Raw genomic sequence first — 63,414 nt, forward strand, 5'->3', positions numbered from 1 at the left:
CGGATCCATAAGGTGTAAAATGGCCCCTAAAACCTTAATCGAATATTTTTTGACACGTAAACCGATGAAAAGTTGAATCGGACTACAATTTACAATTTATAAGAACTGTTAGGTTGCAATTTGAAAAATACTAATTTTAAATGGCTACAATTTTGCAAATTTTCCTAGATTAATCTCTAAAATTTTGGAAACTTTTTTCTCAAGCAAATTAGCTAAACCAAACTGATTGTATTTTTCTAATGGTCAAATTAATAGCTAAATACTTTTGAAATTACTAACAAATAACTGGCTACCACTATTAGAGTTTCTTGCCTTGAAAAATCCTACCCATTTCCTTAAATTTTGGAAAAAGATATACTCCCACCGTTCCCGAAAGAACGATCCATTTGGGTTGATTACGCGGGTATTAAGAAAGTTAAATAAAAAGTAGTAAAAATATGTTGGAAAGATAAATTTACATGGGTTTGTAAAAAATAGAGAGAGAAAGTAATAAAATTACATGGAAAATCAAAATTTTATATGGGAAAGCTAATTTTGCACAAATATTGTTGCAAATTGGTGGGTGTTTTAATGCAAATGTGTCATTATTTTTGGGACTAAAATTAGGCCAAATGGGTCAATTTTTTCAGGGACGGAGGGAATATAAGAAGTTAAATGGAAAAAATTGACAATAAGTAAACATTTATTACACTGATTTACTGGTGAATTATTGATAAATTTCTAACTTAATACTAAAAAAGATTGCATATAACATTATCCTTTTTATATAAAATAAAGGGAAAAGGGAGAAGATTAGAGAGAGATGTAGATGGGAATTGTATTGTCTATATTCATCCATTTCATGAGTCACCTATATATACATGATAGAACATTGTAACCTATATGGACAATGAAGAGTCCATTCATGAGAGGGTTAATGTGAATTAATGACAAAGGAGGATTACAAGGATGTTATTACAACCACACTTAAGATAGTCATAAAAGGGATAGTTATAGGCTATAATGACCATCCATTAACACATTTTATAACACTCCCCCTTGGATGGGCATTATCTAAAATAGATTTAATGCGCATATATGCTGCCCCATTAAAAACCTTTCCAGGAAAAACCCTGTGGGAAAAAACCATGGATAAGGGAAAAAGAGTGCAGCGCGCAATTACTCCCCCTCATTATTATATCACTGAAGATCTTTGAGACGACGCAATCCAATACGATAAACTAACTTTTTAAATGTTGCTGTCGGAAGAGCCTTAGTGAATAAGTCTGCTAAACTTTCACTTGAACGAATCTGCAATACTTTTATATCTCCATTCTTCTGAAGATCATGAGTGAAGAAAAATTTGGGTAAGATGTGCTTTGTTCTGTCACCTTTGATGTATCCTTCCTTAAGTTGAACAATACAAGCTGCATTATCCTCATATAAAGTTGGCGGTGCCTCTTTCCCAGATGATAAACCACAAACTTCTTTTATGTGTTGAATTACCGACCTTAACCATACACATTCACGACTAGCCTCGTGAATTGCTAAAATCTCATAATGATTGGAAGAAGTAGCTGCAACGGTTTGTTTCATGGAGCGCCAAGAAATGGCAGTACCACCATACGTGAACACATATCCAGTTTGTGATCGACCATTATGAGGATCAGATAAATAACCTGCATCTGAAAACCAATCAAATTTTCTTTGGACAACTTTGGGAAAAATAAACTCATATCCTTCGCACCTTGAAGATAACGAAGTAAATGTTTGATCCCATTCCAATGCCTCCGAGTTGGACATGAACTAAACCTTGCTAATAAATTAACTGAAAATGATATGTCGGGTGGTGTATGACTTGCAAGGTACATTAGTGCTCCAATTGCACTAAGATATGGTACTTCAGGACCAAGAATTTCTTCATCATTTTCCCGAGGTCAGAATGGATCTTTCTCTACTTCAAGTGATCTTACAACCATAGGGTTGCTCAATGGATGTGCTGTATCCATAGAAAATCTTTTAAGAACCTTTTCTATGTATGTTGATTGATGCACAAGGATTTCATTCTCTAGGTGCTCTAATTGTAACCCCAAGCAGAATTTTGTCTTTCCAAGATCTTTCATTTCGAACTCTTTCTTTAAATAATTGACAGTCATTGAGATCTCTCCGCGAGTTCCAATGATATTCAAATCATCAACATACACCGCAATTATAACAAATCCTGATCCAAATTTCTTTATAAAAATACATGGGCTAATAGGATCATTCTTATAACCTTCCTTCAACAAATACTCACTTAGACGGTTATACCACATACGCCCAGATTGTTTTAATCCATAAAGAGATTTGTTCAATTTAATACAGAAATGTTCTCGAGAACTAGATTTTGCTGCTTTTGGCAGCTTGAATCCTTCTGGGAGCTTCATGTAAATGTCATTATCCAGTGGGCCATATAAGTAAGCTGTGACTACATCCATCAAACGTAAGTCAAGTCCTTCTCTTATTGCCAGACTAATCAAAAATCTAAAAGTAGTTGCATCCACCATAGGAGAATATGTCTCCTCATAATCAATACCAGGTCTTTGTGAGAATCCTTGTGCAACTAAGCGTGCCTTATATCTTACAACTTCACCCTTTTCATTTGTCTTTCGCCCAAAGACCCATTTATATCCCACTGGCTTTACACCTTCAGGTGTACGGACTACAGGTCCGAATACTTCTCTTTTTCCAAGAGATTTTAATTCTGATTCAATTGCTTCTTTCCATTTTGGCCAATCATTTCTTTGTCTACATTCTTCAATGGATTTTGGTTCATGATCCTCATTATTATCCATAACATCTAATGCTATATTGCATGCAAAAACATCATCGACGTCGATTTGATTTCGGTTCCATGTAATTCCATACATGATATAATTTGTTGAAATTTCTTCATTATCGGGTACCTGAATTTCTTCCTGTATCATGTCTAAATTCTCTTCTGGAGATCCTTCGAAATTTGTTTCTTCAATTTGACCATCATCAATCAATGCTCCTTTTCTTTTCCGAGGATTCTTATCTTTGGAACCTATTGGTCTTCCACGTTTCTGACGTGGTTTAGACTCATTAGCAAATTTATTTTGTCCTTCCGGGACATCTATTTTAAATGGAGCATTTACAGCTGGAATATGTGACTTGGTCACTCTTTTTGGGTCAGCAAACGAGTCTGGCAATTGATTTGCTAAACTTTGTAAATGAATTATCTTTTGAACTTCCAGTTCACATTTTTTAGTTCGAGGATCAAGATACGATAATGATGATTCATTCCATTTAATTTCTTTTTCCAGCTCTCCCTTTTCTCCCCCTAATGTTGGGAAAAGTGACTCGTTAAAATGACAATCTGCAAAACGAGCCGTAAATAAATCCCCTGTTGTAGGCTCAAGAAATTTAATTATTGACGGGGATTCAAACCCAACATATATTCCCAACCTCCTTTGAGGACCCATCTTAGAGCGTTGTGGTGGAGCTATCGGAACATAAACCGCACATCCAAAAGTTCTTAGATGGGAAATATTTGGTTCCTGACCATAAACCAATTGTAATGGGGAGAACTTGTGATAACTTGTTGGCCTAATGCGAATTAGTGCTGCTGCATGTAATACAGCATGTCCCCAAACAGAAATTGGGAGATTGGATTTCATAAGCAATGGTCTAGCAATTAACTGAATACGTTTAATTAATGACTCAGCCAAACCGTTTTGTGTATGAACATGAGCTATAGGATGTTCAACATTTATCCCAATGGACATGCATGCAATAATCATTGAAAGCTTGAGATGTAAATTCACCAGCATTATCAAGCCGAATAGTCTTAATAGGAGTATCTGGAAAATGTGCCTGTAACTTAATCAATTGGGCAAGTAATCTCGCAAACGCCAGGTTACGAGTTGATAACAAGGACACATGTGACCATCTAGTTGATGCATCAATTAAAACCATAAAATATCTAAATGGTTCACATGGGGAATGTATGGGCCCACAAATATCTCCTTGTATACGTTCCAGAAAACTAATTGATTCAAAATTAATTTTAGCTGGTGATGGGCGAATTATTAACTTGCCTTCTGAGCAAGCAGCACATGAAAAATTATTATGAAGAATCTGCTGGCTCTTCAAAGAATGTCCACATGAATTCGTAATTATTTTTCGCATCATTATTGAACCGGGATGGCCTAACCGGTCATGCCAAACAACAAAATTATCAGTAAACTTCTGGTTTACTATAGCATGAGTTTCAATAGTATTGATTTTTGTGTAGTACAAACCACTGGAGAATGTAGGGAGTTTCTCCAAAACATGTTTTGTGCCTTGAGTTATATTTGTGATTTGAAGGAATTCGTTATTTTCTTCATTGATTGTCTCAATATGATAAACCATTGTTGCGAATATCCTTAAAACTTAATAAATTTCTTTGAGACAATGGGGAGTATAAAGCATCAATTATTTTAATTTCAGTTCCCCAAGGCAATTTTATAGTGGCTCTTCCGGAGCCCTCAATAATATTTGTACTACCCGATATGGTACTCACATTATTCCTTTTCATCATTAATGTAGAGAAGTATTTTTTATTTCTAAGTATTGTATGAGTAGTTGCACTGTCAGCAAGACACAATTCTTCACCATTCATAGCAAACTAAACTTGAGTAATATCCATGTTCTTCATGAAATAAAATATATGTCAAAATATTAAGCATAAAAATAAAGATGATAAAATAAATAATTCAATAAAAACACCCAAATAGTTCATAAATTCATAAAGCATATAAAGTCCTTATTACAACCATAGAAAATAACATAAGTAAATAACTAGATAAAGTCTAATACTTAAAGTTGACATAAAATAATATAAAGCCAAAATCAAAATCACCTTCACCTTCTTCAAGAACAAGGTTTGCCTCAACTTTCTTTCCTTTCTTCAATGATAAAGTTCAACAAGATGCTTTGGAGTTCTACAAACCCGAGACCAATGGCCTTTTCCTCCACAATAGTAACATATATTGGTCTCAGTTTTCTCTTTATCATCCCTACGTTCCCACTTCTGGTGGGAATGAGAATTTGTGTAATGACCTCCACGACCTCTACCATATCCACTAAAACCACGCCCACGACCGCGACCACGCCATTGGCCACGACCGCGACCACGACCTCTACCTCGACCACTACTGCTGGAATGGTCTCTGTTTTTAGTTTCTTTCCCGTTATGGGTTGTCACATTCGCTTCAGGGAATGGAGTAGAGCCAGTAGGACGTGATTCATGATTTTTCATTAACAGCTCGTTATTTTGCTCAACCACAAGAAGACAAGATATTAATTCAGAATATTTTTTAAAACCTTTTTCTCTATATTGTGTCTGCAGGACAGTATGTCTTTTCAAGCATTTCTGCATCAGTAATATTTTCTCCACATAATTTCAATTGAGAAGTTATTTTAAACATAGCTGAGTTATATTCACTAACAGATTTAAAATCTTGCAATCTCAAATTCAACCAATCATAACGAGCTCTAGGGAGTATAACTGTTTTTTGGTGGTCATACCTTTCCTTTAGATTACTCCAAAGGATTTGTGGATCTTTCACAGTTAAATATTCATTTTTGAGTTCTTCATGGAGGTGATGGCGAAGAAAAATCATGGCTTTAGCCTTATCTTGAGGCGTTGCCTCATTAGCCTCCTTAATGGTTTCACCAAGGCCTTTAGCATCTAGGTGTATTTCAGCATCTAACACCCATGGTAGATAAATCTTTCCGGTAATATCAAGGGCCACAAATTCAAGCTTGGCAAGATTCGACATATTTCACTATATAAAATAATATTCAAAATTAGATCTCATAAAATATCAAACATATACATATCATAACATAATGGTTGATAATAAAAATGTATACAAATAAAATAACATGGCTAAGCTCATTCGTACAGGCACAAAAGCATATTACAACAACAATTAGAGTAGTATGTGGTATCACAGATTATGGTATATGGCATAATTACAGCTCATAATAAATAACATAATAAAGCAGTCAAGGCAGATAGTTATGATAATACTGATTTTATAAACTAAAACTAATAGTCATATAAAACAAAGGATACATTAATAATCAATATACATGATAAAACTACACATGATCGACGAAAGACTATAACAAGACATGAAAAATGATCTGCTCACATAATATGTATGTTACTATGTCAATAAAGTAATTAACTAATTATAAGAATTCCGAAGGCATATAAGAATTCCTAGCATCATGATAATTCCTAGCATACTTAAGCACATGTTCCTAAAAGATCACGTAACACGTATTCCTAGCATCATATTTGATACGTGTTAACTAATAATATAAAATGAACACTTTTTTTCTTGGCTAGTATACTTACGGAGTGATCAATGTAATAGTGTAGTTTAGAGTATGGTGCTGATAACGTATTATAAAATAAGGGGAAAAGGGAGAAGATTAGAGAGAGATGTAGATGGAAATTGTATTGTCTATATTCATCCATTTCATGAGTTACCTATATATATACATGATAGAACATTATAACCTATATGGACAATGAAGAGTCCATTCATGAGAGGGTTAATGTGAACTAATGACAAAGGAGGATTACAAGGATGCTATTACAACCACACTTAAGATAATCATAAAAGGGATAGTTATAAGCTATAATGACCCTCCATTAACACATTTTATAACACTTTTTCAATTTTTTTTAAAACATTTATTAAGGTTACACTTAATTAACTACTTATCCTTACATAATCTATTTTTTTTTTATTTTTTTTTATTAAGTTGCAATTATTACATGTTGATCGTTGACTAACCGGTACAATGTGAATTAACGAGTGTCAAACAAAACTTATGGTGCGGGGTTTACGAATTTTTGCCTACTAGCCGATTTCCCATCTAAAGTATCTTGATTAAATCTAGAATTAATTACTCTAGTTAGTTGACGGTCCAACAATAATGTCCACTAGTCAACATTCAAACAAAAGGATCATCCTGCCTTCATTATTCTACCCACTTTGCCAAATTATAAACAAATTCATCACTCAATAATTCTCAATTTCTATCTCAAATTTCTGGGTATTTTTCATTTTAATGTCTCTTCAAACCAAATTATTACCACTTTGGTTTCTTCTTTTATGGATTTCTTCATCAACTTTCATGGTAGAATCAAAATGCAAAAAAGGGTGTCAAGCTTTAGCATCATACTATGTATGGAATAAATCAAATTTTACATTTATAACCCAAGTTCTGAATGTTACTGGAGATGAATTCCTCAGTTACAACCCAAGTATTCCTGACAAAGATAGGGTTCCATCTTTTGTAAGAGTTAATGTTCCTTATTCATGTGATTGCCTAAATAATGGGGATTTTTTGGGTCAGATTTTTCAGTACAAGTTTCAAAAGGGTGATACCTATGATATACTTGCTCATACATACTATTCTAATCTTACTACTGTAAGTTTGATTCAGAAATTCAATGATTTTCCCATAAATAATGTACCTGAGAATTCCATTGTTAATGTACCAGTTAGTTGCTATTGTGGGAGTAGTCAGGTTGATAAGAAATATGGGTTGTTCTTGACATACCCACTTCGTCCTGAGGATAGTTTGAGCTCGGTTGCCCGGTTTTCGAATTCGACACCGAGTTTGCTGCAGAAGTATAATCCTAATGTGGATTTTAATGCTGGAACTGGGATTGTGTTTCTACCTGCTAAAGGTATACCTTTTCTCAAGAGTACTTTATTTGCTATGATTCATTGGTTTCATTATATTGTTTGGTATTATTAGTATGTGCTTCTGTTTGATCACCAATTGAATGTGGGAAGTGTTGATTTTGTTATTGGTTGTTTTCAGTGATTTTATCTTTGAAGAACAATAGTAATGTGTTGAAAGTAATTATAGGGTTGTACATTATTTGATTAAGAACTAGGGTGTGATGAGTCATCTAGTTTCATCAGTATTGTTTAATGAAGATAGGAATTTTGGTGTAAAATTGTGCCATTTTTGATGAAGAAAAGAACTTGGTAGTGATCAATCTGATCGGTTATCTATAGTATTCCAAACATGGATGTGAGGATCCAATGATTGTGTCGATTAGTAATAAAAAGTGGTTATTTTTTGATTAAACTATCATTGCTATGCACTAACCCAAATTTGCTACCTACTCTCCTTTTCTCCCTTATTGTAAAGTAGCTGCCTTTATAATAATCCAACACTTGAAAATTGGCATTCTCAGTTGGGTTGTTGGGGCTTTATTTTTTTCTGATCTTAATGCCGTCTCTTCAAAAACAATTGTCGCATTTTTGGTTACTTCTTCTTCTATGGTGTTTTTCATCTTTCATAGTCGAATCAAAATGCAAAAAAGGGTGTCCAGCTTTAGCTTCATACTATGTATGGACAGGGGCAAATATCACATTCATAGCCCAAGTTCTGGGAGCTTCTACAGATGATATACTCAGTTACAACCCAAGTGTTCCTGACAAAGATAGGGTTAGATCTGGTAGCAGGATCAATGTTCTGTTCTCATGTAGTTGCCTTAATGATGGGCAATTATTGGGTCAGTTTGAGTATAAAGTTCAAAAGGGTGATACTTACGCTAAAATTGCTCAGGAATACTATTCAAATCTTACTACTGCAAATTTAATTCAGAATTTCAATAGTTTTCCCACAAATAATGTACCTGAAAATTCCATTCTTAAGGTTCCTGTCAATTGCTCTTGTGGGAATAGTGATGTTGATAAGAACTATGGTTTTTTTTTGACTTATCCACTTCGTCCTGAGGATAGTTTGAGCTCTATTACTCAGTTTTCGAATTCGACACCAAGTTTACTGCAGAGGTATAACCCAAATGTGAAATTTAGTGCTGGGACTGGGATTGTGTTTATTCCTGCTAAAGGTATAAATATCTTAAGAGTACTATTTGTGCAGTGATTGATTTGATTTACTTTTATGATGGTAGTTTAACTACTCAATTAAATGTAGAACTAAGTAATTATCTGGTTATGTGTTACTTTGGGAATTGCTGTTTTCAGTGAATTTTAATGTACAAGAGCAACAGTGGTTGTGTTGTTTCTGTTTTGAGGGTGTGCATTTCTTCAAAAAAACAAGAGCTTAGGTGTGAATATGTGATCATCTATGTGATTTTCCCTCTCTTTTTTTGGTTGGTTTTTTGAGTTTTCATTATAGTCTGAAATATGAATGCTCCAGACAAACCAAATAGAATGCTTGATGCACAAAGTCTCAGTATTGGGTGTGGGGGTAACCAAGAATTGAGATTATGCTCATCCTGGATCACAGCCTTTGAGTCTCTGTTAGCCCAAAGTTATATAAATAAATAAATAAATAAATAAACGTAGTGCATGATTAGAGACTCAGATGATTAAGATTAAAATAAATTGGCTAACTTGTATGGTTGTACCTCATTAACCCCCTCTGATGTCAGGAGTTAAGTTTTCGTTAATGTCAACTTTGATGCTTGAGAGGGGAAGACAGGAGCTAATAATTCTAAGAGGGAAAAAGATTACTAGCGTATTTGAAACGGCCAATAGGGTGAGGCTGGAGCATTATGAATCTTAGTCTTTCAAGCTTCAAAGGCAATTATTGATAGGTTTCTATCTTTCTCAAATAAGTAAAAGAAGTGTATTGATGAGATGGATTGACTTTCTCAGGCTTAAGGAGCAGATCTTTCAAGGAATTAATGATGTCAAACTAATTGTGAGAAGTAGTCATGACTTTAATATGTTGTAACAATGTTTTAAGGGAGTGTATGCATAACTTGATGTAACTAATATTTATTTGGGGAAGATGAGAGGTAGCTGGCTTTATAGAAGAATTAACTCCTGTAATTCCTTAGTGTTTTGAATATATTTTTCTATGAGAAGCCGAGAAGGAATTTGCTGATGGAAAAAGATAAGCTAGAATTGAATTGATAAATCCAAGAAGCAATGGGCCTTCGGTATTGGTGTCAATTGTCATGGATTTGGTAAACTCTTGATATGCAGTTAAAATATGAAAAAGAGTTTTCTAATTAAGAAAAAATTGACTAGCGTAAAATAAGATTTGGCTTAGGCAACTTTATAACAGAAGACAAAGTGAAGATCAAATAATGAACTTATGAACCCATCCAGTCAGCTGCAAAACCAATATGTCTCACAATGGGAAAAAGTTATGGAGCCTGTCACATGAAAACATAGAAGGCCGCATTCTCATTATTGATAAGTCAGATACACTAACACTTGGAGCAAAGTTTTGTAAGGCCTAAGTCTTTGCTGATAGTTTTGCTATCAGTCTTACCACCTATCCTAATTCAAGCCTTGACCATATTGCTGTATGCTTTCCAAGTGATAAGATAGAAAAGGTGGGGGGGGGGGGGGGGGGGGGAGAGGACTAGTGTCTGTGATCTTATTGCTGTTCTATATATAATAAAAATAATTCGGTTGAACTTATGTTCCAAGGGGTAGGCTAAGAAATAATATCATTATATGACAATTTAGAGAAGAAGAATAGAGTGAATGATTTTTTGTGTTTTGTATTAGAGTATGAGCAGTGTATATATACAAGAGATTAGGGCACAAGAACTAGGCCCGTTAGCAATATAATCTACATACTAAATATAGGCCCTAACACCCCCCCTCAAGTTGGAGCATGCAAATCACAAATACCCAACTTGCCAAGTAAATACATGAATTGACTTTTACTCAAAGCCTTGGTGAATATATCCGCTAATTGGTCCGTAATCTTCACATAAGATGGACTAATGATACCGTCCTGAATCGTATCATGAAGATAATAGCAATCCACCTCAATGTGCTTGGTACGTTCATGGAAAACCGGATTCTGCGCAATATACTAAGCAGATTGATTATCACAAAACAAACTCATTGCGCGGGGATGCGAGACACCCAAACTCAGAAGAAGAGCCTTTAACCATTTCAACTCATCAGTAGTTTTTGACATAGAGCGGAATTCGGCCTCTGAAGAAGACTTGGCCACAGTGTCTTGCTTCTTAGTCTTCCAAGGAGAAGCACCAAGAAACACCAACCACCCAGTGGATAGATCGTCGCGACAAGGGACAACCTGCCCAATCCGAATCACACCAACCTGTAATATGTAAATCACACTCTGAACTCAAAAGGATTCCCTGACCGGACATCCTTTCAAGTATCGCACTGTATGAAGAGCAACCTCCTAATGGTCCTGACGCGGGGTTTGCATAAATTGAGATAAAATATGCACCGCATAAGCTAGATCAGGTCTAGTAAAAGACAAATAAATTAAACGACCCACGAGCCGCCGGTATATTTCTGGATCAGAAAGAAGAGAGGACTCAGATTTCGCCAGATTGTGATTTTGCTCAATAGGAGTACCTGCCGGATGTGCCCCTAGCAAACCGGACTCTGCAATTATATCAAGTGTATATTTCCGTTGACATAAAAATATGCCTTCTGGACTCCGTGCAACCTCAATGCCAAGAAAATACTTCAACACACCCAAATCTTTCATATGAAAACAGTCACTCAAATATGATTTGAATTTTGAAATTGCAGAAGAATCATTACTAGATACTATCAAGTCATCAACATACACCAGAACACTCAGTTGAATAGACCTAGATTGCAGAGTAAAGAGAGAGTAATCAGAGTACGATTGCAGAAATCCGTACCTTTACAGAGATGAGGCCAATTTAGAGAACTCACAACGAGGTGCCTGGCGAAGACCATACAACGACTTCAGAAGACGACACACCATACCAGGTTGAGAGCCATGAAACCTAGGGGGAAGCTTCATATAAACTTCCTCATCAAGATCACCATGAAGAAATGCATTGTGGACATCCATCTTATGCAATTCCCAATTCTTTGCATCAGCAACAGCAAGAAAAGCACGAACAGTTACCATTTTAGCTACGGGAGCAAAAGTCTCGGTATAATCAATACCCTCAACATGATGATTACCAAATATAACCAGACGAGCCTTCAATCTCTCAAAAGTGCCGTTAGAATTAAGCTTGACCTTGTAAACCCATCTGCACCCAAGGGCTTTCTTGCCCGGAGGTAATTTTTCCATTACCCATGTTCCATTGTTTTCCAATGCATCAATTTCTTTTTGCATTGCCTCTTTCCACCCCTCATCTTGCATTGCCTCCTTGAAATTACGAGGCTCAACCACCGTATCAATAGCTACAATAAATACACGGTGTCGCACAGAAAATTTATCACAATTCACAAAATGTGCTAAAGGATAGGGAGTACCTGAGGAGCATGGAGTAGACAATGAACTAGGAGGGATAGATGGACTCGGAACAGAAATAGTATGTGCAACATAATCCCAATGCCAACCTGGGGGATGTCTATGTCGTTGACCACGACCAAGATCAAGAGATGATGTAGAGGAGAGGCTCGGATCAGCAGCCTCCGAGGCAGAAGCAGTAGCAGAGGGCTCAGAAGAAGTGGCACTAGTGTGAGTATCATGGGGGGTAGCACAGGTAGTGGCAGCGGCGTCACAAGCAGTGGCAGCTCGGTGCTTGTGGTGAACCACGGTCAATAGAGGATTCACCGACCTCCAACACATTTTCCAAATCATCCAAAAAATCATGATCAACTACCACATTTTCTTGTGACACACCCTCGGTTCCCACATTAGCCTTAAGAGAGTCACTAGTAGACACAAAGGGGAATTCATTCTCATAAAATTTGACATCACGTGAGACAAAAATTTCACCAGTATCAAAATCATATAACTTCCAACCCTTCTTGCCATGGGGATAACCCACAAACACACATTACCTACTCCTAGGAGCAAATTTGTCACCCTTAGCTTTTTGATTATGAGCGAAGCAAAGACACCCAAAAACACGCAATGCATCAAAATCGGGTTCTTTGCCAAAAAGCATTTCATATGGAGTTTTCTTATCAAGTAAAAGAGAAGGAGTGCGATTAATAACATAAACCGCCCCAAGAATACACTCACCCCACAAATCAATTGGCAAATTGCCTTGAAACATCAATGCTCTACCAACATTCAATATATGTTGGTGTTTACGCTCTACCCGACCATTTTGTTGAGGAGTACCGACACAAGAGGTTTGAAAGAGAATGCCATGTTCATCAAAATAGGGAAGCATGTGTTTGAATTCAGTTCCATTATCACTCCGTACACACTTAACAGTAACATCAAATTGATTTTTAACCATAGCAAAGAAAGAACAGAAAGAAGAATAAACTTCAGTTTTATCATTCAGCAAATAAACCCAAACACCTCTTGAAAAATCATCCACTATAGTTAAAAAATAATGAGCACCACAAGTAGAAGCCGTCTTATACGGTCCCCACAAATCACAATGTATCATTTCAAGAATACGACTAGCACGACTATCACTATCAGGAAAACTGGCTCGGGTTTGTTTTGCTAGAGGACAAATTTCACATGCTTTATGTAAACACTTAGGAGCAGAACTACCTCGAATAGCAGGAAGCAGTTTGACAATTTTCTCCGACGGATGCCCCAAACGACGATGCCACAACTCAAATGTAGAAATGTCCGGACGCGTGAGAGCATATACTTTTGGGAGACGCCGGAAATAATATATTCCATCTATCCGTTCACCGCCTCCAATTAAGCTCCCCGAGGATTGATCCTGTATAGCACAAAGAGAATTAGTGAATCGGACATAACAATGAGTGTCGTCAATCAATTTAGACACCGAAATTAAATTGCAATTTAAGTTAGGAACAAATAGGACATGTTCTAGAATAAGGCCATCCGCCAAGAAAACACGACCCTCCTTTGTAGCCATAACCTTAGTACCATCGGGAAGACCAACAGGACAAGGTAGAATTATGCTAACATCGTGAAGAGAATACTCATCACAAGTAACGTGATGAGATGCACCCGTATCAATTATCCATGACAAAGAAAAATAACCATCATTAGTGCTTTTGGGAGAAAGGTTAGAAGAATCAAAAACACCACCCAATATAGGTGTATGTGCGTGAAATTGAGTAGTAGGCAGAGTAGAGGAATCAACAGCAATGGGCGTAGGAGGGGCAGTAGCCGGAGGAGAAGATTGTCGTTGGTGTCCATATTTGTCAACCCACCATTCGGGTAGGCCTTGAACAAGAAAGCAGGCATCATAATCATGCCCATGACGATTACAATGAGTACAATATCGTGTCGATTTATGACGATGGTTGGACATAGAAAATCCAGCAATTAGAGTATCATGTTGATCGATGGTGTCGTTCGCCATTGAAAAACAAGAAGCAGAAGTAGAAAAATAATATATAGAAACCCACACAAGTCAGAGATGCACGCACACCAAGGCTATGTAGCACTAGTCTGCAACGCACAACACCAAAGAACAGCAATAAAAAAAATTAGAATTACCAGAATTAGGGATTAACCCTTAATTCAAACCAAAAAACCCAAAAGAATATTATTGAAATTGATATTTGGGGATTAGAATATAGAATTTTAGAGAGTAGAGATTAGAAAAATAATTTAGAGTTTTAGAGAGTAGAATTGTTTTGGCTCTGATACCATGACAATTTAGAGAAGAAGAATAGAGTGAATGATTTTCTGTGTTTTGTATTAGAGTATGAGCAGTGTATATATACAAGAGATTAGGGCACAAGAACTAGGCCCGGTAGCAATATAATCTACATACTAAATATAGGCCCTAACATTATATGTTCACTTCTATGATAATTAACACTTTTACCATCAAGATATATCAATAAATGAGTATTATGGTATTTTTACCTGCTTCGTATCTTGCCTTTGATTTTTTTTTTTTTTTTGGGCTAATCTTTACTAGAGAAAATAAAGCCTGGGCAAATTGTGGATTTGTAATAAAGTAAGAAAAACCAAGCGTATGCTTTTTGTTTATGGAACATGCTTGTGATTGTTTTCCTTGTATATGCTCTTGAAAGTTGAAATTGTTTCACTAATTTATTTATTTATATTTATTTTTTATTTATTTTTTATTACAGATAAAACTGGACAATATCCTCCTCTGCCTTCAAGGTACAATTCGATGGTAATACTGTATGCATATATATAGGGAAAATTTCATCATGATTACTCTGGTTAAGTTTTTTAGTTTATTAGACAGTCAAACAATGTTTCGTCATAGTTTCCTTGCTTTCTTTAGATTTTGATGAATATATCTGTGTTAGTGTTCCCTTCGTTTACATATGTATGTGCTCATCACTAACTGTTCGCACCACTTTTCTATTACCATGGGGAAATATGTATGTAAATCAACAATGTCCACCCATCACTTTAGTTTTGTTCCCTCTTATAGAAGATTGACCTCTGGACTTTTCCCAAAGCTTTAAAAAGAATAGTTGGCTTACTTTATTTATGATGTGTAATACAAGCAATTGCTAATGTTAGAACCATAATTTTATAATATTCGTATTAATGTACTACCTCTGTTGTTGTTGCTCTCTCTTAAATTTAAAGCATTTCTTGATTTCTGTGAAAAAGTAAGTGAAATTAAAAAGAAACAAAGGGTGTATATTATTAGGCAATATATGACTTCAATGGATTAAACCAAATATCATTGTTAGAAATCTCTTAGAAGGTAGTTTTATAAGAGTATCATTTTGTAGCTTACTAGCTTATACAATTATATAGTGGATAAGAAGAATACCACTTGACAAGGTTTGAATACCAAAGTGAAATACTGAAAAGTAGGCTATTATTTTGGTATAAAGGGAGTATGTGTCCTATATTCCTAGTCATGTTTTGTTATGGATATACCCTTATTTGACATGAGGTTTCCAGTAATGGATCTGATTGTCTTCTTCATGGCCTTGTTCATGTAGATGTCAAAGGGTTTGTTGGCTTGCTTCTTAGCAGCAATCTAAACTGTGTTAGGATGGAAAAGAAAGAAACATGATAATTTTATATAGGGCCAAGTGAAGAGGTTTAGGAAGGGGTCATGATGGTCAAATATAAGCTTTGGAAATATTTATTGATTTGTGTCATATGATCTGGATGTATGATTGGCATTTCTAGCAAACATAAAAGGACAATTTAAAATTGATTTAGAGAAGATTGAGTAACTTCTTGAAATCTAAAATTTCAAAAACTAATGCATGATAGGAGGTTTGAAAAATGTATGTTGGAAGTTATTTGGTGCGAGGTAAATATACAACCAACAAAGATTCATAGAAAAATATGTAAATGGCAATTGTATCTTAATATATAGGAGACTTCGTGTACCTAAAGATGACTATGGGCCGTGCCTCGTGCTTAACCCCCATTCCTCGTACCAAGCCCCTATGCCTTGAGCATGGCTAGACCTAGCCCACGGTTGAGTCTACTCGCTACGTGTCATGATGTGCCATGCCAAATTTTTTTAAAGGGGTAGTCCATGCACGGCCCAAGCCCACGTGCCACCATGCCATGTTTGTGTGCCTAAGCCTTATTTAACATACTTTTGTGTGCTTTGTCGTGTTGGGGTGTGCCGTGTTGTGCCTTGTGTTTTTCAAACAAAGGCATGGCCCAGCACGCATAATAGTGTGTCATGCCATGGGCTGGCGAGGCCTAATGCCATCTTTACGTGTATCCAAGATTAGATATTCCAAAGCTTAGAGCTTTGGTGTGGAATGAGTGTGATAAAGATGAACTGGATTAGTTTCATGCCATGTTAGAAATCTTTAAATTATGTATTAACTTTCCTTTTTTTTTTTTGGTTTACTTTTTGTCTTTTGCAGCTCAGGTGCTTTGGTCCCTTTCACCATTGACTTATTTGGGATAGATCTTGTTGCTGTCATGAATTTGAACATCAATGAGCTCATAAAATCCAGTTTTAATGCTATGTGAAGTAACTGTCTCCTTTTGTGCAAGCAGGACTTTCAGGTGCAGTCATTGCTGTTATATCTGTGGCAGTTGTAGCTGTGGTGATTATGCTGGCTGTTTTATTTTTGCATATGAGAAGAAAGAAAAAGAAGAAAGCTTCACTATTCCTTGACAACTCTGGAGAATGGCTAGGACAGTCTGGTAAGATTTTGACCAATTATTTGCATCCTACAACAGCTATTACTCAGCAACAATTTTTTTTTTTTTTTTTTTTTTTTTGGGGGGGGGGGGGGGGGGGGGGGAAGGGAGAGAAGAAATGGAAAGAGGAAAAATTACAACATATGTGCTGTTGGTCTATGATTGGAATTAAGATTAGGGTGATGATGGGGGATGATTTTAGTAATTATATTATTATTGTCAGATTATATACTCATTTTAAACCATATAGTTCACACTTCACAGTTAATCATATGCTCACTTATTCTTTATTCTATAGCTAACGTTACTAATTTAATAGGAAGTCAGAAATAATTGCCTTTATCTTGATTATAATATTTAAAGGTTCAAATTATGCTCAACTGACTTATGATGACAGTTCAGGGAAGTTCACGAAAAACTGCAAGTTCATTGGATGCTGGAAACAGGGGTGTTACTGTTGACAAATCAGTTGAATTTTCATATGAAGAGCTTGCCCTAGCAACAGATAACTTCAGCATGGCTAACAAGATTGGTTCAGGTGGTTTTGGGGATGTTTACTATGCAGAGCTGAGAGGAGAGGTTTGTATGGCACTTATACTGATAGTGTCTTTGAATCAGCTGATGATTGATATTCTTGATTTAAGATCCATGCATGAAATTCACTTTTTCACAGTACATAATCTTCATGTGAAGTATTAACAAATCCTCTCTTATGGTAATTTTGGATTAGTGGTGTGATATTGCTCTATATTGGACTTCTTAATACTTGCAAAGTTTTTAGCTGAGTAGCATAGGGTACATCTTAAAAAGTTGTAAATTATAGAAAGTACCCCAATTTGGATTCCTACGTAGTTAATTCGCTTTACATGGGGGGAAAATGAGGTGGGCATAGCGTAGAACTATTAACACTCCTTGTGCATGTACAAAAACCTTATATATTTGTCTGTTTCTCATTACCCCTGACAAGTAACTTTTAGTCTGGCCAAAGATAGTATGAACTCTTTTGCGGCATTTTTATAATTCCTGATTTCCTTTTTCTTAATTGCATGCCTGAAATCTTCACAGAAAGCAGCTGTCAAGAAGATGGACATGCAAGCATCTAAAGAATTTCTTGCTGAGTTACAGGTTTTGACTCGCGTTCATCACTTGAATCTGGTATGCTTCATGAACTTTGTATTTATGAATTATGAAACATTTGCTAGCTGACATTATACTGTGGCTCTGCAATTTTTTGGCCTTTTGCCATAGTAGACCAGTATGTCTCCTCTTTATTGCACGATTTTGCTTGTTTTTCTGACATGTACACAGCTTTGGTGTGCTTAACCTCTAGAAAAGACTTTCATTTTGATTAACAGTGATTTCCAAAGGTGTAGAGCTGTAGACTATATGTAGTCATGTTATAATTTAGGGAAGTTTTCATTTTACTAGCTTTCTACAGGGCTTTTAGTGGTACTTTCTGTTAAGCAGAGGTTTAATCCTGTCCTCAAATACATTAAGGGGCCGTTTGGTTGGGGGTAATAAACAAAGGGAATGGGAATGAGAGGGTTTCATTCCCTTTGTTATTGTTTGTTTGCCACATTTTCCCATTCCCTTTACCCCTTTTTATTTTTGGGTTCACCCATTTTCCCTCTACACTCATTCCCCCCCCCCCTTTTGCATTCCCATTCCCCCCATCACCACCAACCTCACACCAACCACCACCTTGTTGCCCTACTCCATCGTCCAGCCACCTCTGCCTCTCCCAGTAATCGCTGCTCGCCGTCGTCGCCGCCGCCCAAGGACCGATCTCCCTCGACCACCTTGCTCCCTCCTCATCAATCGCCGGAGATCATCACTCCTCCCCCCATCGTCGCCGGAGATCGTCACTCCTCCCCCCATCATCGCTGGAGATCACCGGTCCTTCTCCACCCCCCTCCCTTGCCTTGACGCGAAAACCCTCCCTCTCCCCTCACGCGAAAACCCTCCCTCTCCCCTCAAAATCGTCGGCCACCGTTACCCCCACCCTCGAAACCCTAGCAGCTAGGGTTTCGAGGGTGGGGGTAACGGCGGCCGGCGGTTTTGAGGGGAGAGGGAGGATTATTTAGGGTTTTTGCGTGATGGGAGATTGGGAGGGGTGGTTTTTCGAGGACGGGAGTGGCGGCGAACAAGGGCGGCGAACATCCAGGCAGGGGCGGCGACGGCGGGAGGGGCGGCGGCTAGGATGTGGGTAGCTATAACGGTTGAAATTGGAGGTGTTGCGGTTGTGTCATGGTGGTGCTATGGTGGTGTGATTCTTGGGTGTTTTTTTTTAAAACAAACAACATGTTAAAAAGAATGGGTTTCATTCCATTCTCTTTGATTACCTTTCTTCATTCCATTCTGATTTCCTTGGGTGAACCAAACGGCCCCTAATTGATTTTCTAGTTTAACATGCTTTGTCTTGCCCTGGTCCAGATGTCTAGTAGCCGGTAGACAGGACTATGACTACTTTAGGGGTTTTAAATTCTGAAAAAAGCACTGAAAGGATATAATTGGATTTATTTGCTGCATAAGGAGTCCACCAAGAAGTTACAAGTAGGACTCCTTTTGGCTCCAAAGAGTCTTGAGTGCTTAGCGTTTGAAGATATCATAGGGTGAGGATCTCCAATCTTGATTTGTAAAATATGTGGAGGTAAATTCTCTACGTGAAATTGATTTGGTTACAGGGAAGGAATTGAATTGAAGCTATCATATTGTTTACTCTTACAACTTCCCTAAATAACAGGCTACATTTTCACTAACTTTATCATATTGTCAAAAACATTATACCTCTGTTCTTGAAAGTTCTTTACACTCACTATTTGCACGGACTCTGATGCTGTATATTTAACCATATATATCCAATTTTGTATGCTAAAAATTTATGAAATTTGATATTTGGAAAACATAAATCGAGACGAATCTAACAAGATCCCACATGACAATGCTTTGAAGTGAGCAATATCGAGAATTCATGGTCAATGTTAGTTGTTTGCCAAATTTGGACAAATATTCCAAAGTGTCAAGAACTTTTTCTATATAGGAAAATCTGCCATACATTAACTTTTACTCATGCTAACACCATCTTTTAAATTGTAACTGATTCCAATCCAAATCTCTAATATAAAAAAATAAAAAAGAAATTAAAAAAAAAAAAAAAAAAAGCCCTCGGTGCCTCCTTTCTCTATCAAATTCTTCTCAATAACTGAATCTGAACCTCCTCCATTACCAGTACTTAATGATTGACCTAGTTGTGTGCGAATCGAAATCTGTACTCTGAAGATGAGATGAAACTATGAAAGTAGGGATAGATTTTTTTTGACAGATCATATAGATCGAGGAAAGTTAAGTAATCAGATAATTTTGAATGGAGGGAGTTGGGAGTGTACATTCTCTCTGGAGAAGCTCAGGAGCTCTGCTACTCTGAAAATTAACTTGTCACCCATAATTTGTATCCCCTTATGCATTTAGCTATTCAGGCCTTCTTCTGGAATCTCACATGTCTTCTTAAAAGCCAACTTATTCAGGTTCTTAATGGCAGCTGAAGCTGTATATTATATATTTGAAAAGACTATCAACATAAGAAAATCCTGCTATGGTTCTTGTCAGATATGCTGTCTAATAGAGTAATAGCATTTTTGTTATCACCGCCTCTTCATTTTTGGGGGAAAGTCTTCTTCCAATTACTTAGGACATTGTTGAGAGGAGTTTATCTAATTGAGTACTAAGTTAGAGGATAAAGTTTGCTTACCTTGTTTAATTCCCATATTGGCTTTTTACATGCCGTTAATGATTTATACTATTGGTTGCAGGTTCGCTTGATTGGATATTGTGTTGAGGAGTGTCTTTTCCTGGTGTATGAGTTTATAGAGAATGGCAATTTAAGCCAACATCTGCGTGGCACTGGTGAATTTCTATTATTGGAAATCTTCTTGGTGATGTATCTTGGCATGATGCCAATAATAATTTTTTTTACGTGCTCAGGAAAAGAACCACTACCCTGGTCTACCCGAGTGCAAATTGCTCTTGATTCAGCAAGAGGTCTTGAGTACATTCATGAGCACACAGTCCCTGTTTATATCCATCGTGACATTAAATCTGCCAATATACTGATAGACAAAAGCTGCCATGCAAAGGTGTGATTGATTCCTTTCTTTTCGAAATGGAAGCTTTTAAATGTTTTTTTCCTAAATTTTTTCATCATTGCAGGTTGCAGATTTTGGATTGACCAAGCTGACTGAAGTTGGAAATTATTCAGCTCCCACTCGTCTTGTGGGTACATTTGGATATATGCCTCCAGAGTAAGAAAGAAACTTCCCTGTTACATTTTCTGAGCATGTAGTTTTCCAATCAGAAATTGCCAAAAAATACTCCCATGACATTAGCTGGGTGGAGCTGTTAGTAATGATAGAATTTGAACACCTTTCCCAAATTAATTGACATGTGTACTTGGTCCAACCTGGTTATAGTTGTTAACCTGCCAAATCAACCTCGCATACAGTGAGATTAATCTCTCTCTAGTATCTAAATTGTTGTCACATAAACTTGGATATATGCCAGATATCCTTAGTGCCTCATTAATAGAGACCGTCCTTCAATATAATTCACAATTTAAGATATCTAATCGCTACGTGTTTTTGCAATCCAATCTGCAATTGTAAAATCCTAATTTTTGGAAAAATTTACAAAAATAATCCCACCTTTCAAGGACCTTCTCATATTAGTCCCACCTTTTGATTAACTCAATATAATCCTACCTTCTAACGCACTCTTCTTAAATTGGACCCTTTTAAAAAAAATGACCTGCTAGAACAGGTTACATATATGACATGGCGTTGACTGTTGGACTATCAATGTTTTTAAAAACCCACCTCATATTACCCCTTCATTTTTCAGTAATTTTTTACAAATAATCTATGGCTACGCAAAATAAAAAATCAAGCAAATCTAGGTCTCCATATTCAACCTCCGGCTCAAAACTTTATAGAAAGATTGTTATTTACTAATTGATATCACAACAATGAAGCTGTTTTGCATGTTGTCAAATCAGGGCCAAACATTGGCAAGATGTTTAAAAGAACATTAGAAGTTAAATGAACATAAGTGTGCATTGCCATTTCAAAATACTTTCCATATCCAAATTTACAAGAACATACATCATAATTTTTGTAAAGATAATACAAAATACTTGCCATGCCATAAAAAATAATCCAGAGTTATTGAACAACAAAATAGTCTAACACTATGTTACATGGACTCGGGAATGGGTGTCGGACACGAACACATGTCCAAGTGTCCGATCCGGCAAGTTCCAAAATTTTAGGTCACGGGGACTCTGTCAGATATTTGTACACGGGTACGAGGACACATCAATTTGTCAGTTACAGTTATAAGAATAAATTATATATTATAAAAGTTTTAAATTTTTCATTACGTCCACCCCTATATATATATATTTTTTAAAATTTTAATTGTTTTCTCTCTAAATTTTCCATTTAATGGCACTTTTTCTCTACATCAATAGTGGTTTTCGAGCAAGATGTGTTTTTCTTTAATGTTTCTCCTCTTTTTTCCTCTCCACTCTAAGTGAAAGTGTCCGAGTGTACAGTGAAGTGTCGGACACGTGTCCCGTGTTCGTGCCCGTGTCGTGTCGTGTCGACACGGACGCTTCGCGATTTTAGCCGTGTCCGATTAACATAGGTCAAACAAATTGCTGCGGTATGTAATTTCACAAATTTGACGTTAAATAGATGGCTACTGTGATGAAGTTGAGGCTTAACTAGATTGCAGCAACTGGAAAGCTAAGATTGATCTCTGACTTGCTGACATTGGAGTTGCCAGTGTTGATTATTTTGGGTGGGAACTTTCGTATGAAGCTGAGATTGACCTCAAATTGTTGTTCATCTAAAGGCACAATATGAACCTCTTACTAATGGCGTTTCACCATTGTTGAATAGTACGGAGGTTGAAGGAGGGGGAGTAAATGAAGGGAATTGGTAGTTGGGGGGTTTGATTAATTTGGGCGGGAAATTTAGTCGTAAGACATTGTTGTCTTCCCCTAAAAAAATTATTCGATGTTTCTTTAGATTAGTAAATAATGCCATGTCATATACGTAACTTGCTGTAGCAGGTCATTTTCTAAAAGGGTCCAATTTAAAAAGAATGTGTACAAAGGTGGGATTACATTGAGTTAATCAAAAGGTGGGACTAATATGAGAAGGTCCATGAAAGGTGGGATTAGTTTTGTAAATTTTTCCGTACTTTAAAGCATTGATAAGAGTATATGGAGAAAAGTCAATAGACAAACAATGTTGTAATAAATTGTCCTCGTTATAAGTAATCCATAGGTTTGACTTAATATCTGTGACAACAGGCATCACTATATGGCATGTCTCCTAGTTCCCATTCCTATGGCTGTAGATTTCTTTGCTACAAGAAATGCAAACATGGTGGTGATTTGGTCTATTATACACCTGGATGTACCTTCATAAGGTAGTCTATTATAGCTATAATCTATGTTACATGGAATCAGGTACCCATATGTGACAGACTAACAGGGGTACATGTCCAAGAGTCCGACCAGACTATTTAGTAAAAATATTCCATAATTTTGAACTAAAAATGAAGTGTTCGAGTGTCCCAATGTTCGAGTGTTAGGGTCCACCATGGGTACTTCAGATGAAATGAAGAGTCCATGGTAACATAGGCCATGATCATGTAACTATTTTTGGATAGAAGGAAAGGCAAGGGAGAGGGGAGGAGGAAGTGGAGGGAAGAGAAAGGGAGGAAAAAGGGAGCTCCAGTTTCTCTATAGAATCCAAATCTCTCCAATTTTCGAGGGATTATGCTTATTGAAGAGAGAGGGAAAATGGATCCCTCTCTCTTCTTCCCCAATCCTTTACCCAAACAAGAGAAATTGTCCTCCTTTCCCTGTCTATTCTTCTTTTCCTTCTATTTCTATTTAAACAAAGTGTTAATGCTCATATGGCAAAAATAAAATAAAAAAAAATTAAAAAAGAAATTGCACGTAACATATGCTCACTTGCAAATATGGGGCGCATATCTATCTGAGAAAAAGGTGAGTGGGCCATGCATTGCTCTTGTAGTTCATATACCTGGATTGTTGTGTCTATTGGAAGATCTGTCATATTTAGAAGGATTGTTAATCTTTTGGAGAGTTTTCTCATGTAAATAAAGAGCAGTCATTATATTCATAATCAATTGTATTTTATTTTTCTTTTATTTTATTTACAGGTATGCCCAATATGGCGAGGTCTCTCCAAAAGTCGATGTTTATGCATTTGGAGTTGTTCTCTATGAGCTCATATCAGCTAAGGCAGCTGTAGTGAAGCAAAATGCCTCTGGTCCTGACTCGAAGGGCCTTGTCGGCATGGTAAGCATTTGGTACACCCTCTGAAGTGGGTTTTATTGCTGAAGTTAAATAATTGCAATTTTGTCGGAAACGCTTATTGTAAACCAAATAAACCACGCCCCACCTTGTAACCTTTTCTCTTTAATTACTTATCATTTTTCCGTGGAAGTTGCTTTCATGCTATGAAATGACCCAGCCCCACCTGCCAATTTCTGTCTTTTTTTTTTTTTTTTTTTTTTTGGTGGGGGGGGGGGGGGGGGGTATTGGATTATTGATTCAAAGTAGTTTCTATAGTTTGATATAGGAACATGTGTTTGTTAGGTTTCTAAGTATTTTGCGGAATATGTGGAGACGTGGATTTAAATGGAGTTAGTGGGTCACTTACGTAGTAGTTTGTGCTTTACGTTAGACATGGGAACATGGGGTTATGCATCCTTAGCTATATCTTTGTTTGTAATGCCTATATAAGGTTTATTTTTTATTTATTTATTTATTTTTATTATTGTAGTTAGATTTAATTGGGTTGAATACCATTTTTTTTTTTGTTATTCTTTCCCCTCTCTGTCTATATATAACTTCAACAGGGGTGTCTGACATACACAGCATGTAGTAATTTTAGAACACTGAGATTGTGTTTACCTCACATCCCTGTATACATAGGGATTGATTGATGACATTTATGCGACAGGTTACTTTTTTTTTTTTTCACACTCAAACTAGGACGATCCTTTCAATGTATTCAGAACATGAAAATGAAATAAATTCATCCTATGTATAAAGTACCACATGTAGAAAGGATGAATGATTATTTGATTGGTAACAAATGATAAGATAAACTTATGAAGTTATGGTTGTCAAATGAGTGTGTTACCTAGACTAATAGACGCTAAGATGAGTGTGTGTGAAAAATTACCATTAGGCTATTAGCTGACTCACTGAACTTGGGAGAACGAGCCATCAGTGCCTTAACCACTATCACTAGGCTAAGGACTCTGGAGAAAATTTATCTAGTAGATGCTATAGCATGCATGTATATGTACTGAAAGATGTAAATGATTTAAAAGCTGGAGATTACACAGTTCGAGGCTATGTACTGAAAGATGTATATGTTTCTTGATAATTTCACAGTTTGAGGCTGTTCTCAAACAGCAGAATGACCAAAATGAGATTCGGAAACTGGTGGATCCTAGACTGGGGGACGACTACCCCCTTGACTTGGTTTTTAAGGTAGAAACTTTCTACTCTATTAATGGCGGAAATCTATTGTCTTTTGGATAGTTCATCAGCTAGAAAATGCATTTGTCTGATGGTTTTTATTTGCTGCAGGTGGCACAACTTGCATATAAGTGCACTCAAGAGGATCCTCATCTAAGGCCAAGCATGAGATCTGTTGTGGTGAACTTAATGACGTTGTCATCCACAACAGGTGAGTGGGACACAGGTACCTTCTATGAAAGTCGTCAGGGAAGTCTAGTTTCTGCACGTTAAGTCTTGTGACAGAGGATGAAAATCCGAAAATATAGAGGTCATATTGAAATGTTCGCTGTATAGCCTTTTGCCATTACAACTCTGCAAAGTCGTCAAGCAAGTGAAAGTGCCTGCACGGTAAGTGTTTTGCGACCCAATGAAAATCCAAAAATGTAGAAATTGTGTTAAAATATTCGCCATATAACCTTTGCCATTACAACTCTGTAAATATGCAATGTACTCCCTGTATGATCTCATAGTTATCCCCCATACACGTGATTCTGTAACATGCAGTTGTTGATTAGATCAGTAATTATAAGAATATACAGTTGAGGAGCTGGAAAGCAGCCAATCTTTTTCTGGTGTGTAATTATTTGAAAATTTATAATAACATAGTATTATGAGAAAATCCAAGTTTGTCTCCTTGATAAAACAATTGGTGTTTATCAAATGACCCGTAAATAAATGTGTAATATTTGCACCTTTCATAGATGAAGGGGTAAAACCGCTACTTATGATACTAAAATTTTACCTATGATATTATGATTTTGTCCGATAAAAGAAATATGTTTATCAAGGATCAAGGATATAAATTGGGGCTCCCTTTAGGATTATTGTTCTTTTTTTTTTTTTTGTAAGAAAAAACCTATTTACTTAATTATCCTCTAATTACCTCTCATCCACTTATTATCCTCTAACCCATCTAATATTTCAATAAATACATATCCCCTAATCTCTTTCCCCTACCTAATCATTCGATAACCTCCACCTAATTATTCAATAAATACTTATCCACCTAATTATTTAATAACCTCCACCGCCGACTGACCCTCCCTTTCCCCCTTATCCTCGCCGTTGACCACCACCTCTATTCGAACTTCTTACATACCCTCAATTCTCCCTCAAATACTCTCAAATTCACTATCAAAATTTGCAAGAATATTCTTGGAAGCTTTGAATCAAGTTCTCCCACACACTTAATGTATTTTTGCTTCGTTTTTATCTTATAATTTGCTCGAATTTTGTCCGAAAACCCTAGTAAAATCAATTTGGAGGTTTTCAATTTTGTGCATCTTACTTGCAATTTATGCTTGTTTTGGCTTCGATTATGTATGTATGTATGTGATGCTATGGTGATTTAGAAGCAAATTGCAATTGTTTTTGTAATACCCGTATTTTTATATGTATTTTAATTTAAATAAGTATTTTGTGAAGTATTTAACTAATACGAAATAAATTTTTTATGGCATTTTAATTATTTGTTTTGATAATTTTGGAAATACTGTACTTTATAAAAGGAAATTTTTATAAAAGGAAAATTTCAAAGTCAAAGTAAAAAACAAGTTTGAATAAGGAAAGGGATTAGGGTAGGAAGGGAATTTAAGTATAGGAGGGTTTCTAGAGAAAAAGAGGTATAAATTTTCTTTTATTATAACTATTGTTTATTTATTATTATTTTGGACAGTAGCTTTAGTTTCTACTGTGAAGTCAAAATTAATTTAATTTTTGTTGGATTTTATTTTTTTTTTCTTATTTTTTTGTCACATGTAAGCCAAATAGTACCTTTTTATGCTTTACTTTATATTTTTTCTATTTTATCTTTCAAAATAATAACTTTAATAACATTTAATTTTTTTTTTTTTTTTACACACACACAAAATATATATATATATATATATATATATATATATATATATATATATATATATATATATATATATATATATATATATATATATATATATATATATATATTGACAAATATGATTATCTCAAATTAATTTAAATCAACAAATATTACTCCGTATTACAAAAATACAAAACATTATTGTCTCAAAAGTTACTCCCTCCACTTCTAAATAATTGACGTGTTTGACTTTTTTCACGATTCATGTGTTAGCCTTGACCATTGTTTTTTTAGTAACGTATTAAAAATAAATTTATCATGATATATAATGTTAAATAGGTATTGATATAAAGTTTCAATATATTAACTTTTAATTTTTTTTTTTACTACTATTTTCTACTCATATATATTTAAGGTCAAATTAGTGCATTGACATATGTGTCACATTTGACTATATTATCAATTATTCAGGAAGGTACATACGATCATCAACCAAAGCTATTCCAAAAGATCTTGTGCTAACAACTTAGAATTATTTACTCCAATAAACTTCCATCCATTGCATTTAGTACTGTCAAAACGGTTTGACACTTTGGGTTCGGTTCAGTTTGAAATCGGTTCGGTATTAAATCGGGTCGGTTTAAAATTGGTTTAAATGTATCGCGGGTCGGTTTCAGTTCGGTTTAAATAGTTATCGGTTCGATTCGGTTTCGGTTTATTCTTGAGCGGTTTTAATTCGGTTCGGGTTGTAAACGGTTTGGGAAGTAAACGGTTCGGTACAGCTAGGTTGCGGTTTGTTAACGGTTCGGTGCAAACGGTTTTTATACCGGTTCAAACAGTTTCGGGTTGGAAACGGTTTTGAGTTAGAAACGGTTCGGTTCTTTTTCGGTTCAGTTTTAATTTGGTTCGGTTTGTTAACGGGTTTGCCTTTTATACGATTAAACGTTATTCGGATCAGTTCCATTTCACGTTTACTAAATTATGGTTCAGAACTTTTTTTTATATTTCAAAAAATCGGTTTTTAATCGGGTCGTTTGGATTTGGGCAGTTAAACAATTTTGGTTTGAAATTTCATGGTACTTGCTAACTAACCTTTTGCTGGTTAACAAGTTTTATATCAAGTAGAGACTTTTTTAGAGAGAAGAGAGAAAGAGAGGTGGTACCAATGCTTGAACCCTGGACCTAGACTTCAGAGGTTTCATTCTCTTACCACTAGTCCACAAGGTAAGCTGATGGTATCAAGCAGAGACTTCATCACTTCATATTTAGGCATTAGGCATTATATTATATACAAATTCTCATCGATTGTAAAAATACATATCATGTTATTTTCAAGTTTAGTCATACTGATGTTACTAGTTTATAGCGAAGTAACGTAGATTATAAAAGTTTAGTGTATTAATGAATTATTATTGTTTTACTATCACATTATAAGCTACTTTTTATTCAATCATCTAATTGATGTGTCATAATCATGATTTGATGAGTTATTGTGAGATCGAAATTACAGTTTGATTTATAGACAGTTCGGTTTATAAACGGTTTGGTGCAAACGGGTTGCAGTTTGTTAACGGTTCGGTGTAAACGGTTTTTACCTCGGTTCAAACGGTTTCGGGTTGGAAACGGTTTCGGGTTAGAAACGGTTCGGTTCTTTTTCGGTTTGGTTTGATTTCAGTTCGGTTTAAAACTGGTTCGGTTTGTTAACGGGTTCGATTCTTATACGGTTTGACATTATTCGGATCGGTTCAATTTCGGTTTTACTTAAATACGGTTCGGGTCGGTTTTTGGTTTTACAAAATCAGTTTTTAATCGGTTCGGTTCTCATTTGGGTCGGTTGGTTTCGGGCAGTTAAACGGTTTCGGTTTGAAATTTGACAGCACTAATTGCATTACAACAAAATTATAATAGCATATAATAATTATTTTAGACAATGAAACATAAAGCCAAACTATGAACTAAAAAAAAAAAACCGCATTACCTTAGTGTCTTTGCACTTCGTACTCTATACATCAAATTCATGAAATGAAATATTCTCAAATTTCACAATAATAATTAAAAATGTTCCTGTCAAAAAAATAAAAAATAAAAAATAAAAAATGTTAATATAATATCTTTTATGCAATAATGCAATACCATGACAATATAAACACATCTTAACTAGTTTTACATTTTTATTTTCAAAGAAAGTTTTACATTCTTATTTGGGTAATTGTTTAAAAACAAAAGTCAAATTATAAAGGAAAAAAAACAAACCAAATATCGGTACATGAGAGTTGAATACAATTAGAATGAAATTAGGAAAAGGGAAGTCAATGGGCTAGTAGGGGTGTGCTGATATTAATTTTGGGCGTGCGGAAATCAGCACCCGGTGTTATGCACCAAGTAGTTTCATGGAGTTGAGTGAAAGTAAAATATCCTTTAAAGTAGAAAATCATATCCCACGTTGTTACCTATCTTTTTCATCAGATATAGCCTTAAAAATACCTAAGTGCTTAATTGTTATAGTGTCATTTTAGCGTCTGCATTAGAATGTGAATATAATAAACTTATAGTAAAGCCACTATTGAATTGTAGAGTTAACCAAATATAAGGTAATATGTTATATATTCACAAAAATGTAAAGCAAATTGTAGGATGAATCATATATTTACCAAATTTTGCAATAATAGATATAATAAAAACCAACTATTATAGTGTGCTGCTATATAAGGAACCATTGTATATTATAGTGTATGTGAACATAACTTAACTAGTAAAGCAAACTATAAAGTTACTAATTTAGCTATCACATAGTGAGGAGAAACTTATAAATAAGAAACTCAATACCTTTCTCCTTACACCTTAAACATTTTTATACTAGATTAAAAATTTTGGTACATTCCTTGCATCTAATCTAATCTTAATGTCACCTTTTCTTAGCATTGTTATCATGCTAATAACAGTGATATTCTCGATCTCCCTCCTCTGTCATTCACTAATTAACTTATGCTCTAGCAACTCTGCCCCACCAATTGCAACTGCATCCTCACATACGCACCCAATTGTTGCAAGTGCACTAGTTGTTTTCCTTTTAGTGGTGTTCCTTTTAGTGGTATAGCAGCACGAGCATAAGCGGAGCCATGCACAATATAATGGGGTTAATTGACCCCATTTATTTACTCACTCTTGTAAAGTTTTGCTACATTATTCAATCAAAATAATAAGATATAACAATTAAATAACTTAACTTGGAGAAACAATCTGAGAGTTCAATCTACAAATACAAGGTACCCAAGCTTAAATAACTGGGTCAATTAATGTGTGGATGCTATGTGCAATATATAGACACGTGCAATACAAAGTAGTATATAACCATATCTAAGTTTAATTAGAATTTAGTATTAATTTATTTAAACCCACTTGAATAGATTGTTAGGTTCGTCACTGAGCGCGAGTAAGTGACAATATAGTTCTTCTGAATTAATTTCCTTGATTTTGTATATAAATTACTTTAAAATATTGCATAAAATGACTTTTTCTGATCATGTATTCACATGTATTGAAATTGGGTACAATTTGTACCCAATCTGGACAGGTACTAGTGTGGATTATCAAATTATCCTACCAAAGATTTCTTAGAACACGAAAGGGATGCGCATGGATCTTGCTCTAGTCAAATTGTCAAGGATTACTTCACAAATAGTGGAGATTTTTTTCACAAGAAGTATTACACAGAGTCATACAAGAAAAATGTTGAAGGGTATAGAGTTTAATTCTATCAAACCATTAGTTATTTGGGGTGACCAACTAATGGACCAGTGGAAGAGCCTAGCCTGATGATTTTATAATGTTCTTTGATTGAGCAAACTTTAGACAAAAATGAACATGAAAAATTATCCAATCTAATTCATGTAAAGTGTTTGATCAAAGGCCAAGATTGTAATTTGATAGTTGATTCGAGTTCATGCACTAACACTTGTTCCCTTTCTTTAATTAATTAGCTAATTTTTTGAAGTTATCATACATGTCGTGACAACCCAACTCCTTATAAGCTATTGTGGTTCAATAACGATGATTGGTTCCCTGATTTTCGGCTAAAGTGGAAAGGCTAGGAGAGGAATTATGGTTTAAGAGGAGGGAGGGAGTATGGTAAATCAGGGGAATATGCAGGCACCAGCGCCGGACTAAGGGGAGGGGCGGCGCCGACATGTTGGGAGGAAGGGAGGTTGGGTTGGGTGGCGGTTGTGGGGAAGTTGCTGGGCTCTGGGGGTTAGAGGTGGGTTTTTTTTTTTTTTTTTTTTTTTTGAAATTTTTTCAAGTTTTTTTTTTTTTTTAAAAAAAAGTCAATTAATTAATTTAAAAAATAACCAATAAGATGTTGTCACGTGACATAATTAACCCTGATGACAAACAAAATTAATTGATATCAGCCATTATGGACATTTGGTGATATTTTTGTCAAACTTAAGTGTATGTGATGAATTTGAAAATTTTCATGGATATACGATGAATAAAAAATTACTCAGGAATATATGGTGAAAAATCCGTTAATTTTTCTCCCAACGAACACAAAGCCCATTTAAAATGCACATTTTACAACTTATAACATAATTCAATTAAAAACTATATGAAATCACAAACTCTAACTAAAATTTCTTATTTTTGACCTATAGAAAATATAGGGAAAAATGGGGAAAATATGGATTATCCAAAGAAGTATTATGAAATGTAAACTCTGTTTTCAACTTTTTGTATCTAGTAATTTTATAATTTTATAACACAGAATAAATTAATTCAACACAAAATAAAGTATAACAAATATTATTCTACTATAATTATAAAAAAATCACTTTTATGACAAAAATCATAAGAAATCAGAACTACTATCGAAATATCATATATCTATATAGAAAATAATTGAAAAATAAGACAAAAATTTAGGTTCAAAAAATAAACAAAATCAACTTACAATTCAATTGTTGGTCATTTTCATATCTTATATCTAATGTCTTAGTTGAAATTTAAGAGAAACTTGTAGTTTTTTTTTTTTCAAGACAAATGTGGGAGATTTTGTTGGGAACGGAGCAACAAATAAATACAATATCGAGAAGAATAATAAAATACGGAACAACAAGAAAACAACACACAAGATTTTTACGTGGAAAACCCTCCTCAATAAGGGGAAAAACCACGATCCGAATCTCCACGGACGAAAATGACTTTACTAGCAATAATTTCAAGAGTACATTGACCACTACTACAATTACAATATTAGATACTATGCATTTTAGGATAGTCTACACTAAGTACCCTTAACATTAGTACTTATACTAATCCTAAAATACCTCTCACACTAATATTATGTTTGCCTCCCCGTCACTTCCTCCCTCGCTACTACAGATTTTGCTCTCCTCCTCTTTGAGGTATTTGTTGCTCTACTTCTTTTGCTAGTAAGCTGCTCCTTGCCTCTTACTCACAATACTCACTGACACTCACATATATATGCATAATACAAAGCTTCTTTCTTATGTTTTGGCTCCTACATGCATCATTACATATACCCCCAAAGTCAATACCTATACTCCAATTAGTATTATATACTCCTGGATCACTCCATACCCAATATACTTGAGTTATTTTGCCTAAGTCTTATGTTATTTTGCTTAAAACCTTGTGTTATTTTGCTAAAATAATATGTTATTCACTTATTTACTTTAACATCATGTATAAAAAAAAATTTTAAAAAAAAAACATGCATTTATTAAAATAATATGTACTTATTTAAAAAATAACATATATAAAAATTGAAATAATAAGAGGTTTACATCAAAATAACATGAATTTTATAAATCTAGAGTACAGCGAAGGGATCAATGTTGGGAAAAAAAAAAAAAACAACATGCAAATATAAAATAACATATACTTATTTTAGAATTATATATATATATATATATATATATATATATATATATATATATATATATATATATATATATATATATATATTGAAATAACAAGAAATTCATTTTTAAATAACATAAATTTAATAAACCGGAATACCATGCGATACTCCATGAGTAGCATAAAATTTGAGCCTATAGTCTATGACTATGATAAGTAGATTAGGCATATGACATCATCACAAATTCATGGTCATTTCAGTAACTTAAACTTTCATGCCCATTTATGACATCATCTTTTAATTTTTGTGTATTTTCTTTTACTACATAATTTTTTCTTTTAGTACATAATTATCAGGAAAATTTCACATTTACTACTAGGGAAAGCACTCGTGTTCACATTTGCTACCCCTTTAATTTTTTATTTTACTCCCTTCGTTTTTAAATACTTGCTCCACTTTCCTTTTCTGGCCGTTTTTAAATACTTGCTCCATTTCCTTTTTTGGAAAGCTTTTATAATATTTAATTCATTTCTCACACTTGGTGGACCCAACATAATACTCTCTCTCCTCCTATTCTTCCACTACTTTTGCTTTTTATAATTTTTTATTTTCTCAACTACCCCATTATCTTCATATTGTATTACTTTCTCCAATTCTCCTAAAACTCCGCGCATGGAGAAATGGAACAAGTATTTAAAAACGGAGGAAGTATATTACTACCACACAAACACACTAACCGTTAAAATCACTACCATTTAACGAAATCTGTTAGGATTTCTATTAAGTTTATTAAAAAAAATTTAAAAAATAAATTAAAAAATTAAAAAACAAACAACGCCGGCGTCGACAAGGTGGGTGGTCGGAGTCGCGGGTCGGGGTTGCGAGAACGGGGAAAGGGAAGGGGGGTTCGTTGTGGTGGCGGTTGCGGTGGTGATGTTGAACAGCGGCGGTGGATTGACAGCTGGTGGGTGGGAAGGAGTGGTGGCTGGACGGTGGTTGGGTGGTGGTAACGGAAATAGTAACGGTGTCTATCAAGTGGTAGTGATTTTTAAAAAACTATGATTTATGTGGTAGCAATTTAAAATAAAAAATTAAAGCGATAGTAAATGTGAAGTAGAGTTTTTTTGCTAGTAGCAAATGTGAAATTTTCCTAATTATTACTGCTATTACTAAAAATAATAAAATTACTAAATTGATTAGGATTTGGGGAGATAAACATAAACCCAACTAAAGAGAGAGTTGAAGAATCTGGCTCTTCATAGTTCAAAGTAGTTGAATTTCGCCACTGCCAATGGCAGCTCCTGCACTACGGATGATAGGCAAGTAATGAATTATACTCTCTTCATGTAATTCTTAGCTAAACTACCAACACTATATATTCTAATCATCATTCTCTCTTTCAACAGATATAGCAGTTAATTTCACAGGTCAGGCATTTTATCAAACACTTGGTATTCATTTTCATTCTTCTTCCCTCATTTTATATCTATATTAATTTGGTCAATTTCTGTAATTTTGTAGATGGCATGTTTAAGGGAATCTATCATGGCAAGCATTGTCATGTCCCGGATATTCAAACTGTTTTGAGCAGAGCTTGGAGCGCTGGAGTTGATCGAATCATTGTAATTCATCTTTTTTCTTTTTTCTTTTTTCTAATTTTTGTGGGATACCCATTTTCTGTTTTCCATTGAAATCTATAATTTGTCTTCAATCTTATCTGGGGTTTTTGTATATTAATTAATTGTGTTGTAATTACCATGAAATTAATGATTTTTTTTTGGTGGAAATAATTTCAGTTTTTATTGGGTTTAGGTGACAGGAGGATCCCTTGAAGAGTCAAAGGAAGCTCTAGCAATTGCAGAAACTGATGGTTTTAATCTATTTTCATTACTCTCTTGTATTGAACACATTGTATTAAGTTTGGATTGGTAAATAAAATTTGGTAATTTATGATGTTGGTCTTTTCAGGAAGGCTATTTTGTACTGTTGGTGTGCACCCAACTAGATGCAATGTATGTCATTGTTTGTTTCGCATGGCTTTCAATTGATTTAGCTATTGTAACTTACAATATGATGATAGTTTATTTTGAGTGATTTTCTTGGGTGAAATGTCATGTTAATTTTAGGAATTCGAAGAAAGTGGTGATCCTGAAAAGCATTTTCAAGCACTTCTATCCCTAGCTAAGGAGGGAGTCGAGAAGGGAAAGGTAGGGACAAATTCTTTTCAACTGGAATTTCATTTGGGCTAGTGGCGAGTATATGATTTTGGAGCTTGATTATGTGCTTATCTTACTGGGACTTGCTAATTTTTTTGGGGCACACTATGTTTGCTTTTATATCAGCATTCAAATTGTGCGTAACTATATCAATCTGTCCACATAATAATGCTATTATTCACCAGTCCTCTCAAAAGCAATCTGATCATTATTTATGTTGAAGAATCTTATCTAATGTAAACAAAGCTTTCTTTTTTGTCTTGAACTCTTGATGCTAGTAGTCAATAATATATGAACGCTTACTAATCTGGAACATATAACTCAATCGATCAAGTTTCATCATGTGTACTTCTATATAATCATAAAACTGCTTGTTTGACTTAATTGTGTAAAATTGCTCCATGTTATTCAAAGTTTATTGTGTACCATATATTATCTCTATCCTCCTTTTTGTGACTTTGTAATTTATCTTACTCGTTGTCTGTTTTCACATTAGACTGCTGGAGCATCACTTTCTTTGCTATGTAAATTGGCTAGAGGTTTTTCCCTTTTTTTGTTGGGGTGGCGTGGGGGAGGGGGTGATTTCTGTGACAATTAAGACTGTTTGCATCCATCTGCTGCCACATGGATCTCTTAAGGAGAGTATGTTGTGTTAGAAACTTCGAATTCAATTTGGGCCTTGATTAATACTTTTTTCTTCTCCCCTTAGATACTTGGGGATGATGGTTCTTTGATTGACTTGTAATGATTTTGTGCTTGATATTTATGATTTACTATTTAAGGTTGTGGCGATAGGTGAATGTGGACTGGACTACGACAGACTTCAGTTTTGTCAAGCTGATATCCAAAAGAAGTACGTTACTTCTTAATCCTTGGTGGCTTTTTTTTTTTTTTTTGGGGTGTGTGTTCTAACTGCTTATTTTTTGTCATGTGAAAATGAGCTAGTTATTTATTTGTCTTTGGTCCTAGGTATTTTGAGAAACAATTCGAATTGGCAAATGCTATGAAGCTGCCAATGTTCCTGCATATGCGTGAAGCTGCAGCAGATTTCTGTGATATTCTTGATCGCAATAAAAGCAGGTACATTATTATCTTTGTGCCTTTCTTGTCTTATTAGAGTATGATCTTACTTATTGTTATTACATCTATCTTATAAACCCGTAACACATAAGTGGTTGTTGTGCTGGACCTAGTATAAGCCACAATTATTTATGATCTTGAGAACTGTTAGTGAAGTATTATAAGGGAATACCTGAACTTTGACACCCTGTTTCAAAGGCAATGTTATTAATTTGGTGGTAATGGTTAATATGCGTCTCACATTCCTAACAAAAATAACCTTAGTGGACCTTCTACTATATAGATGGGAAAGTAAGGGTCGAATTCCTATAGACCAATGAATTAAACCAGTTATATGACTCCAATTATATTACTCAATCAAGTGCCAAAAATTAACAAAAGGAAGATTAAACTAAACTAAGAACTTTATAGTTAATTTTAAGGGATTAAATTCAGTGATAAAGAACATCCGAGATTATGCATCACCGCAAATATAATCATTTCAAAAGATTCTGATATAATTATTAATTAACTATGAGTCTATGAGGAAATATCTCCCGAGTATGAAAATTAAAGACATTAATCTAAATGCTTTATCTTCCTAACAATGGTAATGAATCTGTCTGTAATTTTGTGTGAAAGGTCTCAGCCACTGCCCTTTAGAGGGGTTATAATATAGTAATAAAATTTTATGAAGAAAAATCAAAATTTCAGGGTAGACAAGCATTAATAATATATGAGTACTTCCTAATTCATATATTCATCAAATGGGATGTGGAAGTAATGATGATCAAAATATAAATGACAATTGTGGAAAGATCTAAAGAAGTCTGAATAAATGTGTCTTTATGTGTAGCACTCCTCCTATAAACTCAAGATGTTAGTTGCCCCTGTGATGCTCTCAGCAGATGATATATGGATTTTATACTTTAGTTCCTGTTGTTTGCAGTTCAAACTTTCCATTTCTATATTATGGTTTGGAATTATTAATCGAAATTGTAAGAGAAATCTAGTTCATTATTAATTTATGAATTGAGCTGAATACAGAGTGTTAAAGCTAGTTAAAATTTTGTCTAAGTTGAGAACAATATTCAGTATGTGAACCTGAACATGCCAATACAGCAATAATACTCAAATCAGCTGGTTTGCACTCTTACTGAGTACTGACAAACTTTCTTTGGCTGTAATCATCATCCCGGTGATAAAAAGTTTGTAATATTACAACTTACAAGATGTCTATATACTTGTGACAATTCATATCCTAAACTGGATAACAGCAATCTTACTGATTCTTGATTGTAAGTGTTGCTGAAACTTGATCACGAATCATATAGTTGAGAGAAGAATACTTGCACGAATGATAAGATGCTGGCAGGAGATTTGTTGTTTTCTGTATTGAAATGTTTATGAAATATAGCATGCAACATGTATTTAGTTGCTGATGGATTTCGGTTGTGTATGCTCTCTATAGATGCAGAATTTGATGTCATTGTCACCTTCTTTGCTTGTAGATTCTTTTCTGGAGTTGCTCATTCTTTCACTGGAAGTGCAGAAGATCGTGATAAACTACTTTCTTTCAGTAATTTGTACATTGGTGAATACACTAACTTCCAGAGCAAGCATCTATTATGTTTCGTTTTTTGGGTTTTAGACACTAGTAGAGCAAACTTCTAGATTTGATCAATAGTATATTAATACAAAGTGAGAAAAGTAATTGATAATTGAAAATTTGACATACATTGCGGATTTGCAGTTATTGACCAATTTGGATAATTAAATAAGGCATGGCAGTTTATATTTTATTCTTTTGGGACTTTTCAGGAAATCATGTACACTCATGCGCATTCTAGTTTCTTGAAGAATATTAATTGACTCTTGATAACTTTAGGGGTAGCCTGCTGGGGAATGGGAGAATAATTGATAAGGCCTCTGGATCTAGTACTTCTATACCTAACTGACTCTCAACTAGGAAACACTAAGGGCGTGTTCGGCGCTAGCTTTTGAGTAGCTTTTAGGTAGCTTTTAGTGGTTTGACCTAGTCAAATCACTACTTCACAAATGTGGGTGTTTGGCAAAGTAGTGGTTAAGATAGCTTTTAGTGGTAGAGGTAGCTTTTATGAAAAGTTAGAAAGATTAGCTTTTGAAATTGGATGTAGCTTTTGAGGTAGCCGTTGAAAATTTAATCTATAGTTTTAAAAATAAAATGTTGATTTTTATATGTAACAGCTAGTCAACCGCTACTTTACCGAATACTCATATGTGAATTATTTATCTTCACAGTTAACAGCTTGTTGACAGCTAACAGCTACATACATAGCTCACAGCTACCTCCACAGCTACAGCTACCTTCCCAGCTGTATTTTGCCGAACATGCCCTAAGTAGGCTAATCCAAAGTTGTACTTAACATTTCCTATACAGTGAAGGATTCTGCATCGTTTCTCCTGTATTGTCCACTTTGTTTTCCCAAAGTTCCAAATCTAGTTTTCTTTTTCCATTGTTTGTGTTTGAAATCCAAAATCCATTTCTTGTTACTATCTTCATGTAATGTGGTTGAAGTTGCTTAATTTTTACAACAGGCATAGCTATTTAATCTTGAAGCTATGGAAATTATTGTAAAAATTGCTTAAAAATTCATATATTGTTTAATATGAAAGTCTGACTTTGCTAATGAATATTGTCAGTTCCTTTCATGCATGACTGTTGCTTCAAGCAGTATCAAACTTGACCTGTGATTCTTCACTTTTGACATTTACAAACAGGGGTCAATGGTTGCTCACTGAAGACAGCTGAGAATCTGGAGGTGGTGAAGGGAATACCTGTTGAGAGAATGATGATTGAGACTGATTCGCCATACTGTGATATTAAGAATACTCATGCAGGAATTAAAATGATTAAGTCGACATGGCCATCGAAAAAGAAAGAGAAATATGATTCGGAGTGCCTTGTCAAAGGGCGAAATGAACCCTGCTTGGTTCGGTTAGTGTAATTCATTTCTTAAGTTACAATTTCATGTGGTCGTGCTGTGTTTTACTTTGAGTGATCTATGTTAACTATGCTGAATTTGTTACAAGCATTCAATATCCTTTTGTTGAGTGTCTCAATTTCATTTTTTATTAAAACATACCTTGTTCTTTGTCTTTGGTGTTTGCTATATTGGTTATCTAGATAGATTTTTATGCACTTTTTTCCAATTGCTCTCAAGCAACACTTGCTTCAGACTGGTTTGTACAATGTAATGATTGTCGTGCAGTTTTTTGTTTTCTTAATCATAGGTGTTCGTAAGATAAAATTGTGGAGATAAACAGTAGCATGTTGATGTGTCCTGAGTCATTATTAGCATGTTGCAAATATGATCTAGCTGCCAATCGCAAATTAGGAAAGGGTGTTGGTTTTCTAGTTAGATAATCAGGTAAACCTTGGCTTGTAGTGTAAACATAATTCTAGTGTTAAAATTTTCTTCTCTTCTATTATCACTCACAAGAAAATTTATCTAAAGCAGCATATAGCACTAGTTTACTGCTGTTTCAGTGTCCAGATGCTGCTTCTATATTTTATATTATTATTTGTCCTGTTGCTTTCTATGCATCTTGGAACCATCCTGGCTTATGTGTTTCTTTTTAGCACCCTTCGCTGAGTAAGTTCTGTAGAATTTTGTTATGGACTGGAGTTTGTCAGATTGTAAGTTCGATAAAGCAAGAAATTTAGAAGACAAAGGCTTGAGTATTTGATTGATTATGGCATAAACTGACATACAAAGGTGATAACTTGAGGCTATGTCTCTCTTAGCAGCTTGAGGCTACAATTATCTCGTCAATAACATTCAAATTCTCACATAACATGCTACTACTGTCCTATTAGCTATTTATACTCAAGCAACTACAATAACCTAGACTTAATTAACTTTTTCTTCTACTACACCAGAGAGTCAGCTTGTCCCATTCACAATTGCTCAATGCCATAGTGGAACATTAATTAGTTGTCTGTTTCTGCCATGCTCCCACTTGATGGCTGGTATTTGCTCCCCTCCCTTTGGACACACCCTGCTTTCCCCTTTCTTCTTCTCTCATATACCTTTAGTGATGGTTTGGATGCACCAGTTGGGTCTATCACAAATTTATGTTTGAATTCTCAGGGCTGTTTAAGCATCAGTTTCGGGGAATCTCTTATTGTACTCTGTACTTGTGACGGATCATATATTTGAAATCATTCTTTTTTTTGCTTATGATTATTGTTCTTTATTGTGGCTTTTTTTCTTGATATTGTTGTCGGTCTATAAGTGTGATCCACCTGTATCGTAGGCAAGTCCTCGAGGTGGTTGCTGGCTGCAAGGGTATTGCCGACATAAATCAGCTGAGTCAGAATGTGTACCACAACACTTGCAGGTAAATTTTGTGGGCGTTGAATTATATATTTGTGCTTCTTTTATGGCAACAATTTAAATCAACACTATGTTGCATTCATGATTAAATCTATCATCTTCCACAAGACCATATGCATTATTACACATAACAGTGCGGATACCCTACTTGTAGATGCATTATAGTATTATACTGTAGTACTAAATCTGCTCTGTTGTATGGTACAGGGTCTTTTTTCCTCATGATTTAGACTCTGCTGCTGATGCCCTACTCACTGGTAACAAGAGCCAGTGAAGAACCTTGATCGACCCACTTAACATACCAAGTGGCATGTTGGCATCGAGGATTAACCTTCTTGCTGCATATGAAGAAGCAAATCCGTGTGGGCTTATGACTGAAGGTTTCTCACCATGAATCAAACTCTGGGGCTTATTGCTTAAGTAGTGAAACCAAGATTGTTATTTTGATGGTCATATTGGATCTTGGAAGTTAAAATTCCTTTGTTGTTAAACGCTCCAATATTACTTTTTATTTGCAAAAAATTTGGAAAAGGAATCAGCATTTTGCAGTGCACAAAAAAAAATATTGTACTGTGCTGTAAAAACAAGGGCTTTGTGGACTTGTACATTCAGAAATATGATAAGGAAAATTTGCTAACTGCACCATTTAAAATTTTTATTTTGTAAATTACATTACAACTCAATTCAATTTTTTTTTTTATCGCTTTCAGTGTCGAAAAATATTCAGTTAAGATTTCATGGGTCATTTTAGTTCGTAAGGTCCCGAATTGAGCTTGAAATTAACAAAAAAATATCATAAGTGTCTCGTTTTGCATACCAAACATGTATTGATTTGTGGGCAATTTTTGTTTTTTTTTTTTTTTTTTTTTTTGCTGTAAAATCGAGACACTTACTGTTTTTTTGTCAATTCCAAGCTCAATTTGGACCCTAAAGAACTAAAATGACCGTTAAAACCTTAATCGAATACTTTTCGACACGTAAACCGATGAAACAATTTTATTAGGTCGCAATTTATAACAACTTTTGGGCTGCAATTTACAATTTTTTTTTAATGGCTACAATTTGTAAATTTTCTATATTATAAAGCTCAATCGGATAACAGTAAACTGGATATACATTAATCTTGAGAATTTGAATCATACAATTATACAAAGTACAATAAGTATTACACGAAAAAAAATTTAGCTGCATTTACACCTTAGGACCATACTCTACGGCGTACAAGAATATATGAACTACAACTTAATGAGATCAAAATGGAAGAAGCCTGATTGAGTAATTCCTCTAGAAATTATTCCTCTTTATAATTGTGGTTAATCAGTCAAATAGCATTTCAGCATTACTTTTTTTTTTTTTTGTTTTTTCAAGAGATAACAGATGAAATTTATGCACTCTGCTCAGCATAAGCTTCAGTATTAGAGCGAGCTCTGTCAGATGCCATATTCAATCGTAAAGGTCGTCCTTCCAGTTCCTAGAGCAAAAAAGATGCAAAATCAGAGCAAACCCAACTGAAAACTATAAATTGTACGTTTCAAATTCATGATATTAATATCAAGGATCCGAAAGACAATTTCAAAGAGTTCTTACCACTCCATTCATAGTAGTGAGAGCAGACTCTGCAGCCTCAGCAGTTGAGAAAGTGATAAAGCCAAAACCTCGAGATCTTCCACTTGCTCTCTCATATATCACCTTAGCACTCAGAAAACCTTCTTGGTTTGCAAAGGCTTCTCGGAGTCCTTGTGATGTAACGCCCCATCCGAGATTACCAGCATAGAGCTTGTGAGGAGTATCCACATAACCTACGTTGCTGCTTTGAAGTTTTGGCCCCATTACTTTCCTCTCACCACCTCTTGGCACTTCTGGAAAGTTCACCCTCACAGTTCGGCCTCCAACTTGCTGCCAAATATTTCTCAATTACTCAGCGGGAAAATTAATCACATATGTTAATTTTGTACTGCCATTAAAACAAGGTACAGCTCATTTGACTGAAGCCTTAGTACAGTTTACTGATTGATGATTGGACTAATCTATACATTTTTTTGTCAACTTAGCATCTGCAAATCTAGTTTTGCTACCTCTTAGCCAATACACCCAGCCAATGCTTTACTGCTTTAGTTCATCAGCTATGGTTCAGAAGTTCTCGGCCAACATTAAGATCATTGTACACAACAGAAGAGGTTCCGATACACATGAAGACCAAGAAGAAGCCACAGTTGGCTTAACTTATGTGATGGTCCTCGGTCAGTCTCCAGTCTCACCTAAATCAGTTCTAATTGTTTCCAAATCAGCACTATCAATTTATATTTCAAAATCATCAAGCACTTTGCATAAAATCAGTTCTTGAAAACAAACAAACTTCACAGAGCATATGATCATATACTGTACTAATCTAGATAACCAGTTTGCCCTGTCTCAAATATTTATTCTGACTATGCGGACTTTCAATTAGGACAATCTTTTTACAGCAGTGTTAGTGCTACCAGGCTCTAGAACATAGACCGCGAGAACATGTGTGAATTCAAGGATTGATTGGATATGATTGTTTTCAAGAAGTTTGGTTTGTCTTAGGGCCTGTTCTCTTCAGATTATTTTCAGTTCAGTTCATTTCTTAATTTCCTTCTCTCATTAAATGTTCAGTTCAATTCAGCTCCAATAAGATAAGTTCAATTCAGTTCCGTTCAGTCAATCAGAACAGGCCCTAATATCCTTAGACTAATTCGAAAACTGTGTATCAAGGTGTAATTGTTCAAAGCTAAGCCTTCTAGTGAAGTAGTTCGACAATTAAACAGTCAAATACATATTCTCCCAAGTGTATAATATAAATTGCGAAAACTTAGACTTCTGTAACTCTATTAGCAAGCTAATTAACAGACAGAAACTTGTAAAATATAGGCGCCACAAAAGAGAACATATAGAAGAACTTACAGAACCATCAAACATTCGAATGGCCTCTTTCGCCTCGTCAACACTTCCCATGGTTACAAATCCAAACCCTCTGCTCCTATCAGTTACCTTATCATATATTATCTGAAAATTTGTGCAATGAAAAAAAAATAAATAAATAAAAATCAGAATTTTCAAAAATACAAAAATTAAGGATTAAGAAGAGATTATTATACCTCAATGAACCGTACTTGACCAGCTTCAGCAAAAACTTCAGACAATTGATCAGAAGTCATAGAATAAGGCAAATTTCCAACAAATAGCCTGCAATCGTCAACTGAATCAACCCCTTTATTTTCTGTATCTATAATTTCTTCTAATTCATCTTGCTCTTGAATTTGTTGTAGCTCTTGTTCTTGCTCTTGCTCTAGTTCATTTGGGTTCTCTTCTGGTTCATCAGCTATCGAGTCTTCGGTATCGTTGAAAGCGGAGGAAGAGTGGCAGAAGTGGAGAGGAAAGAGAAGAGGGAGAGGAGATAGAGTGAAATTCTGGGATTTAAGAGTGAGGGTTTTGTGGAAAAGTTTTGGTTTAGGTGAAAAATAGGTGAAGGAGTTTTCAGAAGGGATGAAAGAGAGAGAAGAAGAGGAGGTTGCAGGTGTTACAATGGTGGAAAGAGATGCTGCTGTCGCCATTGCTATGCAGGGGAAGTGGCTTGAGAAATTGGCTGTTGGTTGTGATTGTTTCCCTCCCAACTTTTGTTTTGTTTATGGATAAGGCTGTTCAATGTTCATATATGCTCTTCATTTAACAATTACTCCTTTCGTTCCTATTTAGGCCCTATTCTTTTGAGCTACTCTACTAAAATCTGTTCTATTACTCTGTTTTGCCTAGATGCTAAAAAAAAAGGGGTCTCATTTGCTCCATTTATAATATAGAGGTGTCTGATAATTACTGTCTCATATGGTCACACATAGGGCTGGCAATGGATCGGAGGTGGATTGGGTGGAGCTCAATCCACCTCCATCCGCCAACCATTCATCCGTCATCCAACCCATCTATCACCGTTTAACTTTTCATCCACATCCAACCCTTCCATCATCCGCGGATGAAACAGGTGAATAATGGGTGAAATAAAATACACAATCGTTTATTTATAATACTAATATACGTAAACTAAGAATTTGATATGTATAGTTGACAAAATCTTTAAATTTTCTATTATTCACATTATTATACAAAGTTTAAGTAATATTACTACTATATCTAAAGTATATGTTAATGTAGAATTACAAATATGTAAAAAAAATATATATATTTGTAAATTTTTTAAAATATAAGCGGATGAATGGATGGGTCAGGTGACAGATGGATGACGCTTCGCCCGAATTCGACCTCATTAGTCACCCGATCCATCCACCATCCATATAAAATTTGTGTTTTATCGGTTATCATCCATTTAATCAGATCGAGTGGTTCAGTTATCCATGAGTTCGGGTGAAATTGTCAACCCTAGTGTTGGACTTAATGATTTTGATGATGACACAACCTCACTTACTTACAAACTAATAAGTGCTTGATTGTTTAAGTGTGTACTCAGTTACAAAGACTAGGAGAATAAAGTGTCTTGTAAAAATACCATGAGGAACAAGAAGTCCAGAAGCAGAGCTAGCCATATAGAAGAGTTCCCTCACAGGAACTGGCGCTTCAGAAATGAAGACTGGAGAAGAGAAGGTTCCCTCAGGGAACAGAATCTTCAGAGAAGAAGCCTCATCAGAGAAGAGAAGTTCCTCTCAAGGAACAGAAGCCTCGGAGTAGAAGCTTCATCAGAGAACATGAAGACTAAATATATTTTTATATAATTTAGGATTTATGTAAGTATAAGATATTAAATGACACTCGAAAAATCTGTGTGGAATTGGTCTAAAAGATAAAATATGTGCATGCTAGTTTTTAGGAAAACTGTTATCATTTAAACGTTTATCTTTTTCTCAAATTAAAAAGATTTTATTTTATTTCTGATTTTCAAAAATATCTTTAGAAAATAAAATCTCCCACGTTTTCTAAAAACTTGCGGCCTACTCCTCCATGACTTTCTTCTAGTCATGGTCTTGCACATTAAGGAGTTCATGTTTCCTTAATTTTAGGAACATGATCTTCTTAGTGGGTTGGAGTAGTGAGGTTGTGGATTTGCTGCACAAAGAAGTTTTTCCCAAACGAATTTTGGTCTATAAATAGCTGTTGATTTCAGATGGAAAAACTCACCCTTGCTCACATAAGTTTTCAAGCTTCAAATCGAGTCAAGTGTCAATTCCACACAAGTTCATTAGAGTGTTCTTAATGTTCTTATACTAGAGTTTGTTTATCTTTCGAGTTGTAATTTGGGGAATGGGGAAGTTCAAGTTAACGTTTGTGTATGAGAAAGAGAAGTGAGAAATAGAAGAGAAAGAGAAGAGAAAGAGAAGAGAGAACAGAGAAGTGAGAAGAGAGAGAGAGAAGAGAAAGAGAAGAGAGAACAGAGAAGTGAGAAGAGAGAGAGAGAAGAGAAGAGTAACAAGTTGGGTGACTTGTTCCTCAGGGTTTCAAGTTCGTAGAGGGACTTGAGTTTGAGTCTTTAGCTTGTAATAGGATCATTTGCCCTATTATAGTGAATATTCTTTTCCCAAAATCCCAAGTGGTCGTGGTTTTTCTTCTTGCCAGGGCCAAGGAGTTTTCCACGTAAAATCTCTCTTGCATTCTTTAGTTCCTTTAGTTAATCTTTCAGTTCCTTTAGCTAACTTAATTTTAATTCCGCAAAAAGTTTGGCTAAATTCTCATACTACAATTCAACCCCCCCTTCTTTTAGTATTCTTTAAACAACAATTGGTATCAGAGCCTAACTTCTAGGAAAATCAGGAAACCCTGAAGAAGAAAGGTCTTGGAGAAAATGAATACTCATGAAAAGCTCGAGGAAGGATACTCAACACAGAGGCCTCCTATGTTCAACGGCAAGTTCTATACCTACTGGAAGAACCGCATGGAGATCTTTATCAAGGCAGAGAACTACCAAGTCTGGAGGGTCATCGAGGTTGGTGATTTCAAAGTCACCAAAACAAATGCTTAGAACGAGGTAATCCCTAAGCCTATGTCTGAATATGAAAAAGAGGACTTTGAAAAATGGAAATAAATGCTATGGCTGTGAAATTGCTCCACTGTGGACTTGGACCTCACGAACACAATCGTGTTATGGGGTGCAAGAACGCTAAGGAAATCTGGGATTTGCTGCAGATTACTCATGAAGGAACTAATGAGGTTAAACGCTCAAAAATCGATCTACTTATGTCTAAGTATGAAAGATTTGAAATGCAGCCTAAGGAAACCATTCAAGAGATGTTAACCCGTTTTACTAACGTCATAAATGAGTTGGTTTCCCTTGGTAGACAGATTCCTACAGATGAGCAGGTTAAGAAGGTTCTTAGAAGTCTTCCACAAGATGAGAGGTGGAGAGCTAAGGTGACAGCCCTTCAGGAAACGAAGGACTTTACCAAGTTTAATATTGAACAACTAGCAGGTTCTCTCATGACTCATGAGCTACACCTTGGAGTCAACAATGAATCCATGAGGAACAAGGGATTGGCTCTTAAGGCTGATGAGGAGGAAGACTCAGAAGTGGACGAGGATGAGGCTGCCCTAATTGTGCGAAGATTTAAAAAGATGTTCAAGAAAGGCTGAACCTCAAGGAACTTCGGGAAAAAGACCTCAAATCCAAAGCCTGACTACAACTGCCACAAGTGTGGATCTCCAGATCAATTTATCAGAGACTGTCCCCTTTGGGAAAATGATAAAGGAAAAGGAAAGGCTAAGGAACAGGGAAGAGAAAAATTTAGCAAAGCAAACTATCAAAAGTCAGACATGAGGAAGGCCATGATAGCAGCCTGGGGAGACTCAGAAAGTGAAGAAGAAGATGATGACCAACCAGAAGAGGAGACAACCAATCTCTGTTTAATGGCCAAATCAGATGATGAAAAGGCTTACCTTGAGGAACTCCAGAAAGAGGTATTTCTTGATCCTAAACAGCTTAAAACTCTCTCTAAAGATGTCTTGATAGATATATGTCTAGAAGAAGAAGAATTCTTTAGAGATACATGTGTGAAGTTGAATAAATGTGAAAAAGTTCTTAAGGTTTGCAAAGAACATGGTGCTTGGTTGGAAACAGCCTATGCCAAGTCTCAAAGCAAACTAAGAGAACTTGATTTTAAATACAAACACATAACTGAGATAGCTGATAGAATTAAGAATGAAAGTATTCTTCTGAATGTTGAACTAACTCAGTATAAGCTCATGAATTCTGATATCAGTTCTAGCAGTTCCTCAAGCGATCAGTTGCATAAATTCAATGTTGATTTTGAAAATTTAAAAATGAGCTTTCTACTTTAAAAACCCAAAAGGATCAACTTGAATCGGAACTGAATGCTAGAAAGGATAAAAGTATTGACCCAAAAGTCATACCTAAGTGGATAGCTGAAGCTCAAGGAAAAAGAACTGAAGGCCTTGGTTATATGACCAAGAAAGGTAAGCAAAAGAAATATGTTGAGCTTCCTAGCATAAAGGTATGCACTTTTTGTGGTAAGACTGGACATCTCTATGGACAGTGTAGGATAAGAGAAGAAGCTGATTGTAACACCCCAATAATTCTCTCTTTAAACCTGTGAGGACCCTGAACAAAAATATTCAAGAGAATTACTGGCGTGCTACCGCCACGTGTTCAAACATTAAGGCTTTATCAGAAAATAGCAGCGGAAAAACTAAATCAGTTATAAATAAGTTTCAAAACCAACGAATGAAACCAAAGTAAGTCATACAACTTGGAACCATTAAGGCCCTTATTCAAAACCCAATAAAAGTAGTAAGTGATTAAATTCAGTGTTCAAATAAATTCAAACCCAAAAGAAATAGTGTCGAATAAAATCGAATTAAAATAAATTCAAACTTGCAAAAGAAATAAAATGCAAACAACCAACTCTCTACTCAAGATCCCACAACCCTGATGAATGATGCATGTGTAAGAACCTGTGGTAATTCTGCTCCCCAATATTACAAGTGTAAAAATTGGATCGTCACAGGGTCATTGAAAGGCGAAGGCCATGACCAAAGAAAGACAAACAAAGCACGCAATCAGCAAAGCTGAGTACATACAAGCTGCAAAATAAATTAAGAAATCCATAACATGCTACTAATAATCAATCATCATGCATCATTAAATTATAGACTCAACACACGACTCAACTATTTATATTACTAAGACTCCATTAATTAATAATAGGTAAATTATTATTTTTATTCATTGGATTACGCAATAGACAAGGTTGTCCAACCCATGCTCCATTTGGAACATCAATAAAAGAAAAACCCCATGCCTCCTTTCGGAAACATCAATAAACATCCAACGACCACGGGCGCGACTCCGTGACCGTAGTTAGTATGAGATCTCACCTAACTCCTAGTTTTGAAAAATATTTGAAATAAGAGACTCGTAGATCAGACGGCCTCGAGAAAAGTACACGACTAATACCCCATGTACCCCAACCCCCTGATTGTCATTACTCCAGAAGTGCACCAATCCAGAGTTTTATTGCTCATCCATCTTGCACTTTACGTGATTTACAGGTTTAGAATTGGTGATGACTCATATGCATAACAATACAATCAATCCAATATCGATTCAATCAAGTAAAACAACTTTTCAATTTCAATTCTTGATTTATTAGTGGCAAGCAACATTTATTACTTATTCCTTTACTACCTCGGTGTATAAACACCTTGAGTGCATAAGGCACCCCAAAACCTCAACCTCGTCTTAGAAGACTTAAATTCTTCTTTTACTCATCCTGCTTGCATAATCATGAATGAGTAATAAATTAATCATTACACCAATCATATACCTTTGCCTCTAAGCGCACCTTGCATAATTAGAGCACAAATAATACTTGCAATATAAAATAGTGCACGTCATACGAAATTCACAATGTATAACCAAACAATTTAACTCAGTCATCCCTATACATGATACTAAGTTCTCGATCCGTCGTCCTTAAACATGCACCTAAAAGAAAGGTTTCGTAACTTGTACATACCTTGAGCAAACGAATTGGTATGCCACTTTACTAACTAGAAATCACCTTCAATAAACTCCTCTCCTAAGCCAAATAATAACATCTCAATCAATACCCAATCAATCAAATTTACAGCAATACTAACTTACTTTAAACCCTTCGAAATCCAAATCAAACAACACTTTAAAACCTTCCCTTTAGTTAAAATTAAAAGCTTATATATAGTTCTTTAAATTTTCTTCATAAAAACCTTAAAATACACTCTTATACATGAAATTACAGCAAGTTAAAAAGTCTAATAAAAATCTGAAAATTATTTAAAAACCCCTAATAATCTCCCTTTTTAATGGGTGATTAAACCCTCTTTATAAAACATCAAAAGTAGTACTTAGAAACTATTTTCAACACTTAAAAATTCAATAAAAAAATATATTTATGCTTAATTAACTTTAAACATAATTAATTTTATTAATCAAACTCAAGGATAATATTTTAAGTATAAAAAAACTTCGTTAAAATAAAAAACTGCCCGAAAATCATATTTAGAGGCTGAATTTGGCCACGAAAGAGTGGTGCACACTACCAAAGGTAGTGATTCTTTCTTAAAACGTTGTTTTCACATGGAAAACACTAATTTTTTTATCAAAATCGAGTGAGTTCAGAATCTGATCGGGATTAAAACATGATTAATATTAACGAACAAAAATCTAAAAATTAAAACACGAATCTATGTGTTCAAAATAATCTGGAATTAAGTTAAACTAATCAGTAGTTATAATCACCAAAATTTCAAAACATCATTACTATAAAAGCCCTAAATCAATTGTTCATAAAAACCCTAAATCATGATTTTCAATAAATTGAAACCCTAGGTTTATAATTCATAAAATATGAAATTTATAACATAAATATAATCTGAAATTTATAATCTTTATACCATTAAAGAATAATTTGATACTAAAAATATAATCTTTATACTAAAATCAAAACCCAAAACAATTAAATTAACATTAAGCAAAATAATGAAACAAAGGAGGATGAAAATAAGACTAACCTTTTTGTGTGGGAAATTTTTGGAGATTCATGGGGTATTTATAGGAGAGAATTATTGTAGGGTAAAAAGAAAGATTGAGCCTCATAAAAATAATGGGTCAATTAAGTAACAAATGGGTTAGGCTTGTGTGATTGGACATAAATTGTAGAATAAAGGTGCATAAAATAATTTGTTCAAATAATTTTTGACCCAGATTAATAATTTGAAATTTTGAAATTAAATTATGAAAAATAACAAATAAATATTATAAATAAAATAAATTTTCATTTATAAAATATTTTAAAATACGGGGGATTACACTGATAAAAGAAATGTAAAACAAGTGTGGGTCAAGAAAATTGATATTGCATCCACGTCTAAGGAACCCAAGGAAACCTGGGTTCCTGATCCTAATGCTTAGTTTTCTTGCAGGTCCTAGTGAGGGGGAACAACTCGTGGTATCTCGACAGCGGTTGTTCAAAGCACGTGACAGGTGATAAATCAAAATTCCTCTCACTAGAAGACTACCCTGGAGGAACAGTAACCTTTGGGGATAATAAGAAGGGCGAGATCATTGGAAAAGGCAAAATTGGAAGATCTAAATCTCATTCCATTGATAATGTGTTCCTGGTCGAGGGCTTAATGCACAATTTGCTCAGTATATCACAATTCTGTGATAAAGGAAACTCTGTAAGTTTTACTTCTGATTCTTGCAACATCATCAACAACAAGTCAGGAAAGGTTGTTCTAGAAGGAACAAGAAGAGGGAACACTTATACAGTTGACCTCAACTTAATCCCAAGGAACAACCTTACATGTCTGAGTGTTGTTGAAGATGATCCCCTGCTATGGCATAAACGTTTTGGACATGCTAGCTTTTCATTACTGGACAAGCAAAGGTCAAGGAACTTGGTTGTAGGACTTCCTATTATCAAGTTCCTACAGAACAAAGTTTGTGATGCATGTGTGAAAGGCAAGCATGTTCGCTCATCTTTTAAATTGAAGAAAATGGTAATCACTACAAAGCCTTTGGAATTAATCCATATGGATTTGTGTGGTCCCATGAGAATTCAAAGCAGGAGTGGCAAGAAATATGTTTTGGTTATTGTTGATGATTATTCCAGATTCACTTGGGTTATTTTTCTTGCTAGTAAAGATGAAACTTTTAACGAGTTTGTTGCCTTTGCCAAGAAAATACAGAAAATCAGTGGTCACTCCATAGTCCATCTCACATCAGATCATGGAACTGAATTTGAGAACTCAAAATTCGATGAGTTTTGCAGGAAAAGTGGCATGAATCTTAACTTCTCAGCTCCAAGGACTCCCCAACATAATGGAGTTGTAGAAAGGAAGAACCGAACCCTTGAGGAAATGGCTAGAACGATGTTGATTGCAAGTGGATTGCCAAGGAACTTCTGGGCTGAAGCCGTGAATACAGCATGTTACATCCTTAACAGGGTAACAATCAGAAGTATCATCAACAAGACTCCCTATGAACTATTCAGGGGAAGAAAGACAAACATATCTCATCTTAGAGCCTTTGGTTGTAAGTGCTTTCTACATAACAATGGTAAGAAAAACCTAGGGAAATTTGATGAAAGAAGTGAAGAGGCCATATTTCTAGGATATGCCTCTGATAGCAAAGCTTATAGAGTTTACAATAAAAGCTCAATGTGTGTTGAGGAAAGCATTCATATAATCTTTGATGAAGTAAACCAAATTGTGAGTGTGCAGGAAGTAGAAGATGATAATGATTTTGAAATTGGATTGATAAGAGACAGGGATAAAGAAGAGACTCAAAAGCAAACCAAAGAAAAGCAGCCTGCTCCAGAAGAGGAACATCAAGAAAATGGAGAGGTTCCTCAACCAGATGAACAGGTGAATGAGGAACAAGCAGAAGAAGCAGAAGGAACAGAAACAGAAGCTCCTCAAATTGGAGTTCCAGCAAGGGAATTCCAACCCAGGCCATTCAAGTATCAAGGGTCCCATCCAGCTGATCTGATTATAAGTGATATAGGAAAAGGAACTCAAATAAGATCGCAACTGAAAAACTACTGCGCATTCCATGCATTTCTGTCCATTCTAGAGCCAAGAAATCATCAAGAAGCCTTGGGAGATGCTTATTGGATAGTGGCCATGCAAGAGGAACTAAATGAGTTCAAAAGGAACAAAGTCTGGCACCTTAAGCCAAAGCCTAAGGGAAAGAAAGTAATTAGGCTCAAATGGGTGTTCATGAACAAGCTTGATGAACATGGCACCATAGTAAGAAACAAGGCTAGATTGGTTGTGAAGGGCTACAACCAACAGGAAGGTATTGATTTTGATGAAACCTTTGCTCCTGTAGCTAGATTAGAAGCTATTAGAATCCTAGTGGCTTTTGCTTCTTTTATGGGTTTCAAACTCTATCAAATGGATGTGAAATGTGCTTTTCTTAATGGTTTCTTAAATGAGGAGGTGTTTGTTGAACAACTTCCAGGTTTTGAAAATCCTAAATTTCCAAATCATGTTTTTAAGCTTGATAAAGCTCTCTACGGGCTTAAACAAGCTCCAAGAGCCTGGTATGAAAGGCTTTCAAAGTTCCTACTGAAAAATTATTTCAAAAGAGGAAAAGTAGACAAAACTCTTTTTCTTAAATCTCGAGGAACTGATTTGTTAGTTGTACAGATCTATGTAGATGATATTATATTTGGTGCTACTAACAATGGTTTGTGCAAGTACTTTGCTGAGCTAATGGGTGGTGAATTTGAGATGAGCATGATGGGTGAATTAAATTTCTTCCTTGGACTTCAAATAAAGCAAACAGCTGAAGGAATAATGATTCACCAACAGAAGTATGTCAAGGAACTTCTGAAGAAGTACAACATGGAGAATGCCAAGACAAATCATACACCTATGGGAACAGCAACAAGACTTGATGAGGATCCACAAGGAACAAGTGTGGATCAAACCACTTACAGAGGTATGATTGGTTCATTGCTATATCTAACAGCCAGTAGGCCTGACATTTCTTTTAGTGTTGGATTGTGTGTTAGATTTCAGTCTAACCCTAAAGAACCACATCTAACGGCTGTTAAGAGAATTCTGAGTTACCTCAAAGGAACAGATGACCTGTGTTTGTTCTATCCTAGAAGTGATGACTTTATGCTTAGAGGATTCACAGATGCTGACTATGCAGGTGACCTAGTCAATAGGAAAAGCACCTCAGGTATGGTTCAGTTCCTTGGCTCTTGTCTAGTTTCTTGGGGTTCCAAGAAACAAAATATTGTTGCATTGTTTACTGCAGAGGCTGAGTATGTAGCAGTAGCTGCTTGTTGCTCTCAAGTCCTCTGGATTAAACAACAGTTGCGTGACTTTGGTATTAAATTTAATTGCATTACTATCTACTGTGATAACACTAATGCAATTTGTATATCTAAAGATCCAGTCCATCATTCAAGAGTTAAGCATATTCATATAAGACATCATTTCCTTAAGGATAATGTTGAAAAGGGTTTAATTAAATTAGATTTCTGCCAAACTGACAATCAAATTGCAGATATATTAACAAAACCCTTGAATAGAGAAAGGCATGAGAAGATGAGAATGGAACTTGGGATGATTAAGTTATACTGAGAAAAATGTATCAAGTTCCCTCAGGTATGAAGCTCAAACTGACATGCTTAATCTGTTGTATACTGTGCACAAGTGTTATATGTTTAATTACATAGTTAAGACAGGTTGTGAGCAGGAGTAATGTTTACTAAGGGCATGTAAATTTGAAAGTCATAGAATATGAAAAGTCCAAAATTGGTTGCATGAGCCTTGTTGATTTGTTCCGTGTATCAAGTTGTATTTGCAAGTGTTCTTTATTGATAAAATTCAAGAGATAAAGTTTTTGTGTTTATCTATCTTTCAAAATTCCAAATTCTTTTTATCTAAACACAAATAATCGGATGAATGCATCTAATTTCATCATTATCTTTTGTTCAAAAAGTAGCCCACTTACACTACTCTCTTGAAACACGGTTTGCGTTTCCCTAAGCAATAAATATGAGTGTCAAATCAACTAAATTCACCTCACCTCCCAAGCGACACCTCACTTCACCAATTTTACCTCCACTATAAAAGATGTCAGCCTCACACAAATTTACACCACACAAAAATTACCCTCTCTCTCATCACTCCGATCAAAATTACTCTCCAATGTCTACCTCTCCAAAAACCCAAATTGAAGCCGACCTAAACACAAACCCAATTCCAGAAATTACCATGGAAATCCCACCGGAAATTAATCCCATTGAATACCAAGAGCCTCCAAAAGTGGATTCAACTACCGAATCCCAGTCTTCTCGAAAAAGGAAGTCCGATGACATGCAAGAAGAAGAAGAAAGCGCTCCGGAACTAGGGGTCAATTACCGAGACAAGCCAGCAGCCATGAAAAGGCAAGAGAAGATCAGTGATCACTTTGTGACAGGTTTGGCTATTAATCTTCCTTGGTGTAAGTCTGTTAAGTTGTATGAACTGCTTGATTTAATTGAGGCTCAAAATTGGGTGAACTTTTTGAGTGAATGCTTTAATCGGAGTATGTATGTTGATGCTATGAGGGATTTTTGCAAGAGTTTCAAATACTCTAAAGGTGTTATTCGTTGCTGTGTGTATGAAAAAGAAATTGAGTTTGATGCGATGTACTTGGCTTAGTTGTTTGATGTTCCTAATACTGGATATGAATTGTATTTTAAGAGTAATGTGATAAGTGTTTTGGGGTTTTTTGTACGTACCCGAAATGAGGGTGTGTACGTCCCTCGGGAGACAGATCTGCAATGCAACACTCGAACGGCCCGATCACCTGCAAAACAACGGACCCCTGGGGGGGCCGGAGGTCCGCCTCCGACGATCAAGTCAGTGACCAAAATAATGTATTTTAGAGAGAGAAAGTAGAGAGAAGGGAGAGTAAATGTGGGGGGCATTGCCCTTGGAGAGATAATTCGATCCCCTAAAACTGATGTAATGATCAGTATTTATAGAGCATTGGGATATGTGCCTCTTAGGTTATTTAACCTAAGTAGATTGGCTTCCCACCGTTTTACGGTTTCTAGGGTTGTGGACTTAGAGCCCATTTTCACCCTTCTATCATTGAGTGACACGTGTCATGCTCTAATTGGCTCATTGAGCGCTGAGCTTGCGGACACATATCGAGGTGGCATTGGTCCACATATATAGGGGGTATTTTTACCCCCAAACATTAGCCCCTCGGAAGGGGTAATTTCTCTTTCAAGAGGAATTACTCCTTTCGAAATCAAGGCTTTATTTTCCGCTTGTTCAAAAGCTCTATGGGCGGCATATGTCTAGTTCAATAAAAGAGGGATTTGATTAACTTGGAAAATCTGATACCTTAAATGGTATGATATTTTCTAAGTTAATCAATCATAATAATGATTGCCGCCTGAACTAGACAGATGACGACTTTTATTTCTTTTAGCCCCACTATGGTGGTCATATGACCTTTGGGAGACTTAGAATATTTTTGAGACGTTTGACATCCCATAAGGCAGGAGGCGAATGGCTGCCTGGGGGCAGGAGGCAAATGGCCGCCTGACTCTTCATAGGGAAGGAAGCAAATGCCGCCTGGGGGCAGGAGGCAAATGGTCGCCTAACTCTTCATAGGGCAGGAGGCAAATGGTCGCCTGGGGGCAGGAGGCAAATGGTCGTCTGACTCTTCATAGGGCAGGAGGCAAATGGTCGCCTGACTATTCACAGGGCAGGAGGCAAATGGCCGCCTGGGGGCAGGAGGCAAATGGTCGCCTGACTCTTCACAGGGCATGAGGCAAATGGTCGCCTGACTATTCACAGGGCAGAAGGCAAATGGCCGCCTGGAGCAGGAGGCAAATGGCCGCCTGACTATTCACAGGGCAGGAGGCAAATGGCCGCCTGGGGGGCAGGAGGCAAATGGTTGCCTGACTATTCACAGTTTATTCAATTAATTAATATTCACAGTTTAGCTAGTAAGTTTATGACTTAGTTTATTCAATTGATTAATATTCAATAATGTCAATACTAACAATAATAAAAAGTTACCTCGGCTTGATGGTACCAACTCAATAGTTACAAGGCACCCTGACATATTCTTGTATTTTGCATGCCATTTTTGTTCTTAACACGTCTAACTTGGCAGCATGTGGCAACAATTAATAGTATTCCATACTTGGCTGCCATGAACTTGAGAGGCGGCTTTCTTGGTATCGGTGAGAGTGCCGCATAAGTTCATTCCACTTGGTCTTAGATGGAATTTCAACGCCAAAATTTACGAGCTCGAGTCTATATAGATTCGGCTTGGCTTAAACCCATATATGCCGCCTGGCATGCTTAAGTTTCTAGCTCTTTAAATGCCTCAAGAGCATATGCAATCACAGCCGGAGATATTACAAGCTCTTTGCTGTAGTGTCATCCGGCTTTTGCTAATTCATGGCGATTGCTTTCATTTTAGTTTTGCCGCCTATGCTAACTCATACAAGCTCAAACACAAGTTCTCAAAGGTTGGTCAGCATTGGCAACCGTTTGATTTTCAATTGCTCTTCACCTATTTGCAGCTGCTTGAGTAAGCTTTCAAAGGGGTGAGCCTGTATAACAGATATCACAATGGGCTTCAAGCTTTAGCTTACAGACGGGCTTTATGGCAGCCGGGCTTGATTGATTAATCGAGCTTAATGAATCGATGCCACAGCCGGTCTTGATTGATTTTTTTTATATATATCATAATAATGATAAATATGACAGCCGTTGTAGCCGGCTTTGAGGTTGAACAAGGCAAACATGGCAGCCGGGCTTAATTGCGGCAGGAAACAGCCCCTGCTGCCACCATTGGTTGCTCTAACCGGCTGCCACCGTTGATAGCTCTGACCGGTCGCCACCATTCTCATTATGCTCTCGGGCTGAATTTGAGTCGGCATATTTGCCGCTTGTATATGTGAGTTAGAGGCTAGTTTCTCTAATCTTGAGACATACTCAGCATATTTGCCGTCTTGCTATATTGTGAGCTGAACACTTGATGTCGTCTAACAACTTTAATTAAAATGCTCAAGAATGACATTTTACTTGAATTATTGTTCACATGGAGCTCGTAGCTTCCCACAAATGGATATTAGCCGTATGTAATATTAATGTAATAATGGAGTAGCTCGATAGTGCTTGCCATCCGGATAATTTATTACTTGACTAGTGTACATACAGCCGGGATAAATTGATGAGCAAGGATGCCCCAACAGCCGGAATTAATCGATGAGCATTTGAGCCATAGCAACTGGTTAACCGAGGCAGGAAACAGCCCCTGCTGCCACCGTTCACAGCTCCGACCGACTGCCACCATTGATAACCACCACCGGCTGACACTATTGGAGAAAAACTGCCTCATGCCGCCTGCATTAATATTTGCATAACACTAATGCGGCCTGTCAACCAAGTAGTTGTCCAGCCATGATTACATGGTAAACGAGCTTTCGGCATGACACTCGGCACCATGGCCGGATGCCTTACCACCCACAATCGGCTTTTGGGCTGCTCTAAAAGCTTAATAATCGGAGCCGGAGGTGTTACAAGCTCCTTGCTGTAGCTCCATGCGGCATTTGTCAATTTATGCCGCTTGCTTTTAATTTAGTTATCCTTTATGCTTACTCATACGGGCTAGGACACAAGTTCTTGAAGGTTAGTCGGCTTGGGATGTCAAGCAACTGACCTTGAAAAATGAGTTTGATCACTGACTATACAGACGGCTCTTCATGCCGTACGTATATTGCCATAATGAGGAACAACGCAACCGGATTTAATTGGTGAAAAAGGCAGCCATGCAGCCGGCTTTGAGGATGAACAAAGCAGCCCGCAATCTTCCTTATTTTATGAACAAGGCAGCCACACAGCCGGATTCAATTGGAGAACAAAGTAAAACAACAGCAGCCCCTGCTGCAAGGTGCTTGATTGTGGAACAGAGCAGGCGGTTGGGCCGGCTGACACCATTCACAGTGATCACCGGCTGCCACCATTGATAGCTTTGACCGGCTGTATCACTCAGGCATCAACCTTCTAAGTGCCGCTTGACTCCATTATATAAGTCGACATATTTGTCGCTTGTAATGGAGTTAGCTTGGGTCGGCTGGTTGCTTTTATTTGAAAGACATACTCACGTCTCACGAACTAGAGATGACACTCCATTTCTATGAAATAGCGACTTTCGACCTCAAACGCAAATATTGCATGCGGCTTTTCATATATCTAGATATATGGATATTTGTTTGATAAAGATTAGACATTACAATAATGCCGCATGTATTACTTGCTAGTTGGCCGTTTAAGTATCATGTTGCAACTAAGCTAGCTGCTTAATATTTTGCAAATGATGTGCTTTGGCTTGATCCATCAGTTGAATAAACTAGTGGATTCTAGTAAATGAAGTATGCTATAGCTGTCATTTACTTATAAAGGTGGGAGTAGCTCTTTAGTGAGGATGTAATTTGTCAGCTCACTAAAGAAATAAAATAGTGTGGTTGGCCAATTTGGCCGGCTCACTCCTTTATTTTTTTATTTTTGTTTTTTACAAAAAATGGATTAGCTCATTCCATTAGTTATCAAAACTAGTGGAATAAACAGATAAAGTAGCAGGCGGCTGTCGTATGTATACATCCGGCTGTGAAGCATGCGGCCGACTCATTAGATTGGTCGGATTAGGGTAGTGGAGTTAGCCAATTTAGCCGTCTCACCCCTAATGTATCATCCCCCAACTTAGATCAAACGGCATTTCCCTTTAACCTTCCATTGTGAGAATAAAAAATGCATAACTTAGTCTGACAGGCCTTTTTGGCCGCCTGACTCTCAACATTCAGCCTCATGACGCCTGCTGTACTTGACATCCGGCCTCATGACAATTGCTGCCTCCCGAAGGAGGCTACCCTCTTAAGTCGGTGATCCACTACCGTTGTGCCATTACAAATGTGTCTCCCCACAGACGGCGCCAAATGTTTTGGGGTTTTTTGTACGTACTCGAATGGAGGGTGTGTACGTCCCTCGGGAGACAGATCTGCAATGCAACACTCGAACGGCCCGATCACCTGCAAAACAACGGACCCCTGGGGGGGCCGGAGGTCCGCCTCCGACGATCAAGTCAGTGACCAAAATAATGTATTTTAGAGAGAGAAAGTAGAGAGAAGGGAGAGTAAATGTGGGGGGCATTGCCCTTGGAGAGATAATTCGATCCCCTAAAACTGATGTAATGATCAGTATTTATAGAGCATTGGGATATGTGCCTCTTAGGTTATTTAACCTAAGTAGATTGGCTTCCCACCGTTTTACGGTTTCTAGGGTTGTGGACTTAGAGCCCATTTTCACCCTTCTATCATTGAGTGACACGTGTCATGCTCTAATTGGCTCATTGAGCGCTGAGCTTGCGGACACGTGTCGAGGTGGCATTGGTCCACATATATAGGGGGTATTTTTACCCCCAAACAATAAGGAACCCTCTTAATAGAGTTTCTAGGTGGAGACCCGGAGGAAACCTACATAAATCACAATGACCTAACCCCTCTTGACAAAATTCTGCTAAAATTTGTTTTTAATGATATTATCCCTCGCACCCAAAAGAGAGACAGCGCCAACAAGCTTGACTCTGTTCTCATCTATTGCCTAGCCAAAAAGATCCAAATAAACTTTCCCTCTATCATGGTCCAACACCTCTCTCACTGTGTTCCAAAAGGTTGGAAGGTGGGATATGGTAACCTTCTCACCTATGTCTTTGAAAGCTTTGGCATTTCCTTTACTGATAAAGAACCTCTGCCCCTCAAAAACACCAAATACATGCAACCTATTTTCCTTGAAAACCATAAGATGAAGGTTGTGGATGGATGTTTTGAAGTTGTGATGGAGGAAAAGGAGAAAAGGCCTAAGAAAGTAGGTGGACTAGCTAAGGGGGAAGAAGAGAGGGTTGCAGGGATAATTGAGGGAGTGGTGCAGGATATTCAGGAGGAGGAAGAGGAAAAGGTAGTTGAGGAGGTCACAGAAACAGGGGGAAGGAAGAAAAGGAAGAGCTTGAGGTTGATGAAGAAAAAGGAGACCTCTGCCCCCATTTGCATTGATATCTCAGGGGTGCAAGAGGAACTGCAGAAAGTCTCAAGCTCTCCTATTCTGGGCAAGCATGCATCTGCAAGAACAGGTTTCGCAGCTTTCAGTTCCCCACCAAAGGTTCCCAGCGAGGATGTCAAGGAGATGAAGGATTTGCTCCTGAAGATGCTGAAGGAACAAGAGGATTCAAAGCAGAACATGGCAGAACTGAAGAAAAGCATGCTCATTCTAAGCACTGATGTCAAGAAGCTGGTCTCAAGCACTAAACAAGGGAGACAGTCCATTGTGAAGGACATAGTGTCTCAAATCAGCAAGAAGCTGGAGGATCTTGCTGTTGATGATGACCAGAGCATTGCATCTTAACCTGTCTTTCCTTGCAGCCTTTTTATGTTGATGAAACTTTTATTTTATCTGCTTTTGGGAACATTTTTTAATTTGGTCTCTAATATTTTGGGCACTTTTTAATTTCTTTTGGCAAACTTGCGAATTTGGTACATTTGGCCGATGTTTTAAATCGGTTTTGGATGTTTATAATCTATGTTTCTTTTGCCTATATGCTTTGTGAATGTTTTCTCCCTATGCATGCTTCTTGTCTTAACACTAAACCACTAGTTGGTACTGTGTTATGGTATACTATACATGTGTGTGTTAGTTTTTGATAATGCCAAAAGGGGGAAAAGGATGCAAACTATCAAGGAAACTTAATCATTCCACAGTCTCTGTTCAAAATCTTCCCAAGCTGCCTAATCTCTACAAGCAGGTATAATGTATATACAAGTTTTTTCAAGTTTTTCAGTTTTTCCTTAAGTTATTTATTTATGCATTGTTTTTATTTCCTTAAACATTAGTTTCCATTCTGCATTGTATTTTGTTTTTGCATTTCCTTTCTTTAGGAATAAAATGGATTATCTCTGTTTCCTTGTAAGTAAGTTTGGTTTGTTTGTCATCATCAAAAAGGGGGAATATTGTTGGACTTAATGATTTTGATGATGACACAACCTCACTTACTTACAAACTAATAAGTGCTTGATTGTTTAAGTGTGTACTCAGTTACAAAGAATAGGAGAATAAAGTGTCTTGTAAAAATACCATGAGGAACAAGAAGGCCAGAAGCAGAGCTAGCCATATAGAAGAGTTCCCTCACAGGAACTGGCGCTTCAGAAATGAAGACTGGAGAAGAGAAGGTTCCCTCAGGGAACAGAAGCTTCAGAGAAGAAGCCTCATCAGAGAAGAGAAGTTCCTCTCAAGGAACAGAAGCCTCGGAGTAGAAGCTTCATCAGAGAACATGAAGACTAAATATATTTTTATATAATTTAGGATTTATGTAAGTATAAGATATTAAATGGCACTCGAAAAATCTGTGTGGAATTGGTCTAAAAGATAAAATATGTGTATGCTAGTTTTTAGGAAAATTGTTATCATTTAAACGTTTATCTTTTTCTAAAATTAAAAAGATTTTATTTTATTTCTGATTTTCAAAAATATCATTAGAAAATAAAATCTCCCACGTTTTCTAAAAACTTGTGGCCTACTCCTCCATGACTTTCTTCTAGTCATGGTCTTGCACATTAAGGAGTTCATGTTTCCTTAATTTTAGGAACATGATCTTCTTAGTGGGTTGGAGTAGTGGCGTTGTGGATTTGCTGCACAAAGAAGTTTTTCCCAAACGAATTTTGGTCTATAAATAGTTGTTGATTTCAAATGGAAAAACTCACCCTTGCTCACATAAGTTTTCAAGCTTCAAATCGAGTCAAGTGTCAATTCCACACAAGTTCATTAGAGTGTTCTTAATGTTCTTATACTAGAGTTTGTTTATCTTTCAAGTTGTAATTTGGGGAATAGGGAAGTTCGAGTGAACGTTTGTGTATGTGAAAGAGAAGTTAGAAATAGAAGAGAAAGAGAAGAGAAAGAGAACAGAGAACAGAGAAGTGAGAAGAAAGAGAGAGAAGAGAAGAGTAACAAGTTGGGTGACTTGTTCCTCAGGGTCTCAAGTTCGTAGAGGGACTTGAGTTTGAGTCTTTAGCTTGTAATAGGATCATTTGCCCTATTATAGTTGTAGACACCTAAAAATGTCTCCCCAAAACCAAACCCGATGATAAATAACCTTTCACCGCCACTATTGGTCGGGTTTAGTATTTAATCCCGAGAGTGCTTAAAAAATCGTATTTTATTAAATTCATATTTTTGAACAGTCCATGGATTAGTCTTGTTGTTTGGTAAAAGCATAGTTTTAATTTCAGCCCAAACTTATCAATTAATTTTAAGCCCAAACCTTTTTTATTTTATTGTTTTATTATTTA

The 63,414-nt window shown here is 36.0% G+C and overlaps 3 protein-coding genes across 3 annotated transcripts; 2 read left to right on the forward strand and 1 right to left on the reverse strand.

Annotated features, from left to right (window-relative positions):
- Nucleotides 1–6,942: 6,942 nt before the first annotated feature.
- On the forward strand, nucleotides 6,943–26,492 carry LOC145583907 (chitin elicitor receptor kinase 1-like). Its single transcript, XM_081640858.1, has 10 exons — nucleotides 6,943–7,741; nucleotides 16,885–17,034; nucleotides 17,429–17,610; nucleotides 18,097–18,186; nucleotides 20,841–20,934; nucleotides 21,013–21,164; nucleotides 21,238–21,329; nucleotides 24,283–24,421; nucleotides 25,529–25,627; nucleotides 25,727–26,492. The coding sequence occupies exons 1-10, from the start codon at nucleotides 7,117–7,119 to the stop codon at nucleotides 25,886–25,888; spliced, it is 1,785 nt and encodes a 594-aa protein (XP_081496984.1). The 5' UTR covers nucleotides 6,943–7,116; the 3' UTR covers nucleotides 25,889–26,492.
- An 8,067-nt stretch (nucleotides 26,493–34,559) lies between these two features.
- Nucleotides 34,560–41,570, forward strand: LOC145596979 (uncharacterized). Its single transcript, XM_081653171.1, has 12 exons — nucleotides 34,560–34,694; nucleotides 34,782–34,802; nucleotides 34,897–34,997; nucleotides 35,188–35,245; nucleotides 35,344–35,387; nucleotides 35,502–35,582; nucleotides 36,374–36,444; nucleotides 36,561–36,671; nucleotides 38,162–38,244; nucleotides 39,411–39,627; nucleotides 40,950–41,033; nucleotides 41,237–41,570. Exons 1-12 carry the CDS (start codon nucleotides 34,667–34,669, stop codon nucleotides 41,301–41,303), a joined length of 966 nt encoding a protein of 321 aa, XP_081509297.1. The 5' UTR covers nucleotides 34,560–34,666; the 3' UTR covers nucleotides 41,304–41,570.
- A 555-nt stretch (nucleotides 41,571–42,125) lies between these two features.
- On the reverse strand, nucleotides 42,126–44,684 carry LOC145596988 (33 kDa ribonucleoprotein, chloroplastic-like). The gene is made up of 4 exons (XM_081653177.1): nucleotides 44,149–44,684; nucleotides 43,955–44,056; nucleotides 42,617–42,925; nucleotides 42,126–42,500 (listed from the first exon to the last, which is right to left on the reverse strand). The coding sequence occupies exons 1-4, from the start codon at nucleotides 44,602–44,604 to the stop codon at nucleotides 42,414–42,416; spliced, it is 954 nt and encodes a 317-aa protein (XP_081509303.1). The 5' UTR covers nucleotides 44,605–44,684; the 3' UTR covers nucleotides 42,126–42,413.
- Between the last annotated feature and the right edge of the window lie 18,730 nt (nucleotides 44,685–63,414).

This window comes from Chenopodium album, chromosome 2 (genome assembly GCF_948465745.1).
Source record: "Chenopodium album chromosome 2, dcCheAlbu1.1, whole genome shotgun sequence".
In the NCBI taxonomy this organism is placed as follows: domain Eukaryota; kingdom Viridiplantae; phylum Streptophyta; class Magnoliopsida; order Caryophyllales; family Amaranthaceae; genus Chenopodium; species Chenopodium album.

Coding starts and splice junctions, on each gene's coding strand:
- LOC145583907 (XM_081640858.1), top strand. CDS start 7,117: ATGTCTCTTCAAACCAAATTATTACCACTTTGGTTTCTTCTTTTATGG. Junction 17,035..17,428: donor AGAATGGCTAGGACAGTCTG/GTAAGATTTTGA, acceptor TTATGATGACAG/TTCAGGGAAGTTCACGAAAA. Junction 24,422..25,528: donor CGAAGGGCCTTGTCGGCATG/GTAAGCATTTGG, acceptor ATAATTTCACAG/TTTGAGGCTGTTCTCAAACA.
- LOC145596979 (XM_081653171.1), top strand. CDS start 34,667: ATGGCAGCTCCTGCACTACGGATGATAG. Junction 34,803..34,896: donor TATAGCAGTTAATTTCACAG/GTCAGGCATTTT, acceptor GTAATTTTGTAG/ATGGCATGTTTAAGGGAATC. Junction 36,672..38,161: donor CTTGATCGCAATAAAAGCAG/GTACATTATTAT, acceptor CTTTGCTTGTAG/ATTCTTTTCTGGAGTTGCTC.
- LOC145596988 (XM_081653177.1), bottom strand. CDS start 44,604: ATGGCGACAGCAGCATCTCTTTCCACCATTGTAACACCTGCAACCTCC. Junction 44,057..44,148: donor GTCAAGTACGGTTCATTGAG/GTATAATAATCT, acceptor ACAAATTTTCAG/ATAATATATGATAAGGTAAC. Junction 42,926..43,954: donor TTCGAATGTTTGATGGTTCT/GTAAGTTCTTCT, acceptor AATATTTGGCAG/CAAGTTGGAGGCCGAACTGT.